Source organism: Prunus avium, chromosome 1 (assembly GCF_965620075.1).
Source record: "Prunus avium chromosome 1, drPruAviu1.hap1.1, whole genome shotgun sequence".
In the NCBI taxonomy this organism is placed as follows: Eukaryota; Viridiplantae; Streptophyta; class Magnoliopsida; order Rosales; family Rosaceae; genus Prunus; species Prunus avium.
Window position 1 is genome coordinate 59,438,962 of NC_142284.1, and position 70,268 is coordinate 59,509,229.

General features: G+C 36.4%; 5 protein-coding genes, 1 long non-coding RNA gene and 1 pseudogene across 18 annotated transcripts in view; 4 read left to right on the forward strand and 3 right to left on the reverse strand.

Moving 5' to 3' along the window:
* The first annotated feature begins 6,695 nt into the window (after positions 1 to 6,695).
* LOC110750743 (CBS domain-containing protein CBSCBSPB3-like) lies at positions 6,696 to 11,243 on the forward strand. Of its 3 annotated transcripts, none has more exons than XM_088247312.1 (8): positions 6,706 to 6,991; positions 7,070 to 7,108; positions 8,569 to 8,660; positions 9,526 to 9,632; positions 9,799 to 9,926; positions 10,706 to 10,764; positions 10,864 to 10,946; positions 11,037 to 11,235. In XM_088247312.1, the coding sequence occupies exons 1-4, from the start codon at positions 6,794 to 6,796 to the stop codon at positions 9,569 to 9,571; spliced, it is 375 nt and encodes a 124-aa protein (XP_088103438.1). In that variant the 5' UTR covers positions 6,706 to 6,793; the 3' UTR covers positions 9,572 to 9,632; positions 9,799 to 9,926; positions 10,706 to 10,764; positions 10,864 to 10,946; positions 11,037 to 11,235. The 3 variants fall into 3 exon arrangements, with proteins under 3 accessions (XP_088103436.1, XP_088103438.1, XP_088103437.1); XM_088247311.1 differs by having other exon boundaries at positions 10,701 to 10,764; positions 11,037 to 11,234; XM_088247310.1 differs by lacking the exon at positions 10,706 to 10,764 and having other exon boundaries at positions 6,696 to 6,991; positions 11,037 to 11,243.
* Positions 11,244 to 11,880: 637 nt separating this feature from the next.
* On the reverse strand, positions 11,881 to 23,711 carry LOC110750730 (TMV resistance protein N-like). Of its 4 annotated transcripts, XM_088247300.1 has the most exons (10): positions 22,950 to 23,709; positions 19,037 to 20,132; positions 18,416 to 18,691; positions 17,197 to 18,078; positions 15,851 to 17,017; positions 15,088 to 15,435; positions 14,166 to 14,936; positions 13,185 to 14,022; positions 12,720 to 13,108; positions 11,881 to 12,595 (listed from the first exon to the last, which is right to left on the reverse strand). In XM_088247300.1, exons 1-10 carry the CDS (start codon positions 23,453 to 23,455, stop codon positions 12,017 to 12,019), a joined length of 6,852 nt encoding a protein of 2,283 aa, XP_088103426.1. In that variant the 5' UTR covers positions 23,456 to 23,709; the 3' UTR covers positions 11,881 to 12,016. The 4 variants fall into 4 exon arrangements, with proteins under 4 accessions (XP_088103426.1, XP_088103428.1, XP_088103427.1 ...); XM_088247301.1 differs by lacking the exon at positions 11,881 to 12,595 and having other exon boundaries at positions 12,962 to 13,101; XM_088247302.1 differs by lacking the exons at positions 12,720 to 13,108; positions 13,185 to 14,022.
* Positions 23,712 to 23,860: 149 nt separating this feature from the next.
* On the forward strand, positions 23,861 to 25,866 carry LOC110750746 (uncharacterized). Its single transcript, XR_002525788.2, has 4 exons — positions 23,861 to 24,013; positions 24,103 to 24,204; positions 24,338 to 24,392; positions 25,386 to 25,866. It is a non-coding gene; the product is annotated as an uncharacterized LOC110750746 (long non-coding RNA).
* Positions 25,867 to 26,530: 664 nt separating this feature from the next.
* Positions 26,531 to 30,196, forward strand: LOC110750742 (uncharacterized). Of its 7 annotated transcripts, none has more exons than XM_088247304.1 (11): positions 26,531 to 26,862; positions 27,290 to 27,384; positions 27,458 to 27,520; positions 27,771 to 27,846; positions 27,944 to 28,052; positions 28,330 to 28,442; positions 28,587 to 28,645; positions 28,778 to 28,853; positions 29,105 to 29,241; positions 29,315 to 29,359; positions 29,846 to 30,196. In XM_088247304.1, exons 4-9 carry the CDS (start codon positions 27,826 to 27,828, stop codon positions 29,237 to 29,239), a joined length of 513 nt encoding a protein of 170 aa, XP_088103430.1. In that variant the 5' UTR covers positions 26,531 to 26,862; positions 27,290 to 27,384; positions 27,458 to 27,520; positions 27,771 to 27,825; the 3' UTR covers positions 29,240 to 29,241; positions 29,315 to 29,359; positions 29,846 to 30,196. The 7 variants fall into 7 exon arrangements, 3 of the variants coding, with proteins under 3 accessions (XP_088103430.1, XP_088103431.1, XP_088103432.1); XM_088247305.1 differs by having other exon boundaries at positions 29,342 to 29,359; XR_015833002.1 differs by lacking the exon at positions 29,315 to 29,359 and having other exon boundaries at positions 29,105 to 29,314.
* A 2,168-nt stretch (positions 30,197 to 32,364) lies between these two features.
* Positions 32,365 to 36,646, reverse strand: LOC110750729 (uncharacterized; annotated as a pseudogene). Its single transcript, XR_015833001.1, has 11 exons — positions 36,377 to 36,646; positions 35,180 to 36,052; positions 34,741 to 35,036; positions 34,581 to 34,636; positions 34,314 to 34,408; positions 33,931 to 34,033; positions 33,718 to 33,813; positions 33,582 to 33,644; positions 33,256 to 33,331; positions 32,944 to 33,158; positions 32,365 to 32,700 (listed from the first exon to the last, which is right to left on the reverse strand). The product of XR_015833001.1 is annotated as an uncharacterized LOC110750729 (transcript).
* Positions 36,647 to 39,791: 3,145 nt separating this feature from the next.
* Positions 39,792 to 41,510, forward strand: LOC148298103 (protein FAR1-RELATED SEQUENCE 4-like). The gene is made up of 3 exons (XM_088249743.1): positions 39,792 to 40,203; positions 40,350 to 40,359; positions 40,451 to 41,510. The coding sequence occupies exons 1-3, from the start codon at positions 39,792 to 39,794 to the stop codon at positions 41,508 to 41,510; spliced, it is 1,482 nt and encodes a 493-aa protein (XP_088105869.1).
* Positions 41,511 to 64,089: 22,579 nt separating this feature from the next.
* LOC110750728 (disease resistance protein ADR2) overlaps positions 64,090 to 70,268 on the reverse strand; it is a 10,691-nt gene continuing 4,512 nt past the window's right edge. The window contains exons 2-6 of the mRNA XM_021951097.2: positions 68,263 to 69,358; positions 67,654 to 67,929; positions 66,359 to 67,273; positions 64,917 to 66,233; positions 64,090 to 64,814 (exon numbers count right to left, since the gene is read on the reverse strand). Coding sequence (XP_021806789.2) covers positions 64,245 to 64,814; positions 64,917 to 66,233; positions 66,359 to 67,273; positions 67,654 to 67,929; positions 68,263 to 69,358 — 4,174 coding nt within the window. The 3' untranslated portion in view covers positions 64,090 to 64,244. The remainder of the gene's footprint in view (positions 64,815 to 64,916; positions 66,234 to 66,358; positions 67,274 to 67,653; positions 67,930 to 68,262; positions 69,359 to 70,268) is intronic.

Here is a 70,268-nt window from a genome sequence, read left to right on the forward strand (position 1 = left end):
AGTGAGACAAATTTGTGTGAAATAAAAGGTAAAGTGTGACAAAAAGAGTTTCAAAGGGTCAAAGTGAGACTCAAAGAGAATCATCGCAGCTCTTCTAGGTGGTCAAGTTGTCCTCGCAGATCTTCCTGATAGACTCAGACTACTGAGAAAGAATATTGAAGTCAATCTGAGACATGAAGATATGCGAGGTTCAGCAAAAGTGATGGAATTCATATGGGGAGATGATCCTGACCTGGAACTGATAGAACCTCCACCTGGTGTTGGTAATATGTTGGTTCTCTCCTTTCGAGTAGCAACAATTGTTAATCAAATCTCAGTTACGGCTGTGGGGAGGGTTTTTTTTAAATTTTTAAATTTCTCTTTTCTTTAATTTAAAGACAATTGGAATGTTGATGATTTAGACGGCAGGGGAACATTGAGAATAAAAGTTAATTCGAGTCCTTAATTTTCTTTAAAAAATTAGGTATAAGTTCAGTGGTAATTTGATGAAATACCTTTTTATGTACGATATGTTTTGTTTATTGCCTCAATGATTCATGCTAACTGTAGCTAATTTTGTATTGCTTTCGGTGGATGTTTTCACTTTTTGCTGAAAAGTCTCACACTCTCTCAAAAGAGGCGTTGCCTCTATTTGTATTGGAGCCGTTACTGTTTTGATTAGATTGAATGCAACTTATCTGTTTTTGCTCCCGTCTTCTTCCTTCTATATCCTGTGTCTGTGTGAGATCATTGAGTGTGTGTTTTGAGGCTTGGTTGTCACTCTGACTTTGTTGATTCTGGTATTTGTTTCATTCTGTTTTCTACAAGATACACGGCAAGGAGCTTGCAAGGGGTAGGGAAAGGGAACAAGGCAGGAAAAAAGAGAAGAACCCAGCACGAAATTACAGAGGGGAAGATTGACCCAACCAAAATGTGATGTGAAGAGTTGTGTCTCTTAGTTATATATGCAAATTTGTACTCTTTAGAAGTCAAGTGTAGTGTCTATATATCTCTATTTTTTTTTTTGGACAATTCTATATCTCTTGGAATTAATTCAAGAGTTAGTGTTATTGTGTAGAAGTTCAATTCTAGTTACAAACAGCCAGTGTAATGGGCTATTGTATCGAAGCTTAGACAATAAGTCGTTAATATTTTTGAATAATACACAGAGTCCCACATCAGCTATTTAACAAAATAGAAAGTTCCATATAATAAATTAATAGCTCCACTCCTAATAACATCGAGGCTTTTTGTATAAAACCTATGAAATCTTAACAAATTTCAGATTCTCTAATTCTCTATATTCACTGCATTACGTCATTTTCTGCAACATAATAATGAAGAAAAATGTGCATTGAGAGAAATAGGTACAAGGCTAAAAGGACAAAGAGTGGCCAAGGGCAAGGGAATTGGGAGTCAAACATAGTGGAAGTGGGAGGAATTCGATAGAAATTGAAATGTGTATGTCCTTGAAGTGTTCCGAATTGAAAACTAAAAGGAATAAATTGACAAAAATCTATAAACTACGGGGACAAAAATGATAAACCATCAAACTACAAGAACAAGAATTGACTTTCTTTTTTCCTAAGCCTTTTAATCTCTTTGCATTTCATTAGTTGGTATTCGGACTTGTATGCTGAACTGAACGAGTTGTTTCGTGATTATTATTTTGGTAGTGGTTTGGGTGTTGCAGCACAGATAATAATGAAATACCCGTGGAAGACTTTTGAGGAACACTTTTGAGGGAGAGCAAGTCTCCTCCAGAATATATGGCATAGAAGTAGACCGAGAGCAAAAGAAGCTCCTCTGTTTCATGTTCAGTTTTTAATTCCTCTGCATTCCGTTGTTTAATCTTAATGCTTGATAGATTGTGCAGCTAAAGTTTGTGAGTGTGCATAGGTTGAAATCAACATTCCAACAATTTTTCTGTCGCTCCTAGCTGCATGATCTGCTGGACGGCTAAAATTGAAGGTCCCCATCAAATTGGGAGGAAAAGACGTACATGATAGTAATGCATTGTCTGCAAAATTAAGGATAAAAATAATCTTGTCAGTTGTATACGTTCCTGCAAAGTTCCAATGTCTCTTAGTTATATGAAAAGTTGTACTAGAAGTCAAGTGTTGTGTCTATATATCTCTTGGAATTACTTCAAGAGTTGTGCGTTGTTGTGTAGAAGTGCATTTCCAGTTAGAAATAGGCATTGTAGAATGGGCTATATTGTTGCATCGAAAGCTTACGAGCAATCAGTTGTTAATATCTGATTCTCTGGTTCTCTATATTCATTGTCCTACTCCATTATTCTGCATATGTATATTTTGTGATCTTTCCTCCAACAATGCCCAACTCATATTTGGAGAAAATGCGTATTGAGAGAAATAGGGACAAGGGGAAACAGAAAAGACAAAGAGTGGCCGGGTAAAGGGAATTAGGAGTCAAAATGTCGGAATTGGGAGGAATTTGACATAAATTGAAATGTGTTGTTGAATTACTCTGAATTTAAAACTAAAAAGGTAAAACTAACAAAATATAAAATTATATGGACAAAAATGATAAATTAGCAAACTATAGGGACAAAAAATGACTTTTTGCCCCAAAAAAGAAAAAGAAAACAAATTTGTTGTAGTAAAAAAGAGTGTTGCTATTTCCACCCACCTGTCCTATTTTTCCACCCACTTTATCGTCAAAATTTTAAAGACAAATTTATCCCTTTATAAAATGACTTTTAAGGACTTAGGAAAAAAACATTAAAATCAATTTTTAAAAGGAGAAAAAGATAGTAAAAAAAAATAAAAAGATTAACCCCACCTCACCCCATCATCTGTCTCTTCGCCTCCACCAGCGCACCCCTCCTTATTCTCTATTTTCCCTCTTTGTTTCTTTAATAGTCACCACCCCTCCCTCTTTGTTTCTTTAATAGTCACCACCCCATAATCAAAGATACCAAGCAGATTCACCCCCAAATTTTCAGTATTAATAATATGAAGGGACTTTAACTGAGATTTGAATTAGCCCAGCAATTCTAGGCTCTCAAAGTCTGCACCTCTCAACTGTGAGAGAGAGAGAAAGATATATATATATATATATATAGGTTGAGTTGTGTGGCTAGGATGCTGGGCTGTAGGGGGCGAGTTTGATGGGTGGGGTGTGATGAAATTGGTGGGGAGGGGATCGGGTAAAAGAGAGAGAGAAATAGTTTTTTTTTTGGAGTATTTTATATTGTTAATTAATTAATTAATAATATATTATTATTTACTTGGTGGGTGGAAAGATAATGGGTATTTTAGGAATAATGGTGGGTGGAAAGATAAGATTGTATTTTTTCAAATTTATATGGTGGGTGGGAAAATAAGACATGGGGGTGGAAATAGCAGCACTCGTCAAAAACCACTGATTAGAGGCTACCATCCTCTCCACTCCAGCTTAAATATTCCAAGTGCTAAAAATAAAATTCTTCTTTTTTAAATTTGACAGTCGTGAAGCTTTTGTACACATTACGGATAAAATTAAAATTCCTTTATTTATTTTTTCAGAATCATACATCATTAAAATGGGGAAAGGAAGGAACAACAAGGAAAAAGAAAAAAAAGTGTATACGGAAAAACTTTATAAAATTAAGTTCCTTTCTGAAGGAAAAAGAAAAGTGTCATTTAAAACTTTATAAAACCATTAGAATTCATATTGCAGATATCGCAACCATTAAACTAACATCAAAATATGATTATGTTTTTTTTTCCTTCAAATATCAATTAGGAGCAGATAAAAAAACCATGGCCCCAATTGGAATAACCATTAGAAAGAAATCACACCTGTTTCAAAAAAAAAAAATTATATATATATATATATATATATATATATATATCGTATATATTATAATGATGATGATAATTAGGATAGTTTTGTTATAAACTTCAGAACATGTTTTATTCTAGGGAAAACGGCAATATATTTGATGGAGTAAAAAATCTCTTTTGCGTATGTAATTTAGTAATACGTACATATATAGATATAGGAAAATGCTAGAGGCACCAACTTTGGGCACCACCTTGGGCACCAACTCTCTAATAGAGCATGAGACCCATTGTATTGGCGGGCTCCACCTCTATTAGAGAGTTGGTGCCCAAGGTGGTGCCCAAAGTTGGTGCCTCTAGCACCACCCATAGATATATGATGTATCGAAATCTATGCAGGTTTATATGTTTTGCGTGTTCAACTTTGCAAATGAAAAGAGAGCAAAGTAAAGACGGTTCATACCAAATCTCTTAAATGTTTGGCTTTCGAACACAATCTTCAATGTGGATATCAAAACATTCCCTCATCGCTCCATGAAATTTTTCATTATGTAATGAAAAACATTCTTCAATAACTCGAAACAAACATTTAATATCTATATATGATATGAGGAAACTGCGTAAGTGCCTATAATAAAATTGATCATCAACCAAAGAGGGTGCAATAAGAAATGAGGGAGATGGAGCATCTTCTCCTCCAACTACAATAAAGAGAATCGATTCCAATGCCAAGATTAAGTGCCCGTTTGGCATTGCTTATTTGGGGTAATAAGTGATTTTTAAAAAAATTTGGGGTAATAAGTAAACTGTGAGAAAATCACTTATTGTTAAAAATTGCTGTGAGAGAAAGCTATAAGAGAAAGCAGCTAATGAGGTGCTTTCATTTTCTGATTATGCAGTTTCGAAGAGGCGTTGGGTTTAATGATTATGCGGCAATCATTTTCTGATTTTGCGGAAATTAATGCCAACAACACTTTTAACAAAAATTTTATCAAACGCCAAACTGCTTTCTCTTATAGCTGATTTCTCTCACAGCAAATCTGATAACGATTATTGTTACAGCACAACAATGCCAAACTGGCCCTAAAAAGACTCTCAAGCGAGTTTCCTCCATCCCTTTTACATTTTTATTTTGCTAAAAAAAATGAACTAAAATAATAATAATTATATATATTTATGTATTTTATTTTGCTTTCAACTAATAAGCTTATAAAATTTAATCTAAAAAATATGTCGATTACATAAAGATTCAGATACTGAAACTAATTAAAACTTTATATAATGTTATTAGGTTTATTTTTCTTAGTAAAGTACACTTTTTATTCGCATATTTTGACAACTAAATTAGTCCTTTTTATTTATTAAAAAATAATAATAAAGTGGCATTAGTGTGAAGCAACGTTTTGACTAAAGAAAACCTTATCATAAATTAAATAAAGATTTTTATGTCTAATACTTAATTTTTCTTAAAATTTATTACGTACTAGCCCGTAACGCATGTGCCAATTGGTTTATTTTATTTTTTATTTTATTTTATAGAATTTTTTTTTTTTAAATTAAGAAAAGATAACATGGGTAATTAGGCCATCTCCAATGGTTGGGGCTCTAAAAGGAGTTGATAGAGCTCCATTTAGAGCTCCGATGGAATCTTTGAGGCTCTAAAGGAATCACTCTCACAACAAAAGGGCTCTATATCTAGAGCTCTATATTTGATATAATTTTATATACGTGTTATTTTTAAAATTTTTTTTTTATTTGCTTTAATATATACTAGCCTCTCTGTACGCGCTTTCGCGCTTGCGAGAGACTTTTTTTTAAAAAAATTTAAATTTTATCTTAGAATTAAAAAAAGATAATGGGTAGTTGTTTTCCATAAAAATAGGATTCATTATCCAATTTTTCTTTTAATTTTAATTGTTTTAAATAAGAAAAGGTGTGAATTTACCATATTATCCTCATTTAATTAATAGTTTCAATTCTTAATGTTTGTATTAACCAAGGGCATTTTCTGGTATTTTGAATGTTTCACCATTCTCTGCCTTTTGCTTTATATATATAGATTATAGTATGTTAGTTTTTTTTTTTTGCGAACATTTAAAAAAAAAAATCAAAATTTGGACAAGATTTGAAAATCTTTTATATGAAAAAAAAACTTGATTGTTGCCTTGAAAAAAAATAAAGCCTCATCCGTAAAAAAACACAAAAACAAACGCTATCCAGCCCATCTCCTCTCATTGGTTGCATTAAATAAAATATAAAACAAAGAGAAGCAATCATTGGTCAAGAAGAGAGTATCATGAGCTGCAGTGACAAGGCAAGTCACCAACAATACATATGGGTTGGCAGCTTTTTCTTTATGTGGGGCCCATTCGGTTTCAGGGGCTTCAACCATGAACATAAATCTAGGTATAGCTTCGGTGGGGCTCAATCATTTAAGGCCCCAAAACTGAACCATTGGAGATGACTTTTTTGCTTCAGTTGCTATATATTGCAGCCCCAGGGTGGTGCAGCCCACTTTAGAGCCACCATCAGGTATGGCCTTATGTTCTATAAAAGTAGGACCTATATTTGATTTTGTTTTTAATTTTAATTTTTTTTTAATATGAAAAAATGTGAATTTACCACATTATCCTCATTTAATTAATAATTTCATTTCTTAATGTTTGAATTAACTAAGGGTATTTTTTGGTATTTTGAATGTTTCACCATTCTCTCCTTTTTGCTTTATATATATATATATCGTGTCTCTTGACAGCACATGTATGTTTTTAAAGGGAAAAAATTAAATTTCAAATTAATAATAAAAATTAAATTTTAAAAAAAAGATAATCGGGTCCTAGAGTGTTATTAAAAAGTGCAAAATTGGGCCAACAATCTTAAAAAGTGCAAAATTGGGGTATTTCCAGAATTCTAGAAATTTAGCTGTTACATAAGCCCTTCACTCTGTCCGTCGTCTGTGAGTTTGAACTTGAAGTTCCAACCATCGCGGGTCGTTGTTTTGCAGTGCGTGTAGGATAGTTAAGGAAATGGAGGACATAGAGGATTTGCTAGTTGGGAGCGGAGGTGGAGCTCCTCCGGGTTTTCGTTTGCCCATAACAGCCGTCGGATTGAACCCAAAGAAGAACAAGAACAAGAACAAACCCAATCCCAATGGCAATAGCAATAAGCTATCTCAAATCCAAGACCCCCTTGCTCCTCTCTCACCCAAAATCCCTGGAACTCAGGTATTTCTCTCTATCTCTCTTTACCTCTCCAGTGATGATTTTCTTTCGCTAACTTCTGTTTTTTTTTTCTTTATGCAGACTATATATATCAAGACATTTGGGTGCTCACACAACCAGGTACGTTTTCAGGGTTCTATTATTGCCCCATTATTTTTCTGTAGTTAATGTTACCCATGACCAACTGTTTAGATGCCCTACCAGTTTTTGCACTTTATTTAGTGTAATCTCATACTTTACCAGGAAAACTTCAGATTTCCTCTACAATTTGAATAAATAATTTTAGTTTTTCCTTCAATAATTATCGGGGGAGTTTCATTTTTTGTTAAGTTTGCAAGTTTTGGAGAATATGATGTGGTGAGAGGGGTTCAAATGATTAATTCAAGCAGCTGTCTTGAGAAGACAAATTCAGAGGTTTCTGTTGTTCTTGGAAAGAATAATGGAAACAGAAAAATAAATAATTGTGGGCTCCTTTCCGAGAATAAGTCTTAATCTTTCTCCTGTCCTACTGCTCTTCAAGCCGCATGGAAATAGAAGACTGCTAGGTTTTTAGGGAAATGCTACACTTGCCAACTTTTGTTCCCCAACTAAGATGGCAATGTCCAAGTGAGTTATATAACATGGTTGATTTTCTACTCCAATGATACAGTGTGTGCAGCAAGTGCCAAATAGGTTGGGAAACAAATGATGGGAGACAAAGTTGGGCTGTTAGGAATTTTCCATACTCTTGTTATGAGAATGAATAACTGACAGCATTATTTTATATATAAAAAGTTTCTGGAAGGGGTTTCAAAAGGTTAGAAAACATCACAATTTAAGAGTAATATTAGGCTATCTTCTTAAATCAATGACCATTAGCTTGGGTGGAACCTCTGGGTTTATAGCAAGGTAGTAGAGCAGTTGATGATGAGAACAGGGTAAGTCTTCTTAATATTTGAAAATTCCTTTCCTTAAGAAATGTAGGATGTCACCAGAGAAGGGGGTGGGGGCATTAAGCCAATGGCTGAACTGCTTTTGTAGATCTCCAGGCAATAAAGGTGCATCTAATTTGGTTAGTTTCTTGTTTGAAGTTTTCTTAGATCTGTATCTAAGGTTTTAGTTATTTGCTGATTATCCTCTATCATCCACCTATTTCAAATGGTTATTATCCTCTATGATATCAAATTTTAAGGTTGTTATTGTGGTTATAACTTATAAGTAGGAAATATTTGGTAGTAATTTTTTTATTCTTATTTAATTTGGATTTTGCATCCTTTCTGACCGTATTGCGTGGAGTGGTTGTTGATGAATTTTCTGATCGTACTGTTTTTTTTTCCTCCCATCTATAAAATAGATCATCTACTACTGGGAACTTCCCAATTTTAGGGAGGTTGTTGATGAATTTAAACATCATGTAAACTCCAGCTCTTAGTTCACCATTCTATTTCGCTTGACCTTAATGTTATATAAGAATGAGATTTGGTTCTGTCACCAGCATATATTTCTTTTTTCTTTTTTTTTTGGTTAAATTTATCAGGGATTGAATGAGTAAAGTTTCTCATGTTTGTATTTGTTTTCCTTGCACTTTGTCTTTATGTCAGAGTGACAGTGAATATATGGCTGGCCAACTTTCAGCTTTCGGTTATCCATTAAGTGACAATCCTGAGGAGGCAGACCTGTGGCTCATAAATACGTGAGGATCCTTTTCTTGGTATCATTTGTTTAGTGGATTTGGTCATGTCTTACACTGAAAACAATGTCTTAATTTATATTTGAAAATCAATGTCAAGGGAATAATTTAGTGCTCCTTCAGTCATTGGAACATAAAGGATATAGTTTGTGGTATAGTAATATTTCTGAACTTTAGTACACCTGTTTTAAATTCTTTGTATTTAAGTAATCTATTCTTTTTGTTCTTTCCCAAACGAATCCCTTTCTTGCTTCTGATGATAACTGTCAAGGTAGTCAAATTTACTTAAGCACCTAAGAAGGCTAAAAGAAAAACTTGCGATAATGTGGACATGTGAAACTTACTTAGGCACAAGTCATCAGCTTGAATTGACTGCTTCCCTACCCTGTTAAAAAAAAAATGGTGTCCTGTCTTGTACAAGAAAGTAGCTTGCATAGATCGTGTTATGAGGAAATATTGTCATTTCTAACAATCAATAAAATTAAGTGACGAACAACAAACTGGGGTTTTCTTTACCAAAGTTGACTTTAAGCGTCTCGTAAGAGGCAGATAGAGTGGATTACAAGGTTTCAAGTATCTTCTGTTCAAAATGCAGAGCTTGAAGCTTCAAATTACCATGATATTATTTTGTCAACTCCATGAACCTTATGTTCTAACTTCCATTTCATGCTTATAGTTATGGTGCTAAATGATGGACAGATTAGTTGTCTTCATTAACACGCTTCTTATGTCTACACATTAGTATTTTATTTGCTTCTTTGGTGATGCTACTAGAGCACAGTTGGATTTGTGTTACTCTCCTTTTCAACTTCGTAAAATCCAAGGATGAGTTGATTAATAGTTATTTTACTTTGTATTTGTTTCCCAGGTTGAAAGTAGCTCAGGAACTGCTAACACTATGGCAAACACAATGATGCAAAAATTCTGGGATTCAGCACTTGCTCTGGAGCCACCTGATGATTGTGATACTCAAAGGTATGCAAAATTTTCCAAGAACGTCACTTAAATTTTGTTGATGTGAGTCTGATTGGGATACGAAAAACCATTTACTCAAATGCATATTGCGTATTGCTTCCTTGATTATTCGGTTTCCTGGTAACCTGGTTAGCTCATTAACTATACCTAGGGGATTTTTTTGCAGTGAATTGTCTGCACTAATGGCTTCTGATGGGACAGATGGAAAGTTCCCTTATCCTTCTCTTGGTCTTGGAAATTCATTTGTGTTCAAGTTTGAAGATCTCAGGGGTCGAATGCATCGGATCAATTGTGGTAAGTGGCTGTCGAAGGCAACATTTCATTGCAAGGATGCTTGAATATGACTTTCCTTGGTTACCTTTTTTGGTCAATCCTTGGTTACCTATATATCACTCCTAGCTAATGAACATTTTGTGGAGTGATTGTGATGTAGGACAGCCTAAGGATTTGCTAAAATGCATAAAAACTCAAAGAACCAGATTAGTGAACTTGTAAAATTAAATCGAATGCTAAGGGATTCTGAATGAATTAAAATACAATATGGGGGCTGAGATGGAAGTAATTAGAAAATCAACAATGCAAATTATAAGAAGTAACAAATATGATCATGCAGTACCGGAAAACAAGAAAGTTTCAAAGTCACAATTATTTTTACTTGCAGTTTTTTTTCTTCATGTTTTTCTCTTCATGTTACTGATTATTAAAGGGGCGATACATTGGGAAGACGAAGTTTTGATTTATTTATAAATTTTGGGGAGCATATTTTTCGTTTTGCAGTGGATAGATAGCTAGGTATAAACTACGAAATAGGGGGTATACTTCTCCCCTCCTATTTTAGAGGCTCTAAACTGGGATCTTGAATTCTCATTGTACCTCTAGACCAATATAGCTCATTGACTTTTGGGGGAATGGGGAGAGTATTAGTGAGTTGTATTTATGATTATATTTGGGGTGGGGACATTAATGGCAGCTTATATGACAGTGGTATGCAGAAGTAAGCTAGGTGATGGTGTTATTAGTTGTGGCACAGAATTTGTTGTATACTGACACATGGTTTCATCATATTAGTGTAGCTACTGGGGATAGATAAGCAGTCAGTGTGGTGAGAGGTGTGACAGTGACGATGGACATGGTTAGTGTTTTTGTGCTTACATGCCCAGCTGTTTACAACAATACTATAGAATTCAACCCACAATGACCTACTTAAATTTGTTTTCTCTGTTCTCTTCAGGCATGGAAAATTTAGATGAGCTGTTATCTGCTGTCATGCAAAGGATTGGTGCTACTAATGATCATGATCGTCCTCATATATTGGTAAAAACTCTGAGCTATTTTTGGTGTTATATGATTTTATTCTGCTGTAAAACTTCAGATTGTGTTTACTTCAGTAATTTGTTCCACCAGTTTGAAGATGATGAAGGTGATAGAGTTCTACTTGCAACTGATGATGATCTTGTTAGTGCAGTCAGCCATGCACGAGTAGTGGGACTGAAGATACTACAAACGTTGCTTCTTTGCTTTTATTTTATTTCTAACACATTTGTTTTTTATTTTTGCAAGAAAAAGAAATGGAAAAAATAAAATAAAATAATTTGGCTTCCGGCAATGTGTAGAATTCAATTCAAGGTTGCGACCGTTTCCTTTGCAATTAAATCCTTTGGCCAAAACAATGAAAAAAGAAAAAAGGGAAGGAAAATTCAATCTTAAATCATCCCCGTCAACTAAATTCTTTGGCAAACCAATCACAATCAACGTGGATGGGAAAAACAATTGAAGAAAAGATTAAATTTAAGATGCCCGAAACACCCCTCCACTTGCTAATTGTTCATCCTAAACACTCGATTGATTAGTGCGAACAAATGCATCATGGCTCCGTCCTGCTCCATCATCCGCCATGGCCAAAAGGATCGTCTTCCACTGCTGATTCTTCAACTATAGCACTCATTTGATCACCGGGAACAGATGCGTCATGGCTCCGTCCTGCCGCATTATCAGGTGTGGCAATTGTCCTTGCCAAAGATAATAGTCTTCAGGTTTACTGGAAGTTTTTACCGAGCCAAATGCTTTCCAGGTGTGCAAACCAGTCTGATTCCTCACATCTCTAGCCTCCACATTGTAGAATATCGACACGGTTGGTTACAAGATTAAGAAATACTTAAAGCGCACTAACTGTTAACTATTGATGTCATTGTTATCAGTTAGTGAGTTAGGTGTGCCTTGGTGTATGTGAATTAGTTAGACAGCTGTATAAAGTGTAATAGTGTTGTAGCTTAAAAGATTAAGAAATACAGAAATCAAGATTGCAATTTCTCTCTATTTCTCTTTCCTTCTTCTTCAGGTCTCTTCCTCATACTTCTCTGAATATGTCGGTGGTTTAAACATAATCAAACGATCCTATCCTCCTTCTCTTTGATTTTCTTCCCTTTGTTCTCTCTGTTTCTTGAAATGGAGTCATCAACTCCCCCTGAAAAATCCCCATTTGTTTCCCAATCATACAAATGACGATCCGGATTATCCATATTTTCCTTCATGACTTTGTCCCATTCTAGATGAACCCCTGTCTTCTTCACTCTCACTAAATCAACATCATCAGGCCTTACAAGAATCGATACGTGGTCACCGCCTTCCAAACGGAGCACATAGTTTGACAATTGTCCCTGCCAAAGATAATGGTCTTCAGGTTTACTGGAAGTTTTTACCGAGGCAAATGCTATACAGGTGCGCAAAGCAGTTTGTTTGGTAAGATTTCTAACGATAATGCCAGTACGACCTTGAGAATCTTCGAGTTTTGGCCTGTCTGAAGAGTAAACGAAGCATATAGTCAACCCTTTTAAATCACGACCCATGATTATTTGAGGAACTTCAAAGAAGACGATGTCCATTTGATTGACGATTTTGAACCACTCAGGAATATCATAAATTCCATTCAAATAAATTCCACCAAATCCGCAAGAAGTCCATCTCTGCACACCAGAAGCAAGACATTCTTATACATGCATGCATATATCATTATATGGGCCGCATCTGCAGCTGTGCCTCTGTGTTTGTGTGTGTGTGTGTGTGTGAGAGAGAGAGAGAGAGAGAGACCTGTAGGATGTTGTTCCTAAAATCGGCAGTCAGATTGGTGCAGCCTTCCATATGAATCCTTGTCATGGAGTTTAATGACTTATCCAAGCCTGGAACCTCAGTGAGTTCGAACGAATCACAGAGATACAATTCTCTCATATTCGACATTTCTGAAAAATCTGGAATTGTTTCCAATTCTGGGCAGCCATTTGCTTCCAGAACATACAAATTCGTTGGTAAATCTGGAATTGCAAGAAGTTTTCTGCATGCATTTAAACACAAGACCTTGAGCTTTGAAAGACCAGCGAGGCTTGGCAGGCTACGAAAATCATTGCCTCCAAGAAGCAGATGTTCTAAGGAAATTAGGCAACATAGATCCTTAGGGATTGCATCCTCAGTTAACCTGCAGTCTGCAAGACATAACTCTATTAAAGAGTTTAAGGCATGTAACGAAAGGGGTAAAAGATGGAATTTCAAAATTCTCACCAGATAGAGATAAAATTCTCAACTTCTTCAATTTTAATATGGAAGATGGAATTTGTCTGATAGCTGTGTCATCTGCTGTCAAAATTGTCAATGATACCATGTCCCCTAAGCCATCAGCCAAGTTTTCAAATCTCCAACAACCATTCAGTATAAGAGTTTCAATAGACTTGGATTTATAGAAATTCAGTGGGAGATCCCTTAGCATTCGGCAGCCTTCAAGATCTACCAAAGAAAGTCTTCCAAGATACCCGATGGATGAGTGAACCTTAGACAAACGCACACAGTCTTTCAATATCAACTTCTCGAGATTTGGGAATTTTGAAAAGTCTGGTGATTTTGTTATGTGATTATCATCTTCCACATGAATGATGTCATCATCATTGACCAGATTTTGAGATGGGCGTCGTTCATACGCACAAAGATGGTAATCAATCATATTTTCGTTTATAAATTTGTCCCATACCAGACTAACACCTGTTTTCTTCACCTTCATCAAATTACATTCGTATATTATTTCAATCAAGACTTTATCACCGTCGTGCAATTTGAGCTCGTCATTTGATAACTGTCCCTGCCAAAGATAATAACCCTCCATTGTACAATCGGGTATGATACTGGCGTCAAGCTCAGTACCCTCGGTCATGTTTTTAATGCTAATGCAAAAACTGGTGAATGAGTCTGAAGAGTAAACGAAGGACAAAGTTAACCCTTTCAAATTACGACCAACACTTTGAGGCACAGTGAAATACACAATATCATCGTCATGGACACAGTGGAACCAATCAGGAATATCATTTCCACTGAGAAAAATGCCACCATATCCGCAAGAAGTCCATCCCTATACCATGTAGAGCCAAATTTCTATAAGAAATACATTCTTATGCATGCATGTGTACATTCTTATCCGTTGTATATGATAGAAAGAGAAACATGTATGTGTGTGTTTGAGAGAGAGAGAGAGAGAGAGAGAGAAGGATTGACCTGTAGGATGTTCTTCCTAAAATCGGCAGTGAGATTAGTGCACTTTTCCATATGAATCCTTGTCATGGAGTTTAATGACTTATCCAGGCCTGGAATCTCAGTGAGTTTGCCCGAATCACCTAGATACAATTCTCTTATATTTGACATTTCTGAAAAATCTGAAATTGTTTCCAATTTTGGGCAGCCATTTGCTTTCAAGACTTTCAAATTTGTTGGTAAATCTGGGATTGCACGAAGATTTTTGCACCACTCTAAAGACAAAACTTGAAGCTGTGAAAGACGACTGAGGCTTGGTAGGCTGCAAAAGTCATTGCTTGCAAGATCTAAATTTTCTAAGGAAATTAGGCTACCGAGATACTTGGGCCAAAGATTTTTTGATACTTGGGCCAAAGATAAAACTTTCAGTTTCTTCAATTTTAATATGGACGATGGTATTTGTCTTATGGCTGTCTTATCTGCTTTCAGAGTTGTCAATGATACCATGTCCCCTAAGCCCTCAGCCAACTTATCAAATCTTGAACAATCAGTAAGTAGAAGAGTTTCAACAGACTTGGATTTATAGAAATTCAGTGGGAGATCCCTTAGTTTCCTGCAGCATTGAAGATTTACCAAAGTAAGTCTTCCAAGATCCCCGATGGATGAGTGAACCTCAGACAAACTCAAACAGTATTGCAATATCAATTCCTCGAGATTTGGGAGTTTTGAAAAGTCTGGTGTTTTTGTTAGCTCACGGGAATGGCTGAGATTAAGGATTTTCAAATTCTGATGCAACTGTTACACAAAAACAAAATTAGAATGGAAATTAAAATCCAAAAGGAAGGTCTCTGATACAGAAATTAAACCAAAATGAAAAGAAGGTGAAGTATAATATATGTATAGAACCAGAAGGAAAGAACCAACAACTAGGTTGAGATTATTATACCTTGCAATCCTTCCAAACTATTTTGAGTTTGCTATCCTGCAGGTCTAAAGCAACTAGGTTTGGTTGATTAGGAAAGTCATCTGGTATGGATTCTAAAGGGAATCTACGCCAGCCCAACCATATTAACTTTTTGGGAAAATCTTTGTACTCTCCAGTGAGCTCTACGTCTCTGAGGCAGAGTAACCTCACTTTTTTCATCTTGGTAAATGCTTGTGCACTGAATCTAGTCAAACCTGGACCAAAATCTTGAAAATGCAAACCTGAAGCCGCACTTTTCTGGTCTGGAGCCTGATGTCGATGCCAAGATGGACCCAACTCTAGAGCAACTCCTTCAATTTCTTCAGTTCCCTGTTAACAAAAGATACCGAGTTAGAAAATCCGTGTATGTATTAACCAAAAGGTATACTTAATAGTATTGGACCATGTTACACCTTATAGTTTGTGTTTGCAGTCAAAGCACATATTTTTTGTTGGTCATGCCTAATTGAGGTTTGCTCTTAATGGATATAATATAAGAAATGGCAACGGACATAGCAAAGTGAAAATGATCTAAACTTGCAGACTAAGGTCTCAGGTTCAAATTCATATGGCACTTTGGTAGTGTGGATGTGGAGAAGCCTCCTCTTTTACTTTGGTTTAGACTATATTGCTTGTACTAAACAAAACAAAAAATCGAAAAGGACATTTTAATTTATCATAGACACGGGATACATATGCTTCTCTTGCATGATGCATTCTAAAACTTTATTGGGAAAGTACTTACAGATTCATAGCTCAATACATCTATTACGTCTTCATGTTTCCACAATCTACTAAATTTTTCAGGTTGACCGTGGGCATTTTCACGAACGATCTCTCTTCCCATGTCTCGAAGCAAATCATGCATCATCAGCTTGTTTTGCTCACTAACAGTTACAAGGCACCGTTCGATGAGGACACTGATTCCTATCGTTGCATAAAAGCCACATCCATCTAATATTTGTGTTACATAGTCCTTGTCCATTCCTATAAAGAAACAAGATATATCAAGGAATATCTCTCTCGTTGTATCATCAGGTAGGCTGTCAAAGTTTATTCTGAGTATTTTTTGAATATCTCCATCAGGAGGACTTCTTTCCAATTTCTCCAAATGGCTTTCCCACTCTGTTTTGGTTCTTTTCTTCAGAAAAGACCCTGAAACTTTAAGTGCTAGTGGCAAACCTTGACAGTAACGAATTACACGTTTTGAGAGGTCAAGATATTCTTGATTAGGATAACCACTTTCGAAGGCATGCCGACTAAAGAGCTCTAGAGCTTCTTTTTCATCCATTTCTTCAGCCATATTCTTACAACCTTTCAACATCAACCTCTTGAGATTTGGTCCTGCCGCATATTCGTTGTAGATTGCAAGAACTGATTCTCTTAATGGTTCGCCTTGGCTTGGTCCTGCCTCATCTGGAGTTCTCGACAACCAATCAGGATATGGGTCCAAATCATATAGATGAGGATCCGAATCATGCATATTTTCCTTCATAACTTTGACCCATTCTAGATTGACCCCTGCTATCTTCACTCTCACAAAATCAACTGTAGCAAATACAGAAAGCAAGACTTTATCCCCACCTTGCAAACTGAGCCTATCGTTCGATAGTTGTCCCTGCCAAAGATAATAATCTTTAGGTTTACTGTCTGTTTTTACCGAGGCAATTGCTGGCCAGGTGTGCAAAGTAGTTCCCTGCGTTACATTTCTAACCATAATGCCCAGACCATCTGTTGGTTTTGGGTTGTCTGAAGAGTAAACACAACACAACGTTAACCCTTTTAATTCACGTCTGAATTGGGGCACTTCAAAATTCACTACATTGTACCCATTACCAACCAACTTGAACCACTTAGGAATACCATAAATCCCTTCAAGATAAATGCCTCCAAATCCGCAAGAAGTCCATCCCTATACCATGTAGAGCCAAATTTGTGTAAGTACATTCGTATTCATTCATGTGTATACATGCGGTGGACGTGGATGTACATCTGTGTGTGAGTGTGTGTGTGTGTGTGTGTGTGTGTGTGTGTGTGTGAGAGAGAGAGAGAGAGAGAGAGAGAGAGAGAGAGAGAGAGAGAAGGGTTGACCCGTAGGATTTTCCATCTGAAAATGGGGGTGAGATTCGTGCAGCCTTCCATATGAATCCTTGTCAAGGAGTTTAATGACTTATCCAGGCCAGGAATCTCAGTGAGTTTGTACGAATCAGATAAATACAGTTCTCTTATACTTGACATTTCTGAAAAATCTGGCATTGTTTCCAATGCTGTGCAGCCAAACCCTCTCAGAACTTTCAGATTTGTCGGTAATTCTTGGATTGCACGAAGTTTTCCGCAGTCATTTAAACACAAATATTCCAGCTTTGAAAGACCACTTAGGCTTGGCAGTCTACAAAAAGAATTTTGTCCACAATCTAAATGTTCTAAGGAACTTAGACTCCCGAGATCCTTAGGGAGTTCATCATCAGTTAAACTGCAGTTTGCAAGAGCTAATTTTCTTAAAGAGTTTAAGCCATCTAACAAAGGGGGCAAAAAACCGGTTGATCTCAGGTAAGAATGGGGCAAAGAGCCAGTTAACCGTTCCGAACCACATAGAGATAAAGATCTCAGGTTCTTCAATTTTACTATGGAAGATGGTATTTTTGTTACAGCTGTATCGTCTGCTTCCAGAGTTCTCAATGATACCATGTCCCCTAAGCCCTCAGCCAAGTTTTCAAATCTTGAACAACCATTAAGTAGAAGAGTTTCAATAGACTTCGATCTATATAAATTCAGTGGGAGATCTTTAAGCATTCTGCAGTGTTCAAGATTTACCAAAGCAAGTCTTTTGAGATCACCAATGGATTCATGGACATCAGACAAACTCGTGCATTCCAATATCAACTCCTCGAGATTTGGGACTTTTGAAAAGTCTGGTGATGTTGTTAGATCATGAGAATGACTCAGATTAATGATTGTCAACTTCTCAAGCAACTGTTACACAAAAACAAAATTAAAATGGAAATTAAAATCCGAAAAGGTCTGATAAAAACATATGCAAAAAGAAGAGAAAGTGAACATAATGTATGTATAACACAAATACACAACACAAATACACATAATTTCTTGAGAGAATATGCTATTTCTTTTTAATTCAGTTCAATGAATAACATTGACAAAAGACCCTTCATCATCCTACTAATAAAATAACTGATTGTTTATTTTTCCCACTAAAACATGAACTTATTAAATAACAGAATAAAAAAAGACTCAATATTGAAACTTCTTGAATGCAATAATAATGCACATTTGGTTTAGTTCTCAAACTTACCTTGCAATCCTTCCAAACTACTTTGAGTTTGCTAAACTGCAGGTCCATAGCAATTAGGCTTGTTAGATCAAAGTCACCTGGTATCGAATCTAGGAGGAATCCATGCCAGCACAACCATCTTAAATTTTTGGAAAGAAATTTGTACTCTCCGGTGAGCTCTACATAGTTGAGCTGGAGCAATTTCAATTTTCTCATTTTGCTAAATGCTTCAGTACCGAAACTAGCCTTTTCCGAGCTTCGCAGATTTAGAGCAAGTCCTTCAACTTTTTTAGTTCCCTATTTAAAAAAGGCACTCAGTAAGAACAACATTGTTGGCAGATGATTTACACACATGAAAATTGCATGTGTTAACGAAATTCTTTATCCACAGGTTTGTTAACAAAAGCTATAATAGTACGTACACATGAAGTTTGGTTGGCAAAACATATAGTTTGGTTGATTTTGCCTGACTGAGCCTTCTTAATGCAAGTTCAAACCAATAGAAAGAATTGGAAAATCAGACTGACTATATTACGTACACATGGAATTCTATCTATTAGGGGTTGGAAAACCGACTATGTTACGCATACATAGGCTTCTCTTGTATGATGCATTCTAAACTTTTATTGAAAAAGTACTTACAGATTTGTCTTCGAATACATCTGTCACATCTTCAGGGCGGAGCCACAATCTAGTCCGGTCTTCTGGGTCACCTTCTTGACAGATTGCTCTGCCCATGTCTCGAAGTAGATCATGCATCATTAGCTGGTTCTTTTCATTAACAGTTACAAGGCACTTCTGAAGGAGGACACTGATTTTTATTTCTGCTTTAAAGCCACATCCATCTAATATTTTGCTGACATGGTCTTTGTTCATTCCAGTGAAGAAACAAGATATATCAAGGAATATACACTTCTCGTTATGATCTAGACCATCATAGCTTATTCTTAGTTTTTTTAGAATATCTTTTGGAGGGATTCCTTCCAATTCCTCCAATTGGCTTTCCCACTCTGCTATGGTTCTTCCAATCAAGAAAGAGCCTAAAACTTTAAGTGCCAGTGGCAAACCTCCAGTATAAGAAAGTACCTTTTTTGAGAGTTCAAGATATTGTTCATTAGGATAACCTTTTTGAAAGGCATGCCGACAAAAGAGCTCAAGACCTTCATCTGGATTCATTTCTGGAACCGTGAAAGTTTTATTCACATGAAGTACGTCTAGAAAATGTTTATCTCTAGTAGTTATTATAATTCTACTTCCAGAGCCAAACCAATCACGATTTCCAACTATCGCTTCGAGTTGCTCCTTTTCATCTACATCGTCGATAATTACAAGTACCCTTTTACGTCCAAGTTTTTCTTTTATCATACCCATCCCTCCATCAACACAACTTATGTCAATGGTCCGTTTCTTGTAGATTTCAGCAAGAAGTAGTTTTTGCAAATAAACAAGACCATGTCTATTTGCAGTCTCCCTAATGTCTCCAAGGAAACCATGAGCATCGAATTTATCCTTCATTCGATTATAAATGGCCTTCGCAGCAGTTGTTTTGCCCAGTCCGCCCATCCCCCAAATTCCAATCATGACAACATCTTGTGATTCACCACCTAAAAGATAACTGATCATATCATGTACACGAGAGTCGACTCCAACCGGGTAAGCGGCTACTGGTAGGGGAGTTGTGGAAAGCCGTCCGATAATATTATTCTCAATAAATGCCTCGATAAACTTTGCTTCATTCCTGAAAATTGAATTCGGAAGCAAAACAAAAGACTCATTATGATGAAACATTAGATTTCTACTTATTTGCATTTACGTTAGGTCTCAATTATCATTATTAGTATTTTTATACAAGCAATATTCTAAATTACGGAGATGGAATTCGAACTAGGGTGCAAGGATAGGATTCGGATCCTCTGCCTTGATTGTCTCTGCCATGATCTGCTTGTCTTTTGTGCTCCACACGCCACCTCATTAAAATTTAATCTAAGAAATTAAAGTTTGACACATCATCTTTAAAACGAAAACCCGATTTACTAATAATTAAAAAAGTAAAAAGAAAAGACCTAACTCAACTAACGCTAAAGTTTTCCTTCTTCCTGCGTCTCTGCCTCAAAATCTTACCTGTCAACAAGTTTTCCCATATCAATTGTTTGAAGAGTGGGTGGTTTAAAAAAAATTCCTATTGATTGTTTTGCTGGATAAAAAAGAAATCATGTTTCAAGACCTGAATTCCGGATTTGATTGATGACATGCTCTTCTCTCTCTTTTTTTGTCTCTGCTACAATTGGTCCCTTCTACATGCTTTTCTATTTTTTGTTTTCTTCCTATCTCTGCAACAATTCAAAACTCCCCTCTTTCTCACCGAAACTAATTGCTTTTCTGTACGGTTTTGAATTGGATTTCAATGTTTTGGTATGATCAGGAGAAACAAAGCCAAAAAAGATTCTAAAATATCAAACTCAACAGGGCGCAGGGAGCACAGTAAAGACTCCAAGGATGCTGAACCAAAAGAGGAGGATGGGGCAGAGGGGGAGGGGTAGGGGTAGACGGATGGGGAGGTGGAGGGGCAGGGGCAGGGGCAGGGGAAGGGATGTAGTTTTTGTTTTTGTTTTAATCTTATATTTTCTAAAATATTAATTTTCTTTACAAATGTTTTATGGATTTTAAGTTTTAAAATTGAAATTGAAATTTTTAATTAATATTTTGTGAAAAATGGGGTAAAGTGAGACAAGTTTGTGTGAAATAAAAGGTAAAGTGTGACAAAAAGAGTTTCAGGGGGCCAAGTGAGACTCAAATACACTTTCAAGGGGTACATGAAAAAATAAGCCTTTTTTTTTTTTTTTTCAGGTGAGACCCAAGGGTATCCACCGCCGACAGCAGTGACTAATCCCTTTCGCCGCGGGAGCTCTCCCAATGGAGGTAAACGGCTGGCCACGAAATGCGCTCCATTCCCATGGGCGGGGATCGAACCCCCAACCTCATGGTTAAGGAATGAGGTGAGCTACCACCACACCACATCTCATGGTTAAAAATAAAAAAAAAACTATTAAAAATTAAGTGGACAAAAGGGGAGTGGGAAAATCATGACCTTGTGAATATTTTAAATCATTTAATGGAGTTATATTTAATATATTATATAATCAAAATAATTTTCTCTATTATTTCATTTATATTTTATATTTACGTCTATTAATATGTTTGATTAGATTAAACCTAAGGATAAATGGTTAATATTTTATTATTATATTTTTTTCATGATCAGAACCGATCATCCAATCAAATATCAATTGGATCGGATTGGATTTAAACATCTAATATGATGGGATTGGATTGAAAAAATCACAATCCAATTTATATTGGATCGGATGCGGATTGACTTAATTGTATTTGTTTCGAACCGACGTACACCTCTATGGGTGGTGCATATGTTTTTTTTTTCTTTTAACTTTCATGATTAGTTTTATTTTTCTTTGAAATAAGTATATAGGAAATGACAAATTTAACTTTAAAAATTAGGTGATACTTTAGGGGCAATTATGATATTTTATTTTAATCTGATTTAAATTACGAGGAGGGAGATTGGAACTCGGGTCCAAAGTGAGAAGCATATCTATTTTTACCAATTTAGGAATTCAAGACGAGCACTGAATAGCTAAAATATATATTCCCGACAATGTTTTTCTAACATAAAATCTTAATCACTAAATAATTTAAAATTTTATGAATCTAGATCACTATAAAGTTGAGTCTTAGTTTAAAGTATATTTACATATAGTACATCAAATTATTACCTATAGAACATATACACAAACATATCATCATGTATCCGATTTTGCCGAATTGACCGATTTCCGAGACAATTTTTTCTTCTTTATGTTTTCACTCAAAATGTATTTGGTTTTGTAAAGTACCAAAATCCACCCAATTTTATGAATAACTAAATTTTTTTTCCCAAATTTGGTAATTACCAAAAGAACTCATATTTTGTCGAGATCTGCATATAAGTCTCTAAACATAAAGATATATATATGTACTAAAACTATACACATAAATCCTATCATAGTAGCTTTCATCAATACTGAACTAGTAAGTAAGTAGTATTAATATATGCATATAGTAAAAGTCTCCTAATAAAAATATGGGCGACAAAAAAATACTGAACAAGAAATTTGTTTGATAACTAATTTTAGTTTTTTTTTTTTTAAAAAGGAAAATTGTTTAAAAGTATATTTAAAAGTCGGAACTGGAGTGTAATGTATGTTGTATGTTTGATAATGTAAATTTGGTGAAAAAGAAAGGGCGACAAAAAAATATAACGAAAACTGCAAAAAAATAAAACACTTTAAACTTGTTTTAAAAAATAAGGGTGATTTTGAAAACTAGTTTTCACTTTGTTTTAAAAAAAAAACAGAAGACGAAAATTGTTACCAAACATTAGTTTCGGTTTCAATTTTCAAAAAAAGTGAAAATGAAATTTGAAAACTAAAAGAGGGGCCTTTGTATTCCAGTAATCACGTAATTAAGGAGATCATATTCCAAGGAAATCACTGATTACCTGTCTTCGAGAACCCCGGCACACAAATTCGCAGCTTCAGTAAGAGCCTTTCTCCACTCCTTTACCACCTCATCTTTATGTCGGATGGTATGTTTCTGAAAATCAGATGCCAAAGTACCAGTCTGTTTCCTGACGTCTGAAGGATCCACGTTGTAGAATATTGGCAAAACGATTTGATTCAGTGTTCTTCTACACTCCATGATCTTCACCAGCTCATCAAGACACCAACTGGAATCTGCATACCTCGTTGAGAAGACAATTACAGACATCTTGGACTTTTCGATTGCCTGCAACAGTTCTGGTTTTATAACTTGCCCTACTTGTAGATCGTCCTCGTCCATAAAAACATCGTATCCCCTGCTTTCTAATGCCTTGTGAAGGTGAGACGTGAAGCCATAGCGCGTGTCTTCACCTCTGAAGCTCAAGAATATGTGGTACTCCCCACGTTTTGATGAGGAGGATGGTGAGGATGAAGAGGAGGCTTTATGGGCTTTCCTGGCATCCATTAATTGATACTGGTTCAGATCAGACCAACTAGAAATTGATACTGCCTTCCGATCCGACTTGAGCAGAAGAAGTTATCTCATAATTAATTATTTTTTTCTGGGCAGTGGTTTGGTCTTGAGCAGCAGATGAATATATTATTGAACTACCCAAAGTCAGCGGTCGCTCTCTGTGGATGCTGGCTCCATGATCTGCTGGACGGCTAAGATTGAAGGTCAGGAAAATGCAAGGAAGCTTCGGGGAAAGAGGCATGAAAAGAGAGAGAAGAGACGAGCGCAATGTCCAATGGGCATGTTTGGTAGGCCTTATTGGACTGGACTGGCTTAATTAATACTTAAAACTCATGTTTGGTAAAAAGAGGGACTAACTTAAATGAGATTATATAGTCCAACAGTACCAAAAATGCCTCTCTCGCTCGTCCAATCTAACGAGCCTGAAACATGGCTCGCAAAATAGCGACCTCGCTAAACAAAACACGCGAGTCCGAGCCTAGAACGCCTCTATCTCTCGCTCTCGTTTCCTTCAACATCGACTCTACTCTTCTTCGAAGTTGTACTCAGGCAAGTTTTTTTTATCTCTCCCTTTACATACCTCTCTTATTCCTTCATGGGTATTGTTAATTTGTATGATTTTTTATACGATTTTTCAGTTCCATCTCCAAAGCAATGGCGAAGAACATGAACAAGAAGAAAGATAAACGATTCCGCTTCAATGGACATCACTGAAGAGCCCGTTTCAGATTTGCCTCAAGGTATCAAGTCCTGTTATTTTAATTTCATCAATTTCTATGATTATAGCTTTCTTCGAATCCCTCTCTCTCTCTCTTACCTTTGCTTTTGGAGAATTTTGATTTTGATTTTTCTTTTTTTACATTGGTTGTGCAGCAATGGACACCTCAGAGTCGGGGGCTCACAACCGAAGTGGTGGTGCTTCCAGTTTGTAAGTATCAAGTATTACCAAGCAGTCACTTTTTTTATAAGATTATTAGGTTTTTCTATTAGTGGAGTGATAATGAAGACCACAAATTTAAAATCTTAAACCTTAAAGACATTTCTACATGATTTTCTTCGACAGATTAATTTGTGGTCTTGATTTGTGTGTTAATTGGGTATTATAGCTATTGCTAAAAGATTATGGGTGAGGTTTCTTTCTGGGTTCAATTCAAATAAACAAGTGCGTATGTGGTGCAACAGGGTCTTTAATTTTTGTGGATGTTTACTAGTCCTCTTTTGTGAAAATATAGGTTGTTTACTTTATAAATGGTGCAGAGTTTCAAATATAACCGAAATCGATTCCATTCATAATTAAGCTTGGAATGTATTTTTTTTTATTCACTAGGTAGATGTGTTAGATGGATTGGTATTACATGACAAACCTTGCAAATCCTCACTTTGACTGTCATCATATGATGGTTTTCTAGTACAGAGTTCTTCGACAGAGCAGTAACTCTGCTACTCTCACTATGAAGTACTTTTTGCCTGTGATCTAGCCTGGTTACTTCTTCGTCATGTTTTGTGGCTCAGAAGGAATTGTTTTAACATCACTCTGTTTTTGGGTGTCATTCGAGCATGGTTCGAATGGGTAATGAGGAGACTTGTTTTTGTAGCTTGTTGATACTGCTCTATGACTGATCATGTCATTCGAGCATAGGGATAGAATTCAAGCCATGGAAGGAAAGAAATTTGAGGGGGGGGAGGGTAAGGATTAATGTGTCTCTTTTTCTTAAGGACTAGGGTGGCTAACGATGAATGAAGAAATTCTACCTTTTCCCATTAACCTATATGTTGTTTGTTCAATTTACCCATTAAATGCTTCTGGTTTCATTTCATTTCCAGCTGCTTTGTTTATTGCATATGTATCATGTAATTAATTATTCCTTTAGCTGCAAAGTTCTATTTGATGAGACTTGAGATGTTATATGCGTACTTGCAGGCTTGAGAAATTTTCCCATGTTTGGAGGTCAAAACAACTTGTGTAGGCAACCATGCATAATTTCAGAGTTGAAGTTGATGGTGTCTTTTGAGCCAATGGATTTTTCTAGATATCAGAAGTGCAATGGAAAATTAACGAATTGATCTAGACAAAGAGTCAAACATTTTTTCTGTTGGATGCTGGAAGTGCCTCATATAATTATTGACTAAGTTGCAAGATGTGGTGTCATCAAATGCAGAGAAGAGAGACCTCAAGTGATGCACATCGACCATTTTCTGTGGTCCTTTTTTGTCTTAAGAAGGGTGGTCTAATTTTGCCTTGTTTGCTTTTGGTTTGTAATATGTTTCTCATTGGCTGTTCTTGGCTTTTTTTCTTTCTTTCCTTATGTATCTCCTAGAACTTGGCTTTTGCCTTGTGGAATTGTGGATGTTTATTTGTATGTATTAATGGTGGATTTGTGTGTAGTGAATTGAATTTCTAATTTCGAGTCCTGTGGATGACTTTTGTATATATATGAAGAATTCTTTGTTATTGATACACTAATTGAATTCTTTGAGTTTGCATATACTCAATTATTATATATTAATTTTGTGAAAAAGAAATGTACATATCAATTTGATAACTATAAAGTATGTTCATAGTTTTAAGATCTTAAATTACATTTAATTATCTTTAAATTTTTATTATTATTTAAAAAAAAAATTAGAGTCCGACTCAGCACCAAACATAGGTCTTCACTATTTTTACAATCCAGCTTCTTAGTCCGACGCAGCACCAAACGTAGGTCAGGACTTAATTCAGGTTAGTCCAATCCGAGCTAATCCGAGACAGTCCCAGAATTTAGTCCAGTCCATGACAGTCCGCCGTACCAAACGACCCCTAAAAGAAGACAGAGAAAAAAGAAGAAAAAAAACACAAGTCTTGTAAAGAGGGAACATTAGTTAATTCGAGTCCTTAATTTTTCATTAAAAAAAAGTCAAGAGGTAAATTAATAATTGGTTATAAGTTACCCTACATAAAATAAAGGGAAATATCGCTCTATGCCACCAATTTTATAATTTTAACTAAAAATACCACCGCTTTCCAATTTTTTTACAACTATCACCTATAAATACATATTTATTGTCCACTGATTACTCACATATCACTTTTTCAGAAATTTTGTTCTCTCTCAGCTCTCTTGGCTCCGTCTCTCTCTGTCGCTCAGCTCTCACTCTCTCTGTCGCTCCTCTGTCTTTGCTCAGCTCTCACTCTCTCTTCGGTCTTTCTCAGTCTCTCTTGCGCAGCTCTCTCTCTCTCGTGTAGCTCTCTCTCTCTTTCTCTCTCTCTCTCTCTCTCTCTCTCTCTCTGTGTCGCGCCAATCTCATTTTTACTTATACTTCTCACTCTACCTTCCACCTGGGAAAGCTAATCGGACTTCCCAGGTCCCTCTGTAAATCACAAAACCCCTGCGCTTCATCTGCAATTCCACAAGAAGGTACCATTCTTTCTTGCAATTCCTCAAATTTCAATTGCTGTAAACCCTAGATCTCTTTAAGCCCCTTGTCTTTCTTATTTATGCTGCCAACTTAATGCTATATTTTACTTCAATTATAAATGGTGACTGATTGTTTATTTCTGGGGCAAAATGTGAGATAAAACCATAGTTTTTGCAATCTGTATTTCTTCATACATATTTAAATAGGATATGGACATATGACTCATCAACTCCGGCATCTAGAAATGCAAGCATTTATTGTGGAGCCAAAATTATGTCACTTGACTGGGAATGTAAATCTGACCGATTGGTGTGCAGATTGGATTTTCATAATGAACTCAAATATTGCTTGGCCTTGAAATCATACTCTGATTATTTGAGATTGGATATATCTATTTTTAAGTGTTTTTTTTTTCTTTGACAAAAGCTTCTCATAGCCACTGCTGATGGAGGCATTAAAGCATGGAATGTCGATGCAAAGAGAGTTGTCTGCGATCTTAATACGAGTGAAGCATTTCCAAGGTTCTTCCTAATATTACTGGTACTATTGTGTACTCCTTGGTGCTGCTATTTACCTTTGTTTTCCCTGCTACAGTGTCTTGGATATAAAATGCAGCCCTGTAGAGCCAATATTTGTTTCTGCAGCAGCATCCAAGGGGTATGTTCTTTCTGTAATCTTATCATTTTGTTCATGTGCCAGACTCTGTGTTTGACCAAAATGTTGCCCCTATTGTAACAATCCTATTCAACTGAAGTGTGGTATGAGCACCATGCTGTGAAATGATTATAATTGGATCATGAAAAGATTCATCTTATAACTTAAGTACATGCATCTATGTCCTTGTATGTGTGTGTTGGGGTATTTAATTTGGATACATGTCAGAATTAGGAGTTTATTGTCTTTGTAGGCATGGATCAAGTCACCTTGATATTCTCGGGTTTGCTTCATTAACTGTGTGGAACATGAAGACATGGAAGGCTATGGTATGTGCTATAGCCACTTATGTTTTAATGCCTTCTTCTTTTTGTGAGAAGAAACTTGTATTTTTATGCCTTAAATAGCCTTTTGGGTTTCATGAAGACAGTTCTTCCTCTTGGTAAAGATCCACCTGCAATTACATCCTTTAGTTTCAATCACAATGGAAAGATTTTAGCAGCCGCTGCAACTGATGGAATGATTCACATGTTTGGTATCCTCAGATATATTTTAGGGCTTGGTATAAATTGTAGGAAATTAGGTGGTAAATGATTTTCAGAAGAGCAGAAAACCCCTGTTTTTGACACTTTTGCATTGCCCGAGTGTTATTTATTTTTCCAAGATGGTTAAATCACCCTCAACAAGGGCATTTAACTGTATGGTCAAGCCCATGTCTTCGTAGAATCATATATGGGTTGCCCCTTTCTATAGCTGAGGTTTCCTGCAGATGTACATGCGGATAGATATATGAACACCTTAACAAGCCAAAGATATGTCTGCCGGTCTACAAATAACTGGGTGGCCAGCACACGACTCTGCTATAAGCTCCATTCTTTTTGGGCCTGATGAGACAAGTATTTTCAGTTTGGGAGTAGATGGAAAGGCAAGTGCTTTACGTTCATTTTCCCATGAAGTTTAACTAATGCATTTTGAAATGTTGTCCCCATCATTTTTTGAACTGTAGATGGCCTTATAGTTTTGTTATCTTAAAAGTATTTACTTAAAAGAACTGGTTTTGTGGTGTCAGGTTCTTGAATGGAGCTTGCAAAACCAAGGTCAAATCCTTTGGTCAAGAAACTGTAGCAGGTACCTTCTTTGGCATATAGAAATTGGTTGCACAGCAGTCTTATCAAACAAAAATACTTGGGCATACACCTGATTAAATAACATTACTCTCTTCCATACTGTATGTGACCCTGAGAGCTCAAAAAATTTCAGACATGAAATGGCTTTAGATGCTAATGGGAGGAGACTGTTGGTAACCTCTGGTTCAGTAAGAGCACCCATATATCAGGTTGTTCTCTCTTCTTCATATGTGTGTGTTGTGTGTCTTCGTCATGTACATTGTACAGTGCTACTCAATTAGAGTCAACTTGCTAAGCATATTGAATCTAGCCATCCAAAGATGGGCCACACTTGGATTATTGACTTGGAAACCAAACTGAACATTTTGGTGGTCTTGGATTTCCCTGATAGCCATGCTTTGTAAGATGTAGGTGATGCTTCTGTTTTAACACAAAGTTTTGTTTCATAAATTTGGCTCAGGTTCGGGGTCATGCTATTGGGTTGAGAACTCTCCTACACAGTGCAGCAATAACTACTGTGGATTGGCACCCAACTTTGCCTCTATTCATAACAGGATCAGCTGATAACTCTGTCCGAGTCACATCTATGTCATAAAGGTTTCTGATTTGATCTCTTTGTTCTTGGTGTTCTTGAGGTTGAATGAAGTTCACTCCGGGTTTGTTTGAACAGGTTTCACTCTGGCTTTCATCTGAGCAGGCTGTCTTGTATTCTTATGTAGGTGCAAATCATTGAACAGTTTGTTTTATAGAGCATAGCCATTCTTTGAAAGTTTGGGCATGTCCGTGTTGTGTGGCGTTATCTATCTGCTTCATGCTTCGCATAAAAATAAAAGATGAAAGTTTAGGGCCCGTTTCGATACTAAGATTTGAATTTGATATCCATGGATTATAAATATGTGCATTTCAAATTTATAAATTTGAAATCAACATGTTTGGTTTACATATTTTACAACAAGAATTTCAGTCAAGGATTTCAAATGTTTGAAGAATCGCTAGGCAGTAGGTGGGCGGCATGCAGGGAATTGGGGCCTAGGCGGGCGCCTAGGTGTTTCATTGTTTTAATAATTATTTTGTATTATAAATTTATACCAAAATCATGCAAAATAAAAGGATTTATAAAAGAAAACTTTAACATTTTCTGACCTCTATATTATCTGACTTTTACTTTTGCCTATATATCTGACTCTGTTTTTTCCCTCAGGCTGGATTAGCTCTTGGAGAGTTGCGAAAGAAAAATAATTTCCTAAGAAGCCTTTGGCCAGTAACTAATCCACCTTCAAGTCAAGAACATCTTTTACATCCTCAACTTTTACAGAAGCCTCTCCGCCCATTCCTTGCTCGAGGGTATTTTGAAGATGTAGGAGTGTAAAATGTGATTCCATTAAGGACGTCGTGTCCTTTTTGTAATATGTTGTAGATTATGAATATATAGTGGGAATGTGGAGTTTTTGTATTGCCATTGTATTGCTCCCCTATTGCATTTGTATTGTCATCGTATTGCCATTGTAGTGCCGTGGTATTGTCTGGTTATTGCACTTATATTTGTTTCTTATCACCTGTTTTTTCAAGTCTGTCTTGTGAAGGAACTTATAAGGATATTTTGTAAAAGAAAACGCTTGATTGTATTAGTTTATTTTGTAAAGGAAAATGTCATATCATTATTCATTATCATATAAATAAGGTACAACAAGCACCGTATATGTATCTCTTCAATATGCTTGATTTGTGTTAAGCTATTGGTGTAAGAATGTGATTCTATTATTGCTTTTTTATTGATTATTTATTATTGTAAGAATGTGATTATATTAAGGACGTCACGTCCTTTTTATAAATCAAACTCATAGTTGCTTTCCCTGCAACAAATTATATTAATTAAGAAAACCAACCAAAAAGCAATAAACAAAAGCAATACGAAAGTAATGGCACGTAGATTATGAAGTGGTAACAGACATGCAATACAAAAGCAATAAAGTGGCAATAAAAAAGCAATAAAGTGGTAATAGACAAGCAATAAAAACACAATACAAATACAATAAACAAGTTGGGCGCGGCTTTTCTTTTTCTTGTGCAATCCAAAAAGAAAAGGGGAAAGAAACAGAAATTGTCAAGACAAAACTGCAGAAAGAAACAGAAAGTGATTATATCAGCATTTCCCCTTAGACATTGTTGACACTGAAAGTAGCTGAGGCATGCATCATTTTGCAAACACAATGATGAGATTGAGATATGCTGCACATTTCACATTTTCCACCTTATTATAATGGAATTTTAAATTATAGATACAAAAAAAGATGAATGGGAGACGGTTGGCCCTAAGAATACATCTGCAGTAACCATGACACATAGTTTTTTTTTTTTGTCTGAACCACGAGGTGGTCCTGGATGAGCCCCAACTATGAGTGGCACCTTTAAGCCTTAATCACAACCCAGACTAATCCCCGCTCACACCGGGTCGGCCTGTAAGGGGTAAAGTGTTGGCCAAAGTGAAGGACACAGAGTTTTGTTCCTTCAAAATTAAGCGATAATTTTGGAGGATAGTTGATCTTGATCTTGGTTTTTCTTTCTTTTTTCTTGCAGAGGAAAGAATAATTTTTTTTAGAGAAGGGTGGGTGACTATCAAAGAGCATTATGTCAGGCCTCCAAGATGGTGGAAAGAATTTCATCTTCAAGATGGACGTATGCTTATAGTCATCAATTTGTTGCAACTTCCTCCAGCATTGTACTGAAATGCTGGATTTGGAATCAAAATTTTGTTACTCTTCTTTGAGCCAACAATTTGTATATTGTATTTCAAGGGATATATATAATGTCATAGTCTGACTGAAGTTGTATTTATTTATGCCGAGCCGTTCTTAGCTTGGGGTGGTTATCATTATCAGTATAGAATTTTGTATCTATAATTTAAAATTCCATTATAATAAGGTGGAAAATGTGAAATGTGCATCATATCTCAATCTCATCATTGTGTTTGCAAAATGATGCATGCTTCAGCTACTTTCAGTGTCAACAATGTCTCCAATTTCATAGGGTATGTATATCATTGGCAGGAAAAATGTAAGGGGAAATGTCTGATATAATAACTTTCTGTTTCTTTCTGCAGTTTTGTCTTGACAATTTCTGTTTCTTTCCCCTTTTCTTTTCGAATTGCACAAGAAAAAGAAAAGCCACGCCCAACTTGTTTATTGTATTTGTATTGCTTTTTTATTGCTTGTCTATTGCCACTTTATTGCTTGTTTATTGCTATCGTATTGCTTTTGTATTGCATGTCTGTTACCATTTCATAATCCACGTGCCATTACTTTTCGTATTGCTTTTGTTTATTGCTTTTTGGTTGTTTTTCTTAATTAATATAATTTGTTGAAGGGAAAGCAACTATGAGTTTGATTTATAAAAAAGGACGTGACATCCTTAATGGAATCACATTCTTACAATAATAAATAATCAATAAAAAAGAAATAATGGAATCACATTCTTACACCTTAATGGAATCGCATTCTTACACCAATAGCTGAACACGAATCAATCATATTGAAGAGATAAATATACGGTGCTTGTTGTACCTTATTTATATGATAATGAATAATAATCTGACATTTTCCTTTACAAAATAAACTAATACAATCAAGCATTTTCCTAATAGAATCAAGTTCCTTCACAAGACAAACTTGAAAAAACAAGTGATAAGAAACAAATATAAGTGCAATAAGCAGGCAATACCACGACACTACAATGGCAATACGATGACAATACAAATGCAATAGGGGAGCAATACAATGGCAATACAAAAACTCCACATTCCCACAATAATTTCATTCCACATTCCCACTATATATTCATAATCTACAACATATTACAAAAAGGACACGACGTCCTTAATGGAATCACATTTTACACTCCTACATCGTCAAAATACCCTCGAGCAAGGAAGGGGCGGAGAGGCTTCTGTAAAAGTTGAGGATGTAAAAGATGTTCTTGACTTGAAGGTGGATTAGTTACTGGCCAAAGGCTTCTTAGGAAATTAATTTCCTTTTGCAACTCTCCAAGAGCTAATCCATCCTGAGGGAAAAAACAGAGTCAGAGATACATAGGCATAACCAGTGACACTTGAGTACATTATGAACACCAGAAAACTCAGATAAATCACCAACATAATTGTCCTTCATAGATTAGGCCTAACTCTATCTCAGCACCTTAACATGTTGGTGGCAGGTGGTTTGAGCTCCAACCACTTCGTGAAATTAACCAAAATAAAAACCATTCTCCAAAATTGATACTCTCTTCCAAAATTAGAAAACTTACAATTTTGCTAAAGACGATTTTATCTTTTTCTGCATGAGGAAACAGTGCAGATTGAGATGACTGAGATGAAGGTATAATGATCTTCCTAAAATATATGTGAAGATACCAAACATGTGAATCATTCCATCAGTTGCAGCGGCTGCTAAAATCTTTCCGTTGTGATTGAAATTAAGGGATGTAATTGCAGGTGGATCTTTACCAAGAGGAAGAACTGTCTTCATGAAACCCAAAAGGCTATTTAAGGCATAAAAATACAAGTTTCTTCTCACAAAAAGAAGAAGGCATTAAAACATAAGTGGCTATAGCACATACCATAGCCTTCCATGTCTTCATGTTCCACACAGTTAATGAAGCGAACCCGAGACTATCAAGGTGACTTGATCCATGCCTACAAAGACAATAAACTCCTAATTCTGACATGTATCCAAATTAAATACCCCAACACACACATACAAGGACATAGATGCATGTACTTAAGTTATAAGATGAATCTTTTCATGATCCAATTATAATCATTTCACAGCATGGTGCTCATACCACACTTCAGTTGAATAGGATTGTTACAATAGGGGCAACATTTTGGTCAAACACAGAGTCTGGCATACGAACAAAATGATAAGATTACAGAAAGAACATACCCCTTGGATGCTGCTGCAGAAACAAATATTGGCTCTACAGGGCTGCATTTTATATCCAAGACACTGTAGCAGGGAAAACAAAGGTAAATAGCAGCACCAATGAGTACACAATAGTACCAGTAATATTAGGAAGAACCTTGGAAATGCTTCACTCGTATTAAGATCGCAGACAAACTCTCTTTGCATCGACATTCCATGCTTTAATGCCTCCATCAGCAGTGGCTATGAGAAGCTTTTGTCAAAAGAAAAAAAAACACTTAAAAATAGATATATCCAATCTCAAATAATCAGAGTATGATTTCAAGGCCAAGAAATATTTGAGTTCATTATGAAAATCCAATCTGCATACCAATCGGTCAGATTTACATTCCCAGTCAAGTGACATAATTTTGGCTCCGCAATAAATGGTTGCATTTCTAGATGCCGGAGTTGATGAGTCATATGTCCATATCCTATTTAAATATGTATGAAGAAATACAGATTATAAATCTGGAACCAGCAAACAGTCAAGGAGTTGAGAAATCAGCCAATAGTCAAGGAGTTGAACAATGAACACATCACACATAATAACATAGGCAACCCACGTAATGCGACACCTAGGTGTGGACAGATCTGTGAATATGTGAGGGGCCACATCCAATAGGTCACCTAGGCAGCTGACACGTGATACAAAATAGAAGGCAATGGGATTAAGTAGACTTGACAGCCAAGGTTATAACCATGAAATAATACCTTACTGTGCCATCTTCAGATGCGCTGGCTATATTGTTTCCAGATGCAGAAAAGCGGCAGCGAGTGATTGGACTTGTGTGGCCCAAAAATGTCTCCTACAAACCATGATGATTCAAAAGTTACGGAGTCCCCAATTAAATGTAAACTAGTGAAGCTAAAGAAAAAATCAGAAAAAAAAAGGGGAACTACAATATGCAGAAGCTCAAAGAACAGAAATATGAGTTTGTAACATCAACAAGAACTAATCAAGCTTTAGACGCAACTTACCTGAAAGTCCACTTTAACTTCAGGGAAGTCTTCTACATGGCTTTCCCTGCCATTTTCTGCCACATGACATTCAACAGTTATCAACAGATAATCTGAGAAATAGTTACCGCACTGTCCCCAATACACCAAGGAAAAGAAGTCAGATATAGCTGTTATATACCATTATACGGGCCATCCTGGAACAGCTGAATAGTATCAGCAGTTCCACCATCTCCTGCACGAAGGCTTGATTGAGAACTTAAGTTAGGATCAGATTTGGATATGTTAATTTCTGGTCGAATTCCAGCAGGTCCAGCCACAATCCAATCTTGATTCACCTCTGCTTCCCCTATTTGAAAAGTAGCAGGAGGGCATGTTTCCAGAGTATCTTTAGATATAAGACGATTTTCCTCATACACCACACTTGATCAACTCTTGGTTTCTTCAGTGCTTGCATCCACTAATGATGAAGCATTACTGAGTTTCACAAAAATAAAAGAATTACGAAGGAAAAAAAAAATCATAGGATCACTACCGATGAACCCTTGCACCAATTATATACAATTCATTAAACATGATAGTCTCGACTCTGAAGGGCTCAAACAATTAAAAAAATTTACCTTCTTAACTGCCATAACTGACCATCTTTTTCCTCCAACAAAGCCTGAAGTTATGACAACTTGAGATTAAGTTGCTTGATGTGTTTTTTTAGACGGTTGACAGTAGTCTTCTCCGAATTGATTTTCAAAAGGGCTGGCATGCGTGGCTAAGTTAAGGGCATTTCTTTTTCAAATCTTAGTCATATTGTACCATAAAAGGGGAATAACCAACGAAAAACCAGCCAACAGTAGAGGAGGTTAGTTGCTTCCACTTGAAATATATAAATTCACAATAAAATAGAGTAAGGTTCATCTAAACAAAGATAAGTTTATATATATATATATAAACTAATTCCGAAGGATATGAGTACCATTGAAGATCTCACTAAAGAAGTTCCTCACAGATAAACGCAAGGCCTCATACCAATAAAAAGTGTAAATGAAGGAGAAAGTAGTTCACTATACCAAATTAGAAAGATGAAATGACAAACCCACCAAACCATGCAGCCCAGTCCTGGCCCCTTTGCAACAAATCATTCCCATTCATTCCAAAAAACTCTAAAACTTTGTCCCTCCTTCCTGACTGGATGGCACTAACAACATAGTAGCGTAGAATAGACACCTCCAATTTAGAAAGAGTATTCAAAAGTACGGTCTCGGATGATGAAGAGAGACACTGCTTGAAAAAACTGAACAGGCCAACTAACTTTTCTGCCTGAAACTTAGGTACATACACCGAGAAGATCAAATCCATTATCTTATCCACTTGAAACCCTTTACCGATATCCGTAGATAATTCGGAATCAAAAGCTTGCAAAGTGTTAGTGAATCCTCTAAAGACAAGAAACTCCCTCACAAGCTCCTATGCATATTCTCCATCTTGTCCAACTCGACCTACAAACATAAATTTCCACCTTCTTCATGTGTGAACAAAACGCATAAGAGAAATTACATTTCATTATTTATCACTGATAAAATTCTGATTATTCCAAGCTATATGACATGCTTAATTTATTTAACAAAGAATTTTAAAAAAAAAGTTGCAAAAACTATGGTTTTATCTCACATTTTGCCCCAGAAATAAACAATTAGTCACCATTTATAATTGAAGTAAAATATAGCATTAAGTTGGCAGCATAAATAAGAAAGACAAGGAGCTTAAAGAGATCTAGGGTTTACAGCAATTGAAATTTGAGGAATTGCAAGAAAGAATGGTACCTTCTTGTGGAATTGCAGATGAAGCGCAGGGGTTTTGTGATTTACAGAGGGACCTGGGAAGTCCGATTAGCTTTCCCAGGTGGAAGGTAGAGTGAGAAGTATAAGTAAAAATGAGATTGGCGAGAGAGAGAGAGAGAGAGAGAGAGAGAGAGAGAGAGCTGCGCAAGAGAGACTGAGAAAGACCGAAGAGAGAGTGAGAGCTGAGCAAAGACAGAGGAGCGACAGAGAGAGACGGAGCCAAGAGAGCTGAGAGAGAACAAAATTTTTGAAAAAGTGATATGTGGGCAATCAGTGGACAATAAATATGTATTTATAGGTGATAGTTGTAAAAAAATTGGGAAGCGGTGGTATTTTTAATTAAAATTATAAAATTGGTGGTATAGAGCGATATTTCCCTAAAATAAAAGCATTGGCATGATCAATTTGCTCTCATTTACTGTACTCTGCAGTGGTAGATAAAAGCCAAAACTGCTGTTGGATACTCGCTTTAAATATGTGGCATGCTTCAACCAAATTAGATGTTGCGTGTATCCCACCACCCAAACCAATTTATATGTTGATAGTCAACATCAATGCCATGCACATATATAGTAGGTAAAGTTTCATCGTTCTCTTTTATTTCTCTGACATTTTAGAATGATTGGTTATGTTAATGGTTTTTTTTTTCTTTGGTTTTATCTACCACTGCAGAGTACCCAAAGAGAGTAAAGTCGATGGTTGAGATACCAATTTTAGATATTTATAAAAATACCCAATTTTAGACATGTATTTATAAAAATACCCAAATACTATTTAAACATAGACACATACCCAAAATCAACCCCACAATCAACAATTGTATATTTTTTGGATGTGTTTATAAATGGGTTTTGAGTGTGTGTAATGATGGGTTTTGGGTATGTTTATAAAGTATTTTGGGTGTTGGGTATTTTTATAATTTCAGCCCCCATTTTGGGTATTTTAGTGAAACTCCCTACTAATTTTCCTACTTAGGATATCAATTATTGATAAAGGGTGAGAGTCTGGTATTTGCTTTTTATTTCGCTTGGTATATCAAATTGTTTGCCACAACTCCATAACATTTCAGGTTTTGGCTTATAATTTATAGAAATTTAGTGAAATACCCTATACTACACATAAAACTATAAATATACCCTAAACTATTTAGGGTATATAAACACACCCAAAATACACCCAAAAATCGACAGCTGTCGATTTTTGGATTCTGTGTATATGTTGGATTACAGTTTTGACCTTTTGGTTTGAATTTTGAGAAACAAGCCCAAAATTCGCCAGGTAGGATAGGAATGTCTTCAAATTTACGTTGCTGACTGAAAACTGTTTGGCAGCCTCGTGATTTTTGTTCCAGCAGATCGAATATTCCAAACGAGCGTCGTTCGAACGAAGCGATCTTCGTTCACCTTTTCGAACGAAGCTCTGTATAATCTGGTTCCAGATCTCCTTTCTTTTTCGATTCTTCTGAGCTGAGTTCTATTGCTTCATTCTTTGTTGAATTGGTGGTTTTTGGAGCGACATTGTGCTGCATGAGATTCGATTGGAGCTTGGTGCGATCTACGATCTTCGATTTTGAGGTAATTGATTTTCTCTTGTGAATTCATATTCGATTTTTGAGGTATTCGATTATATTGTAGTATGATTTTTGGTGATTTCATGTTTGATTAATTAAGTTGCTGATTATGTTTTCGTTTTTAATTTTTGCAGTCTTGGAGTTTAAATTTGACATGCAGATCCAATTCTTCTTGATTTTATCCGTTTTTTTTTGTTATTGCTGATTTGGAGGTAAGCTATTGGATTTTCTGATTTCCTTCTAATTTGTACTTAGATATTCGTTTGAGTTTTAAATTGTGATTTTAATTTCTTTTTGTTTATAATTTGGATTGATTTCAGATTCTGTTTGGTTGTGGATTTGCTCGAGTTTTGGTTTGAGCTGCGGTTAGAAATTTGTGATATTCGATTTGGTTTTCATATTAATTGAGGTATGCTTTTTCAGTTGAATCTGAGTATATTCTTGCTTTTTCAGTGCTGTAACAGTATTTGTAGTTAGGAACAATGTTAATAAAAGGGAAAGAACTGTTCAATAAAGTTCTAGTATAGGGTAATAACACTTCTTGTTTGCTATGAAATCCTATTTCTAATGCACGTCTACCACCACTGTAAAGTTCCAGTATAGGGTAATAACACTTCTTGTTTGCTATGAAATCCTACATCTAATGCACGTCTACCACCACTGTAAAGTTCCAGTATAGGGTAATAACACTTCTTGTTTGCTATGAAATCCTATTTCTAATGCACGTCTACCACCACTGTAAAGTTCCAGTATAGGGTAATAACACTGCTTGTTTGCTATGAAATCCTACATCTAATGCACGTCTACCACCACTGTAAAGTTCTAGTATAGGGTAATAACACTGCTTGTTTGCTATGAAATCCTACATCTAATGCACGTCTACCTCTGTTACGTTCCAGTATAGGGTAATAACACTGCTTGTTTGCTATGAAATCCTACATCTAATGCACGTCTACCACCACTGTAAAGTTCCAGTATAGGGTAATAACACTGTTATTACTAGTAGTCATTTTTGTTTTGTTTGTTGTTTTGTTTGTAGAGATATGGATGATTCGAGAGTGGCAAAGTGCACCTATGGTGCTGGAACTTTAATGGTTATTTTATCTTCAACTAATACTTTTGATTGGTTGTCCAACGAGTTGTGTAGTAGGTTTAAGCTTAAGTTAGGTCATTTTGAGTTGAGGTACTCCTTTACAGATTGCTCCAATTGTTTGTTGGAATCGGATGATGATTTGAAAGTCATGTTTATGGTATGTGGACTGATGAAGGATCAATTAATTCATATTTCTGTTAGGGATAAGGCTGTAGTAGTGAATTATGTTCAAACAGTTAATACGAACATAATTGCCTCTCCTTTTTTGTTGGAGGTTGTTCCTTATAATGACAATTTTGCACAAGATGAGGATACATGTAAAGATTCAAGTGTGGCTGGTAGTATTGTTGATTCCAGTGCAGCTTCTTCTTCTTGTTTGAGTATAGATTTTGATAGTACTAGCAGTGAGTTTGGAAATGATTATTTAGGCAAATATGGTAGTTGTGGAGGTCGTAAGTATTTGTCTACTGATTGGGAGGGTTATATTACTCATGAGGGTCAGAAGTTTGAGGGAGGAGTTTCTGAATTCCGCGATAAGTTGGCTAAGTATGCGATTGAGAATGGTTTTAAGATGAAGTATTTGAAAAATGAGCCTCGTCGCGTTACTGCTGTGTGTGCTAAGAAGGAATCAGATCGCGTTACATAATTCTAATGTAAATGGATTCTTTTATATTAAGAATTTAAATAACGTACACAGTTGCACTGGTTTGATCCGAGAGAAGAGAAATAAGGCAATGGGGTCGCGTTTGGTGTCTTCAATTGTCAAGGATAAAGTTCGTAGCAATCCTTTGGTAAGGCCAATTGAGCTGATTACTGATTTGAAGGAAAATTATGGATTGGATATCCCTTATCATGTTGCGTGGTATGGGAAGGAGTCGGCTACTAAGGATTTACATGGTGATGAGGAGTTGTCTTATGCTCACCTGCCTTGGTATGTGGATGTTTTGAAGGCCAGCAATGTCGGATCTCATTGTGTGCTTGACTATGGCGAGGATGGTTCTCGTTTCCAGCGGATCTTTATATGTTTCAAGGCCTTCATTGATGGTTTTCGATGGTGTAGGCCTATGCTGTTCATTGATGGTACTTTCGTCACAAACAAGTACAAGGGTACTCTTCTAGGAGCTACTGCAAAGAATGGAAATAAAGGTATGTAATGTAAATGCTGTAGTTGCTATACTGTTGATTTCCATTGAGTGGTATGAACAGTGTAGTTATGCAAATGTAAATGCTGTAGGTGTTGACTTCCATTGAGTGGTATGAACAGTGTAGTTATGCAAATGTAAATGCTGTAGTTGCTATACTGTTCATACCCTGCATCTGAGTATTTTTATGCATTGTAGTTTTACTCTGCTTCATGTGGTAACACTGTTATAGTTCAAACTAACTAATACAGTTCTCTGTTTCTTGTAAAGGTATTCCCTTTTGCCTTTGCGATTGTATCTGGTGAAACTGTGGACAATTGGAGGTGGTTTCTGCAAAGGATATCTGAAGTCTTGGTGGATGAAGGTAGGCAACTTACATTCATTTCTGATAGGCATGGTGCTATTATCGATGCTGTTAGGACTGTTTTTCCTTCTTCTCCCCATGGTTTTTGTCTATATCATTTGAAAGACAACTTGAAAAAGAAGTATCCGCATTCTGTTGGTTCCTCTTTCAAGGATCATATTTTATGGCTTTTTTGTAAGTTGTTGTATGCACCGACTGTTGAGGAATATCAGGAGAGGTTGAAAAAATTAAGAGATGATGGCGGTGCAACAATAATTGATAAGTTTTTGGCTGATCTTCCTGTCCAAAATTTTGCTAATGCATTTTTTTCGGGAAAGAGGTATGGGGAGGTTAGTAATGCCTTGTCCGAGTCGTTTAATTCATGGATTAAGGAGGTGCGTAGGCTTCCAATTTATGAGCTGATTGACACTATTAGGATCAAAATGATGGAGATGATTTCTAGGAGGAAGCTTGCATCCGAGAAATGGTGTAGTGTTTTGTGTCCGGTTATTGAGGATGAGTTGAAGAATTTAGCTTCAAAGGGTCGTCATTGGAGGATATGTCGCGCGAGTGAATCTGTATTTGAAGTTCATGCTGATTTGAGTGTTATGGTCAATTTGGACGAGAGGTTTTGCTCCTGTTATCAGTGGCAATTGCTTGGGTTTCCATGTCAGCATGCAATTCAAGTTATCCATCATTCCGGGTTGTGTTTGTACGACTTTGTTGATGAGTATTACAAGGCAGACTTTTATAGGGCTACTTATGGAACCCCTATATTTCCCATACCTGATATTGAGAAGCCTCCTCCTGGAGATGTTGTTCTTCTGCCTCCTCATACAAGAAAGCCTCCGGGACGACCTCCAACAAAGCGCTTCAAGTCAAGCAGTGAAACTAAACGGCAAGTGAAGTGCAAGAGATGCGGTGCTTTTGATCGTCACAATAGGAGGACTTGCAAGGCCCCTATTTGAAGTAAAGGTTCTGGAGTATAAAGAGTTGACTGAGTGTAGTTAGTTTTTAACTAGTTAAAGTGCTATACGATTGATTAATGACAATCATAGTTGAAAGGAATAGAAATTGATATGCAAGTTGTTAATATGGTGAAATAGCAGTTACTGCTTATGAATACTCTTTGACTTTTGGTATTAATACATAATATTTACCATTTTTGGTATTTTGCAAATTTTGGTTTGGAAGTTTGATATGAATTTAGCATTACTGCTGTTTGAATTATCTATAAATCAACAAACATTGTTTAATGCGCGCTGTTTACATCATTCTTGAAATTACAAGATAGTTCAATGACATAGTAATAACAAGATACTTCTATGACATGGTATTAACAATCTATTTCCATCATATAATACTAACATTGTACTTAGAGTGTATTGTTATTTGTTGGAGTTCAACTTTTTAGTTGTTTTAGTGTTATGGAGACCATTATTTCAAGTTACATACACTGTTAATTCACGTAAATAAACTGGTTTTTGAATAAGTACATAATTTGAATTTTAAAATCACCTTACTTTAGTGTTCTAAACCAGCACAAGTCCTACAAAACTACAATATAAGCAAGAATTTAGGCAAAATATTTTATTACAACTTCATTCTTTTGCATTTGTCTCTTCTCTCTCTTTGATGGAAATCCAACTTCTTTCAATGCTCATAATCTTCATGAGGACTTATTTTCTCATTTCCCAAACCTTTTCTTTGTTGAAATATGATTCTATTGGTTGGTCTTTGGAAAGCTGCTTCATGAAGTGCATGACAAAGACGCCACAATCATTGCTGCATAATAGAGATACACATGCAGGAGTTAGTTCAGCCTTTTTTTAGTTGAAGAGGATTTAAGTTTCACTGTTATTGCTTAACTTACGAATTGTTTGCTTGTTGGGGACATTCTCTGTTCTCAGTCAGCTTGAAGTTAGTAGTCTTTTGACGAATCAGATACTTCAATGTCCGAGCATATTCTGGTGTAAGTTTGATGCTGGCAAGTATTTTTGCAATCATTTTAGCTGAAGCTTCATTCAGCCCTCTCGGCTTCTTGGCATCAAAATCAGGAATCGAGATGAGTTTTGTCTTCAGTGATGTTGCAGCACATTCCTTAAGAAGACAGAGGAATATATTTGCTATCTCAACCTGCATCATAGTCAAGTATGTACTTAGTTTCCTTTAAATTTAGTGTCCTATGTATTAACAGTGTTAATCACCCATCTTACTTACCAAAACAATTGCCTTCTTGTGATAATATTCAACAGTTTTTTCTGATGGCCTGAATGAGTTGAAGTGTGTCCACATTGCTGCACCGGTGTCAAAGACAAGCAGCGTATGGTGGTTCTCATCTGTAATTGGTATGAACACTCTATCAACTCTTCCAATATTTTCTAGGAGTGGCATATAGAAAGCATCATATGTCAGCTTGTATGAAGCACCTCGCAAAAACATCTGCAAAAGTCATATGTTGGTAATTAGTGAGCATGTTTGATAATATAATTTTGATGTATTAGATGTGATCTTACATAGTTATTGGCGGACAAGTAAGCATTTTTTTGTTTCTGAGTGTTCTGCTTCGCATCATCATTAAGGGCCTCTCCATAAGCATCGATGATTAGTGCAGAAATTGGATAATCTCCAATCAGCTTTTCAATGTTATGTTTGTACAATATTGTCCTATTGTTTAGGTAAAAAGCGTCCCTGCAACAATAATGTTGTTCAAATAATAATTCAGCAAATGAAAATCTCATAACAGTTTAATAACAAGACAGTTCTATGACATAGTATTAACAGTGTAATTCTAGATAGTTCTACTACATAGTATTAACAGTGTAATTCTATGACAGATTGGCTTACTCATCAGAATCAGATGCAGTTTTCCAGTAATTTTCCAACTTCTTCTTTGATATTTCATCCAGCCTGTTGAAGACCCCATACATGTGCAACTGAAGGTATCCATCTTTGTCCTTATTTTTGTTGGCTGCTTCATCTTCGCTTTGGCTTGCTCTTTTTCGGGCTTTCTTATGTGCTTCGGGGTATGTGTAATCTTCTTTTTTTGCAGGCTTTCTGTCTTTTCTATCTTTGATTATTTTGATGCTAGAACGTAACTGCCGTTTTCCTACTTCTTTCGCTTGCATGATAACTGATTTTTCAGGAGTTTTCTCATCAGCATTCTCATCTTCATCATTAGGAGATTCTTGCATCTCCAATTCACTTTCTTCCTTCTCCTCTTCCATTGTGTTATCATCTTTCTGATTGTCTTTTCCATCTGTTCTTTCAAGGTTCTCTGCTGGTTTCTCAATTTTCTGCTCAATCTTTTCTCTGCTGGTTTCACCTTCAACTGCTCTGTTGTCGTCTCGTTCTTCTGCTATTCTCTCATCTTTTTTCTCCTTATCAGCTTGTTCTTTAATTGGAATTTCTCCTTGTTCCCCTTGTTTGAGATTTTCCCCCATCATATGTTTCAGAGAGGCAATAACAGTGTCTTTTTCTTTCATGCTCTCAATGCAGGACAACTTTTCCTCTTCAAGTATTTCATGTTGTTCCTGTAGCTGTCTCCTGTTTGATTTAAGTGCATGAAGTTCCCCTTGTAATTTTCTACTTTCTTTTTCCTCTTGGTCAAGCTGCTTTTTCAGTATTTCGATTTGTTGTTCCAAATCTTCTTTTTCAGCCCATATTTGATGAATGAATGTATTTTTCTTGATGCAGGATTCTATAGCAGTCTGCATCATATCCTTTCGAGTATCTGCCTTCTCAATCCAATAGTCGACTGCTTCCTTCAACTCTTGGATTTTCTCATGGGGAGGGACTATTTCATGCTTGTAGTACTCTGGGATTGAACCCACCATGTCCTCAAAAATGTTGTCGAAGTTGTCTTCCTGGCTGTCAAGTTCTGGATCCTGTTGCCGGACATTAACAGTCGTCTCCTCCATCATTGTGTCTGCACTAAGGTCAACTGCTTGTTCTTCAATTTCATCATCTGCTTTGCATCCCAATGATTGTGCATTGTCTTCATTTTCCTCCTGAAGCACAAGAGTTTTTTTTCTGCTTAGGTTAATAATAGAACGTTCGCAACTAAAACTGATAATTTTGTTTTTGGTTTCTGGTTGCATTTGGATATTTAAATGATTTACATTTGTTTTTAAATTGTGGAGAAATTTTACCTTTTGCTCCTCCTGTGGAGTTTTTGTCTGGGTTACACTTTGGTCCACATTTTCATGGAAGCTGAAGTTCTGTTTCTGGGTAATAACAGTCTGCTTTTTTCCTTTTTGTGTTTGACTCTTTAACTGTCACAAATATTAGAGAGGAGAAAAAAGAGGATTAGCACATTTATATACATTTATATGTGTTTGTACAATGTTTGATCATTGTAGGTTATCTTACCCAATCTTTAAGTGTGATAACAAAGTCATCATCCTCTTCATTTTCTTCTTGTTCTTCATGGTCTGCATGATCAGTCTTTGTTGCTTCTTCTTTTTTTTCATTGCCAGCAGCTTTTATCTGTTTAATGATTGGAGTCAGTAGTAATTATGGTGTACTGACATTATATATGTTTATGGAAGTAAGAAAATACCTTAATGTTTTCATATTTTGCAGTATTCAGCTTGATATTGAGCTCCGGAAGGCTCCATTTGACAGCCGCTGGTTTGTGATCTTCTCTTCCAGGAATTGGACTGATCAGGTTAGTTCTTTCACACAGCCAATACTGCACACAGCCAATAACAGTATTAATACCCTATACTGGAACTTTACAGTGGTAGATGTGCATTAGATATAGGATTTCATAGCAAACAAGAAGTGTTATTACCCTATACTGGAACGTAACAGAGGTAGACGTGCATTAGATGTTGGATTTCATAGCAAACAAGCAGTGTTATTACCCTATACTGGAACTTTACAGTGGTGGTAGACGTGCATTAGATGTAGGATTTCATAGCAAACAAGCAGTGTTATTACCCTATACTGGAACTTTACAGTGGTGGTAGACGTGCATTAGATAGGATTAACAAATAATATAATAGGATTAACAAATGGATGTAGTTTCTTACCAGGATTAGCACAAGGCAACCACTCACACTTGGTTGATTTGTCTTGTCTTTTTTATTTTTCATGGCTTGGTCCAGTCCAAAATGCATGTAATCTAAGACTCCTTGTGCCCAGTTGTAGTTGTTCATTGCTTTTAAGGTGTCGATCATTGTCAAAAAGGTCCAAGCCATTGTCGCCCCAGAGTTGCAAAAGAGATTTGTGATGAAGAGCTCTAGGATTAACAACCTCACAACATTCATTGCATTCTTGTTTTTGTCATCTGCTATTGCTGTGTTCAGACACCTATCAACTTCAGTTTTTGTGATTTTTTTTGAATTCTTGAAGTATTTCTTTTCAAAGTCCAAATTTGTTCTTGTGGAAGTTGTTGTGCTTGGCAACTTGTTTCCTTTGTTTGGCAATCCAAAGATGTCAGACACATCGTTGCTTGTAATTTCATACTCGTTGCCTTCACTGAATTTGAATTTTTTGGTTGCAGGGTTGTAGAGTCTGATCAGTCTAACTATTTGATAATTAGACTTCTGGCACTCTGTCTTGGTGAACTGTCCTGCCATGTAAGCCTTGATGATGTTCCAAAATGGCGTTTTTGTTAGGATCTTGAGGACATCCTTTCTTGCTTCAAGCTTGTCTTTTACCGTTTGAATTGTGTTGTCAAATGTGAGCATGTTGCTCTTGATCTGCACATAATTTGGGTTATTGCGTCTGCTCGGTTTAGGTTTTTGTGTTTGGGATGGTGTTCTTTTCGTCTTCGTTGTTTTCTTCGGTTTCAGTGTGTTTGTGGGTTTGGGTATGGATGGTTTTGGTGTTTGTTTAGCTTTGGTTTTTGGTTTAGGTGGATCGGCTTCAGGTGTTGACAGTTTGGCTTTTGCTGTTGTTGGTGGTGTGCCTTGTGTGTTTGTTGATGCTATTTTGACCTTTTGCTGGCTTGGGATCCTTTTGTATGCTTTTCTTTTGTATTTCAACCCGGTTACCTTTTTCCATGTGACCACCTGCTAAGTGAAGCAAATAGGTTACTTTAACTAGACAAAAGAAAGATGACAAATGAGAATTAATACTTCTATTACATGGTATTAACTGTTTACTTCTATGCATTTGAACCTCATGCTTCTCTTTCTAGTGCACTACAATTTTTTTCATATGCATTTCTAGTGCATGTTATATATTTTGGTCTATGACATGGTATTAATCAAGATGCATAGCGGTCGCATATTTTGATTAACAAAGCATTCTATATATTTTGAAGTTCTATTACATAGTATTAACAGTTCAAGTTCTATGGCATAGTATTAACAGTTGTGAAACATATACATTTGCAGTCGAAACATGCTTCTTTTCAAAACAAGTCAAAACATTGCTATTGGACTTTGAAGTTAGAGATTTTGTAATACCTGGGAGTTTGATACTGATTCTTTGTCAGTCATTTCTGAAGCTTCTTTGTTTGATTTGGGATTGTCTTCTTTGCTTTTTGCATCTGGAGTGCTTTTTGCTGTTTTAGGGTTTTCCTGTGTCGTTTTTGAAGACATGTCGCCGGGTTTCTCGTTGATTGGTGGTTATGGAAGTTGTGGGCTGCTTTTGGAATCGGTGTCGCGAAGATCGGAGTGAGGTGAGTTGGTTTTTCAATTCAATTTGGGGGTCGTGCCTCTGTTATCTATCCTGTTCTCTTCGTTTAACTGTTTTTTTTGCGTTTAAATGTGTGTGTGTTTTTTTTTTAATGGGCTTGGTGATATTGGGCTTTTTTTAAAAAGTTTTCTGGGCTTTTTTTTTTAGACTTTGTGATTTCTTTTAGTTTATTTGGGCTTTTTTTTTTTGTCAAATTAGATTGGGCCTTTTTTTTGTTTTTTACGATGGCTTATTTGATTTTTTTGGGCTTTGGCTCGTTTCTGACCTCGTTTTTGTCAACTTGGGCTGGGCTTTTTGAAAGTCACTGTTAATGCGCATTTTGAAAGTCACTGTTAATGCGCATTTGAAACCCACTGTTAAGAATTTTGAAAATGAGAAGCTACAGAGTAACAATTTTTTACATTTGAATTTCACTACACAGTAACTACAAAGTTAAGAAGCAGCAAAAGATTTTGTTTAGAAGCTACATATTAACAATTTGACATTTGGAAGTTAGAAGCTACATATTGGACAGTTCTAAATTCTATGAAATCCATGCTTTCATCATTTATTCCCTTCTGTGAAATACCAACTTTTTTCACTTGCCATTGTCTTCAATAAAATTTCTTTTCTCATTTCCCACACTTGGTCTGCACTCAAGCTTCCTTCAATTTTTTTCCGTTGCGACAACTGCTGCATGTAGTACATGACAAATACACCACAATCTTTTCTGCAAATTCACACACATATATGCATTAGAAAATAGGATTTCATAGGAATGAACAAGCAGTGTTATTACCAGATACTGGAACTGTACAGTGGTAGACATACATCAGAAATAGTATTTCATAGGAAACAAGCAGTATTAATACCCTATACTGGAACTTTACAGTGGTAGACATGCATCAGAAATAGGATTTCAGAGGAAAAAATCAGTATTAATACCCTATACTGGAACTTTACAGTGGTAGATATGCATTAGATATAGGATTTGATAGCAAACAAGCAGTGTTATTACCCTATACTGGAACTTTATTGAATCATAGTTTAATTTGAATCGGGGGGAGAAACGTGTTATTGTGACACTTAAGAATTTTCGGGTTGTTGGGCGCATTCCCTATCCTCGTTAAAGTCGAATTTGGTGGGATCATGTTTCATCAGATACTGTAGTGTTTGAGCAATTGCTGGTGTAAACTTCAGAGTTGGAAGATGTTTTGCAACATCTTCGGTAAATTCTTCATTGTAGATTGGCTTCTTGAACTCAAGAAGTGTGAAGCTGTTTTTTTCTAAAATTTTTGGAGCACATTCCTTCACACTATTGAGGAAGACATTTGAGGCGTCTACCTGCATTGTAGGCAAGTATGTTGTTAGCTTCAATGATTCTTGTTTAACTGTTTTGTTGATGCCTTGTATTAACAGTTCACAGTAGTAGTCTGTCTTACCAAAATTACTGCTTTTTTGTTGTAGTATTCAACTGTCTGCTCCGTTGCCCCCCTCAAAGAGTTGTAGTGCGTCCATTTCAATGAAATGGTGTCAAAGACAAGGAGGGTGTGGTGGCCGTCATCCGTTATTGGTATGAAAACCTTTGAAGTTTTCCCTATTAATTCAAGGATTTTGAAAAAATATTCATCAAACGCTCTTGTGTGCATTTTCCCTGTGAGATACCTCTGCAAGATTAATAGTTTCAGCATTAGAAAGAATGTGAAAAGTATAGGAAGATGAATAATTTGTGATATTCACTAGAGGTGATGAGATAGCTATTATCTTACATAAGCATAGCATGTGATGTATGCATTCTGTTGTCTTTCAGGGTCCTTCTTTTCGTCATGATGAAGTATCTCTCCATATGCATCTATGATTTGTCCAAAAATTTCAGTATCTTTTAATAAGCTTTGTATGTCATCTTTGAACAAAATGCTTTCCCCTTGCCAAAAAGCAGAGCTGTAACAGTATTTGTAGTTAGAAAAAATGTTAATAAAAGTGAAAGAACTGTTCAATAAAGTTCCAGTATAGGGTAATAACACTTCTTGTTTGGTATGAAATCCTATTTCTAATGCATGTCCACTACTGTTGAGTTCCAGTATAGGGTAATAACACTTCTTGTTTGGTATGAAATCCTATTTCTAATGCATGTCCACCACTGTTGAGTTCCAGTATAGAGTAATAACACTGCTAGATTCCTCTGAAATCCTAGTTCTAATGCATATCTACATCCTGTAAAGTTCCAGTATAGGATCATAACACTGCTTGTTCATTCCTATGAAATCCTATTTCTAATGCATGTTCAATAATAGTGCCTAAACCCATTGAAAATGAATGAAACACATTGGCTTACCCATCTACTGAATGTTTCCAGTAATTTCTCAGCTTTTCTTGAGAGAGTTCTGTTGTGTAGATACAGCTGCACCAAAATGGATTCAGTTGCATCCTCAACTTGTGATACTCGCAAGTGCACGAGCCGTTGGTAGTTTAGCATATGTAAGTGCGAGGTCGATTCCACAGGGATTGGTGATTGAATGATCCAATTTAGTTTCCCTACACAAAATAGAAACAAAAACAAAGAACATAAAACAAGGAAGAAAGAAATAAGTAACTCAAGCAAATAAGTTCCCAAGTTCAATTTAGATTAATGGATTGATTCTAGCTAAAGTATGATTAAGCCATGGTGTGTGGTCATAACCTTGTGTTCCTAATTCCCTAATTTGATCATTTGTTGTCTAACCTAAAATTAAGCATTAGGAACCCATTAAGCATAGAAGAACATTTTAAACAACCAAGCATGTATCTAATCCCTGTTGTCGAATGTCCATACATACTCTTCCTATTCATAGTTCAATTCGAATTAAAGCATGGTGTATACTCTTAATTCAAACCAAGATAGCTAACACGCAAGCCTAAATGGTGATCAATCATTCAAACTAGCATATTAACTTATAAGCATAATGAATAAGAACAAAAACCATAATTGAAACTTGGAAACTAATTAAACTTGAATACTTAAGAAAGAATTTACATAATGAAAAGTAAAGTGGAACTAAGAAAAACGTAAGGAAAATTTCAACACAAAAGATTTCATTACAACAATTGAAAACTAGAAAGAGAAACTAAGAGAATTTGAGGGAGAGAAGGGAAGGGAGCTCTAGAGAAGTGTTTGAGAGCTCCCCCCCTTGGGGTGTGTTTACAAGCTTGGGAAACCTCACTACATATAGGCCTAAGGAAGCTGAAAATCTGAATTAAGTATGGCTAATGCATACAACACTTGTTTTATAAAATCTGAAATGGTTGATGCACTTGTATTAGAAAATCTAAATTGGGTGATGCACTTCACCAATAGATCCCACCAGCAGCCCTAGCTCATCTTCATGTCACCATGACCAAGCTTCCAACCAGAAATGATAGCTCATACCTAGCTCACCATGACCAAGCATCCAACCAGCACATGCTGAGGTCAGCATGACCAGCAACTTCAAGGGCTTACAACTTGGGCTTCTCTTAATCAAATTAGGACTTTAAGCACTCTAAATTGAAGTTCAGAATGTCTTCTTTCCAGCCATATGTTATTTGGGCCAATCCAAGGTCGGAGGAAGAAGTTAAGGCCGAAACAAATTTCTAACTCATTTTCCGCGCTGATAAGATCCATCCTGAGCATGGTTCTGTGTTTGCTAGGTAACGGACTCCAGATTTATCCAATGGGGCTGAATTTTGTATATGTTATAGTACACACCAATTGGAGCAACTTTCATGAAGAATGTGGCCTCATCCGAGCTATGTAGGTTGCTGAAACAAAGCTTGCAATATGACCTACGGAACTGGACTGGCAGGGGGCTGTAGCCATAATGAATTTGTCTTTAAGCTCTTCATCAATTCATCCAAATTAGGCCTTAACATGCTTGAATTGCATGAATTATGTTCTCCAAAGCCATCATTGTTACCTAAAGCTCAATTAACTGAAAGATAAACACAAAAAGGATTAAAAGCACAAGTTTAACTCAAAAACATAACCAAATCATAAGCTAGAAGGGTAAGAAATAATATACAATTATGAACCGATCAAATACCCCCAAACCTAGATTTTGCTAGTCCTCGAGCAAAACAACACAAAACAAAGTTAAAAACAAAACTAGAAGTTAACTAAACCACTTTCGTAGGTAACTCGATTGCATTTAGCATATGCAACAAGCCTTTAAACCTCTAGGCATCCCTAGTAGGAGGAGTTGTGTCTCCTGAGGGTTTAACAGATACGATACCCACAAACGTTTTACTGACTCTGTAAAACAAAGTAATTAGAAAACTTAAAGATTGTTAGTCCTTAAGCAAAACCAAAAACAAAAACAAACACAAAAACACAAAGAACTTAAAACAATTTTTCCGAACATTTTCTGAAGATAAATGACTCATGCACATGACTTAAACGTTTTAACAATAAAAGCTCAATTTTTAGACATTATTTACAAAGCGGCAAAGTTCTAAACACAATATGCTCAAAGTGTAGTAGTGTGATAGCCAAATGCAACAAATTCCCCAATCTTAGTTTTCACACAATTTCAAAAATCATACAAAGCATAAGTTCAACTTCAAATCTCACCAAAGTTGTCCTCTCACAAATGAATCACTCAGAAGAGGGCTATAATGCACACTCAGTTATAAACATGAGAATAGAGTTAAACCATAAGGGACTTAACTCGCAATAGAAATATGAAGAACTTGCATTAATATGATCTCAAGAAGGATGTCAAATACTTAAAAGTAGAAAAATGAATGCAATTCAACCACATGACATTTAAGATCAATTTAGGTCTTTAACATGGGTTGTAATGGGGCCAAGGGTGTAAGGTGAGTAAGAAATGAAGGATATGGATAATACAAAGTCCAAGGAACTCGCAATGCAAGAGCATAAAATAATTGTTTACAAGACTTCGAATCATCACGATTAGATTTTTTTCTTTTACCTGATCAAAACTCCTTATACCTTCATTTACATTGATTGATACTCCTTTCCTTTAATTGAACAAACACCAATTTATTTTGAAGGCTCAAAAATCAAATTTCAATCAACCATCACTTAAATTTTCTCTTTTCTTTCACCAATTGTGTGATTTTTTTTTTCTTCGAAATGTAACACCCATTCCCAAACTTAGTATGAAAAACACATCCCAATTAAAGCTCATGAGTTCCTTAGAAAGGTAAATATTTGTTTTTCGGGCTAAGGCGAGGAAATAAAATTGGTAAATGAAAGAAAAGGTTTACATGTAGGCTCAAAATGGTTAACAATGGAAAATCATGCTTAAGCATGCATAAGGTTAGCTTGAAAGGCACAAACGATCCAAAGAGGGCCTTAATATCACTTCTTAAATGTCATGAAATCAAATTGCATAAGAATGAATGACTTTTAAGTGTTCAACCAAATCAATGAATAATGAGATCAAACAACAACTTTGATGACAAGAAAATAAGAGTATGTATATAACACTCATGAATTGAAGTACAAGGCTCAAAAGCTCACTTTATATGGTTGGTTATATAAGTCTAATTTATGCTTCATACAATTCTTTAGATCATGCAAATCCTTTAATTGGAAAATTATGAAACAAATGGCAAGTTTAAAGAAGGTTTCAAGCATATCATGTTAGAACAATGCCAAATTAAAATTATTTTTTTTTAAATTTTTTTTTTTTTTAATAAAGAAAAAAAACACTAAAATAAAATGAAATCCAATTTTCATTTAAGTCATGCAAACATTTATCACAATCTCATCAAATGTGTTCGGAAAGTGAATAAAATCAAAATAAAAATAAAAGCAAGACTCAAACAAAATAAAATAAAAATAAAAACAAGTAAAAAAATTAAATTAAATTAAGGAAAAAAATCAAATTTACATGCTAAACTCCAATACCCCCAAACCTAGAAATGAACATTGTCCTCAATGTTTAAAAATTAGGAACAAGCAATGTCATAGCAAGAAATGAAAGGTACTAAAGTAAATATAAATCACAAAACACACAAGAATTAAAATACACAAATAAAATAATTACAAAAATAAAAATTTCAAAACAAACAAACAAACAAAAAAAAAATGAAACAGTAAACCCTAATCACACAATTCTGAAACCCAAAAAAATTTGAAGCCCAAAGCCCACAATGAAATTAACCCACCTTGAAACCCAAACAAGGTGAAAAACCGACCCAAAATGAATTCTGAAGCCCACACATTTTATTATTATTATTATTATTATTTTAAAAAGAAGATAAAACGTGAATTATGAGCGCAAAGTGGGATTTCTGAAAAGAAAGCACGTGGTCCCTAATGTCGTCTCATGGATAGTCACGGGCAGAAAGCAGGAGCTACGTGTCGACGCATAGAGGCGCCGCAGACTCCACAAGCAGAAATTACGGGGCCATACAAAGTCGTGATGACTTTACTGAACGCGTCCGTTCAGAAAGGTCACGTCGAGATAAATGTGTTGGGTACGGTTGGAAAGCGAGAAGGTTGTGGGACTCGATGAATGCTGGAGATTCAGAAATGCTTAGACGCTGCAATGGCTAGGGTTTGTCAAAGACTATATCTATAAGAAGGAAAAATAAGGGGATAAAAACAAAACCACAAACTCAGAAACACAAAAGAGAAAAGAAGAAAAAAGTGAGAAATCAAATGGCCTCTTCCTACCCATTTTCGTTAGATCTCAACCTAGCTCCACCGACTCAGACACGAGGCCAAGCAGTAGCACCAGTATGGATGCCCTACTTTGCCTCCGCACGGGGGCCTGTGACTGTCAATGACTCAATACTCCTGGACAACGATGTTGCCATTGGAGTTTGCAGAAATTTAGTGACTCCCAAAGATATACGTGTGTTCGGGACAAGGGATGACAACCGGGTCACGAGTGATGCCCTGGCACTGAGCGTGCAGAGTACAGCATGTGTCGCAAGTTTGGGTCATCGCCTACTTGCGAAGTCCCATGAGGTAGAGGTGCTTAAAGCTCAGTTGGCGGCGGAGCGAAGTTTGGTTGAAGACTGTCAGAGTGCTATAAAAAGCTTGAAAAGGGAGAGGTCAAGGATTGTGGAGGTGAATCGACACCAGCTAGAAGTATTGCGAGACGAGAATAAAAATCTATCAAAGATGGTAGAGTTGTACTCTCGCGACATGAGAAAGCAACTGGAGGACCTAGACCGACCGGGTAAACGCAAGCAAGCAGATCGCGAGAGTAGTTACGCTCAAGCTAAGATTGCGATCTTTGGGAGCTCAAGTGATGAGCCCCAAGAGGCTGTGCGTGAAGCCCCGGAAGAGGACAGCCAGAGGGCCAAACTCAAAGCTCCTATGGTCGAGACACCGAAGGCCAAGAAGAAATGATTTCAGTTTTTATTTAATTTTAAAGTGTATGTGTGTTTTTTTTTTCTTTAATTGGGAAATAAAAACGTTAGCTATCTCAAAGAAACGATTGACCCTAAATTTAAAGAACGACAATCAAACAAAAACACGAAGACCCAAACAAGATTATTTTTTTTTATTTAAATTTTTATTTTTAGTTAAGTAAATACACAAATAACTGCTTCTTCTTTTAAGAGAAAAACTTAAGGATAACCAGTTAAGGGCCTCAGAAAACACAGCCAGGGGTTCCGGGAAGGTTGGAGGGGTCACAATGGTCCCGCTTAAAACCCTAACTTCTTAGACACCGAAGGTGTCGCCTTAAAGAACTCCTAGACACTGTATAGACTGCGGTTGCTCACTGGAGTTACCAAAAATTTAGCTCCTTCAAAGAATATCCTATGAGTTTTAAATTATACTACCTAATTAAATAAAAAAAACAAAATAAATAAATAAACTGAAATAAACACGCAATTCAAACAAGAATTTAAAAGAAGAGTTGGGATTCTTGCACCAGGTGTCCAAGACGCATCTTTAATTTTGTCTCTTCTTCCAACTACATTATTAAGAAACCTGTCAAACAAGAAGAAAATAATTGAAAATAAAATAAAATAAAATAAAAACTGAAAAAGCAAAAACACAAACATCAGAAAACAGGGAGGCAAAAGTAAGTGAAAGTGTAGACATGCTCCCTTTTAAAAAAAAACGTGCTCGCAATTTGCGCCAGAAATGAAGGGATCCGAGAGAAAAGAGCACAGGATAGCACCCTCGAGATCTGAAGTGCTTTCGGCTCCCTCGTCTGTATAAGTCTATTTAAACTCATCTCGGTGAAGTAGAAGAGTACCCCGCATTTCTTCCTGCAAATTCAGAGAAAAACATCAAAAAATCCAAAAACAAAACAATGGCATCCTCATGCACTCACCTTGATGATCTTAGCCTTGAACTGTCCCTTGCACCACCGAATGCGCAGATAAGGGCTCCTCAAAACCATGTCTTCCCAAACTCCACATATCATCACGGTACGGCCTCAAACTTTGCTGAGGTAATACCGAACTTTTCTGAGGCAATGCCGAACAGAGCAGCGCTGCTTGGAGGCATGATTGGCTGCAAGCTCACACCGACAGATCATCTGCATGTGGCACAGAGGTCTGACAAAGCAGCGGTGGAGGAGTCCAATAATTTAACTGTTCTCCATGCGGTCTCGGCTACCAATTTGGGTATGCGATTGCTGGCGAGAACACGGGAGTGTGCCGCGATGAGCGAGGAAATAACTTCCTTGAAGGCTATGGTGGCGGACTTGCAGAAGCGGCTCTACTGTGCCAATCAGCACGTGGAAGCACTGCAGAGAAAAAATGAGGACCATGTGGAGCTGCTGCAGATTCTGCAAGTAAGAGATAATAGAGGCATGCCATGAAGATGAAGATGAAGACGAAGAAGAAGAAGAAGAAGTTGTTTTTATTTTTAATTTATTTGAATGTTCTTTTTTTTTTTGTTTTGTTTTTGTTTTTGTTTTTGTTTTTGTTTTTAAAATTTTTACTTCTTTTTTTTTTCTTTGTTTGTAATGCAGTGTTTGAGTGAAATAAAAATAATATGTTTTTAACACTCAGAAATAAACTAACTAACCACACCACGTAAATAAATACATAAACTAACTTAACAAAACAAAAAAAAGAAAACAAAGAAGTTCCAAATTGATTTTTTTTTTAAATTTATTATTATTTACAACTAACTGACCACACAAAGAAAAATAAAAAAAATAAAATAAAAGAAGTTCCAAATTTCAATTTACAAGGATAAAAAAAATAAAAACTCAAATTTCAATTTTTTTAAATTTTTTTTTTTTTTGTTTTTTTTATTTTATAAAACACACAAATATACAAGCAACTCATGGATGACCAGTTAAGGGCCTCAGAAAACACAGCCAGGGGATCCGGGAAGGTTGGAGGGGTCACAAAGGTCCCACTTAAAACCCAAACTTCTTAGACACCGAAGGTGTCGCCTAAAGAACTCCTAGACACTGTATTGACGGAGACGCTCACTGGAGTTACCACGAGTCAGCTAATATAAAAAATCTTTTTAATTTTTTTTTAATAAAAGAAATAGAAAATTAAAATTACTAAAATAATAACAAAACAACTAAAGAGAAAAGATTGGAATACTCCCCCTTGAAGCGATTAGGTCGAGCATGGATGCATTTGGAGGTCGCGACTTCTCCCACTGCTCCACACTCCCCATTCTTATGATTGAGGTTGCCATCTCTCTCCATTTTTATTAAGCTATCATAAATTGCTAAAACGAACACAAAAAACTTGAAACAGAATTAAAGGATTACGAAATATAAAAAAAAACTAAAAATGAAAAGGAAAAATCAACACACATCCAATTCCATGCTTCAAAGCAACAAGCACCAATGGGTTGTGTAAGCTGGGACTTAAACCCAGTTCTCTTGCTTGTTGGGCAATTGTCCTTTTCTGTTGGACTACAAACACAACTTGTCCATTAACGTCATTAACTTTAAAACTTGAAATTGTCCAGTTAAGAAAAAAAAACTAAAGTAGGAAAGCCAAATAGAATCAAACAATGTTACCGATCCCCGGCAACGGCGCCAAAAACTTGTTGTGTAGATACAGCTGCACCAAAATGGATTCAGTTGCATCCTCAACTTGTGATACTCGCAAGTGCACGAGCCGTTGGTAGTTTAGCATATGTAAGTGCGAGGTCGATTCCACAGGGATTGGTGATTGAATGATCCAATTTAGTTTCCCTACACAAAATAGAAACAAAAACAAAGAACATAAAACAAGGAAGAAATAAATAAGTAACTCAAGCAAATAAGTTCCCAAGTTCAATTTAGATTAATGGATTGATTCTAGCTAAAGTATGATTAAGCCATGGTGTGTGGTCATAACCTTGTGTTCCTAATTCCCTAATTTGATCATTTGTTGTCTAACCTAAAATTAAGCATTAGGAACCCATTAAGCATAGAAGAACATTTTAAACAACCAAGCATGTATCTAATCCCTGTTGTCGAATGTCCATACATACTCTTCCTATTCATAGTTCAATTCGAATTAAAGCATGGTGTATACTCTTAATTCAAACCAAGATAGCTAACACGCAAGCCTAAATGGTGATCAATCATTCAAACTAGCATATTAACTTATAAGCATAATGAATAAGAACAAAAACCATAATTGAAACTTGGAAACTAATTAAACTTGAATACTTAAGAAAGAATTTACATAATGAAAAGTAAAGTGGAACTAAGAAAAACTTAAGGAAAATTTCAACACAAAAGATTTCATTACAACAATTGAAAACTAGAAAGAGAAACTAAGAGAATTTGAGGGAGAGAAGGGAAGGGAGCTCTAGAGAAGTGTTTGAGAGCTCCCCCCCTTGGGGTGTGTTTACAAGCTTGGGAAACCTCACTACATATAGGCCTAAGGAAGCTGAAAATCTGAATTAAGTATGGCTAATGCATACAACACTTGTTTTATAAAATCTGAAATGGTTGATGCACTTGTATTAGAAAATCTAAATTGGGTGATGCACTTCACCAATAGATCCCACCAGCAGCCCTAGCTCATCTTCATGTCACCATGACCAAGCTTCCAACCAGAAATGATAGCTCATACCTAGCTCACCATGACCAAGCATCCAACCAGCACATGCTGAGGTCAGCATGACCAGCAACTTCAAGGGCTTACAACTTGGGCTTCTCTTAATCAAATTAGGACTTTAAGCACTCTAAATTGAAGTTCAGAATGTCTTCTTTCCAGCCATATGTTATTTGGGCCAATCCAAGGTCGGAGGAAGAAGTTAAGGCCGAAACAAATTTCTAACTCATTTTCCGCGCTGATAAGATCCATCCTGAGCATGGTTCTGTGTTTGCTAGGTAACGGACTCCAGATTTATCCAATGGGGCTGAATTTTGTATATGTTATAGTACACACCAATTGGAGCAACGTTCATGAAGAATGTGGCCTCATCCGAGCTATGTAGGTTGCTGAAACAAAGCTTGCAATATGACCTACGGAACTGGACTGGCAGGGGGCTGTAGCCATAATGAATTTGTCTTTAAGCTCTTCATCAATTCATCCAAATTAGGCCTTAACATGCTTGAATTGCATGAATTATGTTCTCCAAAGCCATCATTGTTACCTAAAGCTCAATTAACTGAAAGATAAACACAAAAAGGATTAAAAGCACAAGTTTAACTCAAAAACATAACCAAATCATAAGCTAGAAGGGTAAGAAATAATATACAATTATGAACCGATCAAGTTCATCCAGCATGTTGTAGACCTCATATGTATTCCATTGCAGGAATGAACCTTTGGCCCTCTTCTTTGATTTTTGACCTTTTTTTGGTGCCTTTCTCTTCTGTGCTCTCATCTCTGCTTTAGGCAAGTTTCTTGATTTTATCTCTTCTGCTTCACCTTCTTTCTTTTCTCCTTTATCCTCTTCACTCTGCATTTCTTGTGCTAATTTTTGATCTCTCAAGGAGGCAATGACAGCTTCCTTTTCATTTAAAATCTCCAAGTAGGAAATCTTCTCTGCAAGAAGTTGATCATTTTCTAGCTGCAGCTTTGTCATGCAGGATTTTTCCTCATGAAGATCAAGTTGAATGGAATTCTTGTGACATGCTTCTTCCTTAACCAGCTTCTGCAATTGCTGCTGCTGCTTCCTTAATTCTTCTTTTTCATTGTATAGCATCTGAATCAAATTATTCTTTTTTATGCAGGATGCTATTACAGCATGGATCTTTTGATGCTCTCCTTTCTTTGTCCAATATTTAGCAGCATTATTGATCTCCATCATGTACTCTTTGGTAAGCTGTATATCATCCTCCTTGTATTCTGGGATTGATCTAACAACTTCCTCAAACGTTGAATTCTTGAATTTTGGGATTTCAGTTTGGATGTCATCTTGTAGCTGGTGGTGTTGGTGGACTTCATGTTCTTGGTTCTGATCATCCTCTTCTTCATTTTCTTCTTCAGCAACATCATCATGCTCTTCATCCACTTCTTCAGCAGCATCATCCTCCTCTTCATTTTCTTCTTGAGCAGCATCATCATGCTCTTCATTCACTTCTTCAGCAGCATCCTCCTCCTCTTGAACTTTAGTGCTTTTTATCTGTTTGTTAAGTAGAGTTTAGTATTAACAGTGTACTTCTATTACATGGTATTAAGAGTGTACTTCTATGACATGGTATTAATAGTTTACTTCTGTGACATGGTATTAATAGTTAGCTTCTATGACATGGTATTAATAATGTACGTCTATGACATGTTATTAACAATGTTGTCATACCAGCTGCAGATTATTTGAAAGGAAAGAGTACCTTTATCTGGTTGTTCTTTAGATGATGAAGCTTCGCATTCAGTTCTTGAAGACTCCATTTGACAGCCCCTGGTGTCATTTTTTCTCTTCCAGGAATTGGAGTGATCAGGTTAGATCTTTGACAGAGCCAATACTGCACAATTTTTTGTTTGCAATATCACTTGTCAATTCATATCATTAGAATAATGCTACGAATTTGCAGTGTGGAGATTTGTGTTCTTACCAGTATTAGGACTAGGCAGCCACTCACGCTTGGCTGCTTTTTTTTGTCCTTCTTGTTCTTCTTTGCTTGTTCCAATCCAAAATACATGTAGTCCAAACTCCTTGAGCCCAATTATATTTCCCCATCTCTTCTAAGGTGTCTATTGTGGTTGTGTATGTCCAAGCAAGTGTACAACCAGAGTTGCAGAATAGATTGGTCATGAAGAGTTGTAGGATTACCAATCTTGTTACATCCATCGGACCCTCTTTTGTTTCATCTTCAAGTGCTAAGTTCAAGCACTTATCAATTGAAGTCTTTGTTATCTTCTTATAACCGCTGAAGTATTTCTTCACAAAATGCAAATTTGGCCTTGTTGAGCTTGTCGTGCTTGGTAGCTTGTTGCCTCTGTCTGGCAAGCCAAAAATTTCAGCCACATCTTGGCTTTTCATCTCACTGTGACCATCATTAAACTTGAACTTCCTTGTCTTTGTGTCATAGTCTTTAATGAGTCTCACGATGTCGTAGTTAGACTTCATGCACTCGACCTTTGTCAACCTTTTCTGCGTATATGCTTCTATTAGTGGCCAGAAAGGTGTCTTCGATAGCAGTGTCTTGACATCGTTCCAGTTTTCAAGTTTTTCTCTAATGTTGTCAATTGTTGCTGCAAAAGAGAGCATGTTGCTCTTGATTTGCACATAGTTGGGGTCGTCCCATCTGCCCGGCTTCTTGTTTCTTTTTGTTTTGGATGATGACTGTTGTCCTTTCTTCATTATTTATTTGGTATACCTGCATTAGAAATAGCAACATGATAGGCATTAATGAACATGACAGTAAAGTAGCAGTGTTAATACCCTATATTGGAACTTTACAGCGGTAGAAATGCATCAGACATAGGATTACATAAGAAACAATCAGTGTTATTACCGTATACTGGAACTATACAGTGTTAGACATGCATTACAAATAGAATTTCATAGGAAACAAGCGGTATTAATACCCTATACTGGAACTTTACAGTGATAGACATGCATCAGAAATAGGATTTTCAGAGGAATGAACAAGCAGTGTTAATACCCTATACTGGAACTTTACAGTGGTAGACATGCATCAGAAATAGGATTTTCAGAGGAATGAACAAGCAGTGTTATTACCCTATATTGGAACTTTACAGCCATTAATCAGAATGACAGTAAACTAGCGACTAAAATCCTGATAATAAGCAGTCTAGTTTCAAGATTTTGTCCTTGATTCAAATCTAAAATACTGTTATTACCCTGGACTGGAACTCTAGCAATTAATCAAAATTACAGTATAGGTTTGTAAATGTCTTACCTTTGAAGCGCTTTCTCGTCGAAAATGTTCTATGAATTTTTGTCTTGGTTTTGAAGGTGGAGGTCAGTGTGGTTTTCGAAAGTAGATAAAGTAGCTCGGTGGTGGTTATGGAGTTTCGGTTCTGGAGCGATGAAGAAGACGCATTGATGAAGACGGTGACTGAAGGGACGTTTCGCAGAGGGAAGTTGGGTGCTGGAAGTTACTTTTTTGTTTTCAATTTTTTTGAACTATATTACTGTTTTGAGATGGTAAAATATTTGGGCTTGTTTATAAGTTTGGGCTGGGGTTTTTTTGGGTGCGTTTTGAGTTTTTTTTTCTGTTGGGCTTGTTTATAAGTTTGGGCTGGGGTTGTTTTGGGTGCTTTTTGAGTTTTTTTTCTGTTGGGCTTTATAATGGCAGTTCTTGTAATATATTGGAACTTCAATACTAATTTGTTATTTAATAAATGGGTTTTGGGTGTGTTTATGAAGTGATTTTCATATGGGGTTTTTTTATAATTTCAGCTCCCATTTTGGGTATATTAGTGAAGCTCCCTATAATTTATAATAGCCTCTCTGCACGCGCTTCTGCGTGTGTGAGAGACCTTTTTTTTAATTACGCGCGCTACACGCGACTTACAAAATTTCGTAAATATTTTTTTGCAATTGTATTTTTTCGCAAACGGACATCTATATAAATACAATTGCAAAGAGGCTGGTCATAAATTAAATAAAATCTATTACTTATATATCGTGTCTCTTGACTTCAGAAGAGTTCATTTTACTTTACATCATGTATTTCTTAAAGGGAGAAAAAAAAAAGAGATAATCGGGTCCCAGTGTGTTATTAATATTTTGTGTGTGAATGTAATTCTATTTAAATAAATTGAAAAGCATTCAAATAGAGTGGAAAGCTACGAGCCGAAGAAAACCTAACAACAACAAAACAAAAAGACAAAAGGCCCAAACATGAAAACACACAACAGGCAAAGTGAAGGCCCAATTACATAAGTAATAACAAAAAACACAGAAAATAGAAAACCGTAGGTATGGGAATGAACCAGCCTCGCCACACAGAGAACACCGACCACAACACCATTGTATGGGAGTTTTGGCAAGTGCTGCTGTTTTAACCAGCATTGGGATGTTGGTCTACTTAAAGCGCGCTAACCTGTAATGTTATCCTGATTGTTCAAAGGAAGCACATACTAGGATCAATCAGAAAAAGGTTACTCAAGAGCCATGCCCTGCCCTTCCATGCCAACCCTAGTAGATTATCTCATTGGCGGAGGTTTAATGAAACTGAACGTATTGGATTCAGATCACCAGCAGCAGCAACTAGTGTTCTGTAACAGAAACGGAAAGTAATATATTGTAGGTTACACAGAGTTGCAAGAAGGTGATGACTGGTCCACTGTTACATTCTTTTTGTTTCTGATATTACTGTGGAAGGGATTTGCGTCTTCTTTGCAAGTGAGAGAAAATGCAGAACTTGGTTCCGGGCAATGTGTAAAGTTTCTTTTGCTAAAACAACAAAAAGAAATGGAAAAAATAAAATAAAATAATTTGACTTCCGGCAATGTGTAGAATTCAATTCAAGGTTGCGACCGTTTCCTTTGCAATTAAATCCTTTGGCCCAAAAAAAAAAAAAAAAGGAAGGAAAATTCAATCTTAAATCATTCCCGTCAACTAAATTCTTTGGCAACCAATCACAATCAACGTGGATGGGAAAAACAATTGAAGAAAAGATTAAATTTAAGATGCCCGAAACACCCCTCCACTTGCTAATTGTTCATCTACAACACTCGATTGATTAGTGCGAACAAATGCATCATGGCTCCGTCCTTCCTGCTCCATCATCCGCCACGGCCAAAAGCAGAGGCGGATCTACTAAGGCGCAAGGAGGTGCAGCTGCACCTCCCCTCGCCGGAAAAACCATTGTAGGTGCTTGAAATTGCCCATTTGCTCAACTGGTGTACAGATTACCTTATTTCCATCTTCAACATTTAAGTAAATGTCTTTGTCATTTTACTTTTATTTATTTTTATATTACTCCATTTACTTAAGTTTACAATGTAAATAAGGAAGTACCCCCCATTTGGATTCAAATAAAAATACTAGAAAATCAAATTCCCACCAAATCAAAATATGAAAATTCGGTTTTAGTGCAAAATACGATTTATGCTAAAAATGATGGCTCATTAAGTCAATATATACTTCATTCTAAAATCCCATAAAATCAAGTTTTCTTATTTGATGTGTAAGGAACAAAAACCGCCAAAAATTATCTTGAGAAAATGATTATTCCGAAAAACCATTTTTCATACTTAGTCAATATTGCACCTCCGCTAAAAAATTTCTGGGTCCGCCAGTGGCCAAAAGGAACGTCTTCCACTGCTGATTCTTCAACTATAGCACTCATTTGATCACCGGGAACAGATATGTCATGGTTCCGTCCTGCCTCATTATCAGTTCCCCAAAAAAATCCAGGTATGGTTCCACTGCTAACTGTTCATGTATAACACTGCCCCTGAAAAATGCGTCATCTACTCCCCCCGAAAAATCCCGATTTGTTTCCAAATCATACAAATGAGGATCCGAATTATCCATATTTTCCCTCATGACTTTGTAAACCGTTAGTGAGTTAGGTGTGCGAGGCACGTGAGTTGTTAGTGGTGAGTTATACAGCTATATAAAGTGTAATAGTGCTGTAGCTTAAAAGATTAAGAAATACAGAAATCAAGATTGCAATCTCTCTATTTCTCTCTCTTTCCTTCTTCTTCAGGTCTCTTCCTCATACTTCTCTGAATATGTTGGTATCAGCGCCCTCAGTGGTTTAAACATAATCAAACGATCATATCCTCCTCTTTGATTTTCTTCCCTTGTTCTCTCTGTTTCTTGAAATGGAGTCATCAACTCCCCCGGAAAAATCCCCATTTGTTTCCAAAACATACAAGTGAGGATCTGGATTATCCATATTTTCCTTCATGAGTTTGTCCCATTCTAGATGAACCCCTGTCTTCTTCACTCTCACAAAATCAACATCATCAGGCCTTACAAGAATGCAGACTCGGTCCCTGCCTTGCAAACAGAGCACATCGTTTGACAATTGTCCCTGCCAAAGATAACCGTCTTCAGGTTTACTCCAAGTTTTTACCGAGCCAAATGCTATCCGGGTGTGCAAAGCAGTTTGTTTGGTAAGATTTCTAACGATAATGACAATACCACGGTTAGAATCTTCAAGTTCTGGGTTGTCTGAAGAGTAAACGAAGCATATAGTCAACCCTTTTAAATCACGACGCATGATTCTTTGAGGAACTTCAAAAAAGACGATATTGTCCACATCATTGACGATTTTGAACCACTCAGGAATATCATAAATTCCATTCAAATAAATTCCACCAAATCCGCAAGAAGTCCATCCCTATATCATGTAGAGCAAGATTTGTATAAGCATTACGTTCTTATTCAAGTGCACGTGCGTACATCACGTGCGTCTATGTGTGATAGAGAGAGAGAGATTGACCTGTAGGATGTTATTCCTAAAATCGGCAGTCAGATTGGTGCAGCGTTCCATATGAATCCTTGTCATGGAGTTTAATGACTTATCCAAGCCTGGAACCTCAGTGAGTTTGACCGAATCACTTAGATACAATTCTCTCATATTCGACATTTTTGAAAAATCTGGAATTGTTTCCAATTTTGGGCAGCCAATTGCTTTCAGAACATACAAATTGGTTGGTAAATCTGGGATTGCACAAAGTTTTCTGCATGCATTTAAACACAAGACCTTGAGCTTTGAAAGACCAGCGAGACTTGGCAGGCTACGAAAATGATTGGCTTCAAGAAGCAGATCTTCTAAGGACATTAGGCTACATAGATCCTTAGGGATTGCATCCTCAGTTAACCCGCATTCTGCATCCAAAGTTGACATAACTCTATTAAATAGTTTAAGCCATGTAACGAAAGGGGTAAAAGATGGAATTTCAAAATTCTCACCAGATAGAGATAAAATTCTCAACTTCTTCAATTTTACTATGGAAGATGGAATTTGTCTGATGAGCGTGTTATCTGCTTTCAAAATTGTCAATGATACCATGTCCCCTAAGCCATCACCCAACTTTTCAAATCTCCAACAGCCATTAAGTAGAAGAGTTTCAATAGACTTGGATTTATAGAAATTCAGTGGGAGATCCTTTAGCATTTTGCAGTCTTCAAGATTTACCAAAGAAAGTATTCCAAGATCCCCAATGGATGAGTGAACCTTAATTAACTCCTTACAACCTTTCAATATCAACTTCTCGAGATTTGGGAATTTTGAAAAGTACGGTGATTTTCTTATGTGATTATCATATTCGACATGAATGATGTCATCATCATTGACCAGATATGGGCGTCGTTCATACGCACAAAGATGGTAATCAATCATATTTTCGTTCATAAATTTGTCCCATACCAGACTAACACCTGTTTTCTTCACCTCCACCGAATCATATTTGGTTATTATTTCAATCAAGACTTTATCACCGTCTTGCAATTTGAGCTCGTCATTTGATAACTGTCCCTGCCAAAGATAATAACCCTCAGTTCGACAACTGGAAATGGGTGTGATCCTGGCGTCAAGCTCAGTACCCTCGGTCATGTTTTTTATGCTAATGCTAATGCGACTACTGTAGAATGAGTCCGGAGAGTAAACGAAGGACAAAGTTAACCCTTTCAAATTACGACCAACACTTTGAGGCACAGTGAAATACACAATATCATCGTCATGGACACAGTGGAACCAATCAGGAATATCATTTCCACTGAGAAAAATGCCACCATATCCGCAAGAAGTCCATCCCTATACCATGTAGAGCCAAATTTCTATAAGAAATACATTCTTATGCATGCATGTGTACATGCGCGTTGTATGTGATAGAAAGAGAAACATGTATGTGTGTGTTTGAGAGAGAGAGAAGGATTGACCTGTAGGATGTTCTTCCTAAAATCGGCAGTGAGATTAGTGCACTTTTCCATATGAATCCTTGTCACGGAGTTTAATGACTTATCCAGGCCAGGAATCTCAGTGAGTTTGTACGAATCAGATAAATACAGCTCTCTTATACTTGACATTTCTGAAAAATCTGGCATTGTTTCCAATGCTGTGCAGCCAAACCCTCTCAGAACTTTTAGATTTGTCGGTAATTCTGGGATTGCACGAAGTTTTCTGCAGTCATTTAGACACAAATATTCCAGCTTTGAAAGACCACTTAGGCTTGGCAGTCTACAAAAAGAATTTTGTCCACAATCTAAATGTTCTAAGGAACTTAGGCTCCCGAGATCCTTAGGGAGTTCATCATCTGTTAAACTGCAGTCTGCAAGAGCTAATTTTCTTAAAGAGTTTAAGCCATCTAACAAAGGGGGCAAAAAACCAGTTGGTTGTGACCCTTCCAAACCACGAAGACCTGAAGATCTCAGGTAAGAATGGGGCAAAAAGCCAGTTAACCGTTCCAAACCACATAGAGTTAAAGATCTCAGTTTCTTCAATTTTACTATGGAAGATGGTATTTTTGTTACAGCTGTATCGTCTGCTTCCAGAGTTCTCAATGATACCATGTCCCCTAAGCCCTCAGCCAAGTTTTCAAATTTTGAACAACCATTAAGTAGAAGAGTTTCAATAGACTTGGATGTATATAAATTCAGTGGGAGATCTTTAAGCATTTTGCAGTGTTCAAGATTTACCAAAGCAAGTCTTTTGAGACCACCAATGGATTCATGGACATCAGACAAACTCGTACATTCCAATATCAACTCCTCCAGATTTGGGACTTTTGAAAAGTCTGGTGATGTTGTTAGATCATGAGAATGACTCAGATTAATGATTGTCAACTTCTCAAGCAACTGTTACACAAAAACAAAATTAAAATGGAAATTAAAATCCAAAAAGGTCTGATAAAAACATATGCAAAAAGAAGAGAAAGTGAACATAATGTATGTATAAAACCAGACAGAAAAAACTAACAACTCGGTTGAGATTATTATACCTTGTAGGAGGAAGAGAAATACACAACACAAATAGACACTAATTTCTTGAGAGAGTATGCTATTTCTTTTTAATTCAGTTCAACGAATAACATTGATAAAATACCTATTTAAAAGACTTCTCTTATCATGACCTAAAACCCACTCTCACATCTTAATACTTTCTCATAATTAAAATAACTGATTGTTTATTTTTGAATGCAATAATAATGCACATTTGGTTTAGTTCTCCAACTTACCTTGCAATCCTTCCAAACTACTTTGAGTTTGCTAAACTGCAGGTCCATAGCAATTAGGCTTGTTAGATCAAAGTCACCTGGTATCGAATCTAGAAGGAATCCATGCCAGCACAACCATCTTAAATTTTTGGAAAGAAATTTGTACTCTCCGGTGAGCTCTACATAGTTGAGCTGGAGCAATTTCAGTTTTCTCATTTTGCTAAATGCTTCAGTACCGAAACTAGCCTTTTCCGAGCTTCGCAGATTTAGAGCAAGTCTTTCAACTTTTTTAGTTCCCTATTAAAAAAAAGGCACTCAGTAAGAACAACATTGTTGCCAAATGATTTACACACATGAAAATTGCATGTGTTAACCGAATTCTTTATCCACAGGTTTGTTAACAAAAGCTATAATAGTGCGTACACATGAAGTTTGGTTGGCAAAACATATAGTTTGATTGATTTTGCCTGACTGAGCCTTCTTAATGCAAGTTCAAACCAATAGAAAGAATTGGAAAATGAGACCGACTATATTACGTACACATGCAGGAAAACCGACCATGTTATACGCATATATACATAGGCTTCTCTTGTATGATGCGTGCTAAACTTTTATTTAAAAAGTACTTACAGATTTGTCTTCCAATACATCTGTCACATCTTCCGGGCGGAGCCACAATCTACTCCGGTCTTCTGGGTCACCTTCTTGACAGATTGCTCTGCCCATGTCTCGAAGTAGATCATGCATCATTAGCTGGTTCTTTTCATTAACAGTTACAAGGCACTTCTGAAGGAGGACACTGATTTTTATTTCTGCTTTAAAGCCACATCCATCTAATATTTTTCTGACATGGTCTTTGTTCATTCCAATGAAGAAACAAGATATATCAAGGAATATACACTTCTCGTTATGATCTAGACCGTCATAGCTTATTCTCAGTATTTTTAGAATATCTTTAGGAGTGATTCCTTCCAATTCCTCCAATTGGCTTTCCCACTCTGCTATGGTTCTTTCAACCAAGAAAGAGCCTAAAACTTTAAGTGCCAGTGGCAAACCTCGACTATAAAAAACTACCTTTTCTGAGAGTTCAAGATATTGTTCATTAGGATAACCTTTCTGAAAGGCATGCCAACAAAAGAGCTCAAGACCTTCATCTGGATTCATTTCTGGAACCGTGAAAGTTTTATTCACATGAAGTACGTCTAGAAAATGTTTATCTCTAGTAGTTATTATAATTCTACTTCCAGAGCCAAACCAATCACGATTTCCAACTAACGCTTCGAGTTGCTCCTTTTCATCTACATCGTCGATAATTACAAGTACTCTTTTACGTCCAAGTTTTTCTTTTATCATACCCATCCCTCCATGAACACAACTTATGTCAATGGTCCGTTTCTTGTAGATTTCAGCAAGAAGTAGTTTTTGCAAATAAACAAGACCATGTCTATTTGCAGCGTCCCTAATGTCTCCAAGGAAAACATGAGCTTCGAATTTTTCCTTAATTTGATTATAAATGGCCTTCGCAGCTGTTGTTTTGCCCAGTCCGCCCATCCCCCAAATTCCAATCATGACAACATCTTGTGATCCACCACCTAAAAGATAAGTAATCATATCATGTACACGAGAGTCGACTCCAACCGGGTGAGCGGCTACTGGTAGGGGAGTTGTGGAAAGCCGTCCGATAATATTATTCTCAATAAATGCCTCGATAAACTTTGCTTCATTCCTGAAAATTGAATTCGGAGCAAAACAAAAAACTAATTATGATGAAACATTAGATTTCTACTTCTTTGCATTTATGTTAGGTCTCAATTATCATTATTTGTAACATCCCGACCCAAAATATAACCTCCTGTTAATTAATTTAATTTAATAAAATATGAATTTCCAATTTGGCCCTCGAGTAGGGGCAAAATGGTCATTTTTATCCGAGAAGATTTTGGGACGACGAGTGGTATTTTTAGGAAGGTCGTACTGAGACGAGTCCGTAGACACGTAGTGAACTTGATTTGGAGTTGAAACGAAGAAGATACGAGATAAATAACCTCAGTGGCAAAACTGTAATTAAATTGAAATTTAATTTTAGGGGTTTTACCTAGGGTAGGAGTTTGCGGATCTCAATTCAGGTATCATTTGCACCTCGAACGAATTTGACATATTGTGCGATTTCCAGGTTTGATGTGTTTAAACCGTTGGATCATATCCAAATTTACGTATGTTATTCCTCGTATTCCTAGGATCGTATAGGAATTTGCGGATCGTGAATCGGAGCCCCGGATGTTCCGATTCATTAACTTAAACTTTGACTGCCGGTTGACCGAGCGTCTTCCGAGGCTACTCCATCGTTCGAAACTCTTAGTTAGACCTTAGGAACGTCTCGTTCCTCGTGCTTACTTGAAACCTGGGCAATTAGAATTTTAATTTACAGTTCTCGTTCGAAGCGTTTGATTTTAATATCGTGTTCGTATTCTGAAATAGGTAATCCGACTCCGCATACATAGCAGGTGGGACCCTCTCAGGGTGAAGCAGCGTGGGACTACTTGTGAGTGGACTTTGTTTTCTAATAAACAGCATGATTTTGTGATGGAAATTTTATGTATAAGAATTTAAGGATTTATGGAAATTCATTTTACACT

What these genes read in the sequence shown, in the direction of transcription:
- LOC110750742 (XM_088247304.1), top strand. Translation starts at nt 27,826, where the DNA reads ATGAAGACATGGAAGGCTATG. An exon ending in GTTTGGGAGTAGATGGAAAG is followed by an intron (nt 28,443 to 28,586) that starts GCAAGTGCTTTA and finishes TTGTGGTGTCAG; the next exon opens with GTTCTTGAATGGAGCTTGCA. An exon ending in TGGTCAAGAAACTGTAGCAG is followed by an intron (nt 28,646 to 28,777) that starts GTACCTTCTTTG and finishes AAAAAATTTCAG; the next exon opens with ACATGAAATGGCTTTAGATG.
- LOC148298103 (XM_088249743.1), top strand. Translation starts at nt 39,792, where the DNA reads ATGGGGTCGCGTTTGGTGTCTTCAATTGTCAAGGATAAAGTTCGTAGC.
- LOC110750730 (XM_088247300.1), bottom strand. Translation starts at nt 23,455, where the DNA reads ATGGATGCCAGGAAAGCCCATAAAGCCTCCTCTTCATCCTCACCATCC. An exon ending in ATGTATTCGAAGACAAATCT is followed by an intron (nt 18,692 to 19,036) that starts GTAAGTACTTTT and finishes TTTTTTAAATAG; the next exon opens with GGAACTAAAAAAGTTGAAGG. An exon ending in TTAGGAAGAACATCCTACAG is followed by an intron (nt 14,023 to 14,165) that starts GTCAATCCTTCT and finishes TACATGGTATAG; the next exon opens with GGATGGACTTCTTGCGGATA.
- LOC110750743 (XM_088247310.1), top strand. Translation starts at nt 9,556, where the DNA reads ATGGCAAACACAATGATGCAAAAATTCTGGGATTCAGCACTTGCTCTG. An exon ending in GATGATTGTGATACTCAAAG is followed by an intron (nt 9,633 to 9,798) that starts GTATGCAAAATT and finishes ATTTTTTTGCAG; the next exon opens with TGAATTGTCTGCACTAATGG. An exon ending in AATGCATCGGATCAATTGTG is followed by an intron (nt 9,927 to 10,863) that starts GTAAGTGGCTGT and finishes TGTTCTCTTCAG; the next exon opens with GCATGGAAAATTTAGATGAG.